The sequence below is a fragment of the Halichoerus grypus genome, chromosome 7, assembly GCF_964656455.1.
Source record: "Halichoerus grypus chromosome 7, mHalGry1.hap1.1, whole genome shotgun sequence".
NCBI lineage: Eukaryota > Metazoa > Chordata > Mammalia > Carnivora > Phocidae > Halichoerus > Halichoerus grypus.
The window spans coordinates 12,706,323-12,778,411 of NC_135718.1; the positions used below are offsets into that span (position 1 = coordinate 12,706,323).

The 72,089-nt window shown below is 39.7% G+C and overlaps 1 protein-coding gene and 1 long non-coding RNA gene across 4 annotated transcripts; both read left to right on the forward strand.

Annotated features, from left to right (window-relative positions):
- Positions 1-16,786: 16,786 nt before the first annotated feature.
- FAM204A (family with sequence similarity 204 member A) lies at positions 16,787-48,958 on the forward strand. Of its 3 annotated transcripts, none has more exons than XM_036106447.2 (8): positions 16,787-16,939; positions 21,909-22,150; positions 22,681-22,768; positions 22,906-22,936; positions 23,093-23,192; positions 34,024-34,113; positions 48,296-48,402; positions 48,748-48,958. In XM_036106447.2, the coding sequence occupies exons 1-8, from the start codon at positions 16,825-16,827 to the stop codon at positions 48,797-48,799; spliced, it is 825 nt and encodes a 274-aa protein (XP_035962340.1). In that variant the 5' UTR covers positions 16,787-16,824; the 3' UTR covers positions 48,800-48,958. The 3 variants fall into 3 exon arrangements, with proteins under 3 accessions (XP_035962340.1, XP_035962360.1, XP_035962353.1); XM_036106460.2 differs by lacking the exon at positions 16,787-16,939 and adding an exon at positions 16,977-17,462; XM_036106467.2 differs by lacking the exons at positions 48,296-48,402; positions 48,748-48,958 and adding an exon at positions 45,147-45,418.
- A 17,050-nt stretch (positions 48,959-66,008) lies between these two features.
- On the forward strand, positions 66,009-68,106 carry LOC118544610 (uncharacterized). The gene is made up of 2 exons (XR_004921673.2): positions 66,009-67,545; positions 67,767-68,106. It is a non-coding gene; the product is annotated as an uncharacterized LOC118544610 (long non-coding RNA).
- The last annotated feature ends 3,983 nt before the right edge of the window (positions 68,107-72,089 follow it).

The following is a 72,089-nucleotide window of genomic DNA, read 5'->3' on the forward strand; positions in this document are numbered from 1 at the left end:
TAGCAGTCTCCTTGTGCTTGGGATAATTAGCTTTCTTCACTCAGTGTAAAAACAATTCAACTTGCCAGCCAGGCAGGGCATAGCTCCATTATCTGTTTTGGGTTTAAATTTATTCCCTATATTCTTGGACACTTTGTGTAAATTAAAAATTTCATAGTCCCTAATACTGTACACGCTGTTCATTCAGTGATGAATTAAGGCCCCTAAACCTCTCCGTTTGCTATTAGATATCTCACCCACTTTATATGTTAATCTGTGCTAATGAATTCCACAACCCCTAGCCACAGCGAGATGACTAAAATTATTACCACTTACAGAGATATGCCTTTTTCATTTAAAGTTCAATTCAAATTGCTCCCATAAACAGTCTGCCACACAAAGATACCTCCTATAAAGGAGAGTTACTTACCTATAAGTAGAGTTCTCTGAAGGTAGTATTATCTTGGGATGCACATTCCTAGGTCACGTGCCCTCAGGTCTCTGGCGTGGGAGGAGAGAGAATTCATAGCTGATAGGTAAGACTTTCTTTCCTTGGGGCACTTCATTAGCTCTGTGGTCTATATTCCTGAGGGTTCTTTGCGCCACACCCCTTCACACAACCAATCCCTTCTTAGCAGAACACGCCCCAAATGAAGTAGGCAGTGTAACGACCAAAAGAGAGTCGAGGGACTGGTTACCTACCATCCACAGTTGCTGATGGTCAAGAAGCACATTTTCTGTCTTCATAGAGGGTGCCTATAAAATAATGTGTCTGGTAATTGGGAAAATAATCTATTTTTTTTTAAACCTATAATATGAAATTTCAAGTCTATATTTCCTTTTTATATAAATAACATTTTTGTTGCAGAAGTAACACATTTTCATTACGGAAGAATTAGAAAGTGTAAAACAGAAGAATAAAAATCACACACGTTCCCACCCACAGTCCCACCACCCAGTGACAACCACAGCTAAGTGTCCATGTCTATTTTTACAGTCAAGTTTAGTACTTATGTACCCTCAAGATGGCAAAAAAAATAACTAGTCTCGCGTTTCTCTTCAACCCATTCCAATCAGAGGTTCTAGGACATTTGCCCTTGTCTCTGACTTAACCCATTTTAAGAATGTTATGTGCTGTCTTCCTGTAAAATTGAGGGGTTCCTAGAGCTTCAGGTGCTCAGCTCTTTGCCTCTTTCACCCCTTTCTCCTCAACAGAACATTCAAGCAAGTTCTCACCTGGCTTTAGCTCTAAGGTGCTCTTGGTGATTACCACCTTCCAAAATAGCCTTCCTCAAACAGTACAGCAAGGCACAGGAGTGTCAGGCACAGTCTGAGGGCTGGTTCTTGTAGCAGACGGCACCATATTTTGTATGCCTGAGTGTCCTGTTGGTATGGGTGCTGTCCCTCATTCGCTGCTGCCTCCGCACTTGAGCCTCACGACGGTTGAGGAAGTGGGCAGAGCAGGTGCTGTTATGCCTGTGTCACAGATGAGAATATCTAAGGTCCAAGACGTTAAGCAACCTGCCTGTGAGAAAATAATGAGTGCCCAGGTCTATGTGACTCCAGAACAAAGCGCGCTTCCTTTCCATTCTTGCCCTTAATTGTCCCCAGTGGCATTGGGACTTAGGGCGCCTGGTGTGTTTTCAATATTTCTCCCTAAAGACAGATTGTTTCCAGAGGTAAATCTTCGGAAGTCTTTTTTGGCTAGAAATTCAGAGCTTCATTCATTATTTTATTTTGAGGCTCCTTAATTATTGATTACCTTGAGAAGCCTATTTACATAAAGCAAATATAGTGTTTTGCTTCAGGAGAGTTTATAAGAGTCTCCCTTTTAGAGTATCCTCTGCTTAAAAGTCAAAACAACTCCTTGAGAATGAGATTTTTTAGTCCACGGTTAAGAAAATACTCACAGATTAACTTAATTCAGTATCACACCTGGGTGTAGCATGACTAGTCTGAACCTTCCTCACTCTGTTTGCTCTTCTCTTTTTGCCACGGGGTCGCCCACAGCATTACACACCCAAGCAGTTAGGATGGCATATCACATGTGACATTCAGTATGGGAGGAGCATCCACCGAGAGGAACAATTTAATGCGTCACTTCAAACCGTGAAACCGTCACATGAATGCTAGATTGGGCAGCCTGCCGTTAACCTGAGCTAGTATGTGGCAAAGCCAGATGGTCAGCTCCTAACATCTAATCTCACACTAAGTGTCATATGTTCTTTAGTTAGTAAAAACCAAATGCACTTTAATTCAGCATCTTCTTTGGAACAGAGTGTATTCACCTGATTGCCTCATCTCATTTATGAATCACAAATGTGGGTTTGGCTTTAGCAAGACCGAGCCCAGGAAAACCTGAAGTAGGCAAGGTTGGTGTTCTCTGCCTCCACCATTCCCCAGGAGTGTCTTCTCCCATCTTCGTCCCCCTGGCCCTGCCCTTTCCTCCTGTGGCCTGCTAGTCCTCCTTCCCCTGCGAAAGCCACCTGTCCTGATACCAGCTGGTCCTTCAGTCACAAAGCAGTGCAGTTAACTAATAAAGCTTCCTGTATTTTCACTCCCAAGATTATCATCATCTTGAGTGGGACAAATCCTGGCAAAAATATTTAGAGACCAGGTAAACATTCCCAGGGACCATCAAATAATGTGACTTAGATCAAAGTTCTTGGTGATTAGGGATATTTTACTTGTAGACTTGTTGAATGCCATGTGGAATATCTGCTTCCTTTCCTGGCCCATGTGACAACTTACTCTCTTTTTGGGGAATAGCTTACTCATATACAAAATGAGGGTAACAAATCTCTCTCATATGATTGCTGTGATGATTTAATTAGTTACTATGTGTAAAAGTTATTGGAATGGTGCTGGCATTTATGAAGTACTCTGTTCATTTTTTAGATGCTCTTCTCCCCTTTCTCTTCCTCCTCCTCGTCTTCCTGGGGGAGGCAACATGGCAGAGAAGAAAACACAGAGAAGAGGTTGGAAATGAGGTGATCCTGGGCTCAGATCTAGATTCTGCTATGTGATAGGGGGCACATAACCTTTCTGAACTTTAATTTCTTTTCGTATAAAATAGGGATTATACAAGTATCTCATCTTGTTATATTAAGCGAGGGAATGCATATGTGGTGATTAACAAGGTGTTTTGCAGACACGCATTAATGAATTATTGCTGTTGATGCTAATAAAGGCAAAAGACATACATACATTTGAAGTCAACAGCACAGTTTTCTAAGTATTAAATTGCCTCTCACAGTCTCTTAACTAAATAAGGTGGCAGCTCGTTTGTACTTAAATAGTAAGAGTTTCCAGGCTTATGAACCATAAATACCATCTCCTTTATGGCAATATTTTCCCACTAACCAAAACAAACAAACAACAGCAAAAAACCACACTAGTATTATTTGAGGAAAACATTCCAATGAAGTACTAAGGAGGTGCTAAGTGAGTAGGTGGTTATCATGAAGAAAGCTTTTGTATATGGGAAAGTATGAAGTATATGTTAATAAGACTTCAACGGACAAAAAAGTAGAAGAAAGAAAATATAGAAATTCTGTTTGAACAAAATTTTGGTGAAAGTTCCTTGAGTTTCTTTTTAAGTAAAAAATCAGAAAACTTTGAGTCCAATGGTCGCTTCTAAGCAGTTGACACCACTTGCTGAAACTCCCTAAAGAAAGGCCAGCTCCTTTTTCTTTGAGGGAATTCCTGCCTTTTGTAATTTATTATGCAAGTTTTTCTCTGCCTCTCAGGACGCATTCTTCAAACAATCAAAGGGATACCGAAACTGCTATATTCAAAGGAAAATCAGTTTTAATTTTATATGACAAATTTTCACAATGCTACATATAATTGCAGTACAAGGGTAAGAATATAAAAATAGCGACAGGATCAGAATAAAACAAAAGGAACAGAGAGAGGGCATCTAGCGTAAGTGAAAAGAGGAAAAGTTTCCGGGATGAAATTGACCAGTTTATAACTGCATGCTTTCATATAAAAACCTAAAAAACCCCAAGTCTTCCCACTCGACCAATTCCCACATACATATGAATAATATTGGGACAATAAATAAATATATAAATTAATTAATTTTAAAAATCCTGTTGGGGAAAAATTAGAACACTTCAAAAATTATTTTTTTCTCTCGGCATCTTTAAAGTTCCATTACCATTTATGATTATATTAAAATATAATATGTCAGATAATTGCCTTTATATCAGCAACAAAGAACCCAAAGCATATACCATACTGACATAATAACTGTCATCTACAATCTGGTTCTGGCTGTTTCCATTAAACTCCCTGTGTTTCACTTCTTTCTTGCATAAAATATGTTGCCAAATCCTGTATGTTTGTAACCTCTTTTTCATATTTTTCTTGAAATAGAAAACATGGTTTTTGTTTCTGGCTATTGCCAGTACTTGTCACCTAGGTCATTGTACAACCTGGTCACCAGCTTCCCCGCGACAGCCTGCACACTTCCATCAGCCCGTCTTCACGGTTTGATCTTTACTCAACTTTCCCGTTTTTTTCCAATGATGATGAAACAGGTTCAGGTTTAAGAACTTTAGGACGTTGAACCTAGTCACAGGTATCTTTGTGACTACAAAGTCTAAAGTCTTATTCTTAAACCATGTTACTCTTCCCTGAGCATGACCCAAATTTCCCTAAAGTGAATTTTCCTATCAGATACACCTATTAAGTTCTTTACACCCTCCTAAGACCAGCTGGTAGACTTCCTTTACCAAGAAACTCACCTGCCATACCTATCTGATATCATTGTCTCCTACTTATTGCAATATAACACTTTGTTCTAATCTCAAAATAGCACTTACCATTGTCTGCTTTATATTAAGGTTATTTACATCTGTCTGTCTCCCTACTCGCTTTTGGATTCTTGGATGGCAGAGACCATGTCTTATCTGTCTTATGTAATTATCCTTCCCTTTTATCCTAAAACAGTCAGTATTTCCCACAGTGCTTTGCATCTAATAGATATTAAATCAGTGTTGGATAAATTAAATTAAAACTCCATTTTAAAATATAAGGAAGTTGGGTTCTGTGTTTTTGAAAGAAATTTCAGTGTTTTCTTTCAGTTCCAATGGCAATTTTTATGAAAAAATAGCAATTATTAACTAAATGTTCCTGTATAGAATTTTTCTCAACAAGACTATATTTTGTATACATTCTGAATGTATTCTGTATAGGTAAGGAAAAATTTATGCTATGTTTACTCATTATTCCTCATTTAAATATTTACCAAGGACCCAATATATAGCATTGTAGGGCATGCAGCAGTTAAGATGGTGCCAAATAAAAAGTATCAGTCCTTGATCTGAAAGACTATAACCTAAAATGAATAAACTCTAACAACTATAATAAGATTCCATGAAAAACACAAGGCTGTTTAAGAACACATGCACCTGTCTGGGGGCGCCTGGGTGTCTCAGTCATTAAGCATCTGCCTTCGGCTCAGGTTGTGATCCTAGGGTCCTGGGATCCAGCCCCACATCAGGCTCCCTGCTCAGTGGGGAGTCTGCTTCTCCCTCTTCCACTCCACCTGCTTGTGTTTCCTCTCTCGCTGTATCTCTCTCTGTCAAATAAATAAATAAGATCTTAAAAAAAAAAAAAGAACATATGCACCTGTCTGAATTAGATATGCTTCCACTTCCAGTCATGGCCAAGTAAGCTCTGTCAGACCAATCTTTCCACTGAGACTCTGGAAGAAGCAAGATGACTTCTTGAAGACACTAGAGAGTGAACGAAAGCAGTCATACTGGAGAGGTTGGTTACTTGGAAGAAAAAGATTTCAGGAGAAGTTTAAGTTTGTTTTACAGCTCTTAATCTGAGGGGGGGCTGTAGTCAGCACTGTGTAGGAAGTTTAGATATTGGACAGAAATCTGGTCTTACCAGGGAAAGGGTTTGGGTCAATCACAGCTACTAGAAAGTGAAAGGGAATCTTGAAAAGAAAAGAGATAGAGAAGGTGAGCCTAAATTCTACATATAACTTATGCCAAAATCTCTGGATGACCCTTGAACTATGCAAGTGAAGGGCAGACTCCAAGCAGCCCAGCTAACCCAAAATAAGTGAGCTTGTATTTGGGCTTCCACCTATCATGGGGAGACAGAGCTTGTACACTGGGCTAAGCCATTAAACTGCCTGTTTTAAAAAAAAATGGCATTCTTTGGAGGCACATAATATAATCTAGAATTTCTACAACATACCATTCACAATTTCCAGGATGAGATCCAAAATTCCTTATTATATTAAAAAGAAATGGGAAACCAGCCATTTCAAGAGTGGAACCTAATCCTGGGATGACCCATGTTTGAATAAAGAAAGAAGAATTTTAAAATAGTTATGTTGAAGGACTAAAAGGAAAATATAGTGAATGAAAACATGGGAAGCATCATTCAAGAGATAAATAAAAATTTTGGAACTGAAAAATAAAATACATAAAATAAAAAATGTGCTGTATGGTTTAAGAACAGCATGGATATAACTTAAAAGAGAATCAGATGACCTGAAGATACACCATTATAAATGATATAATCTGAAGAACAGAAGAAAAAATTTGTAATAAATGATCAGAGCCTCAGGGTCCTGTAGACCAATAATAAAATGAGGAGTGGAATGAGAGAATGGATGAGAAAAGACTATTTGAAGAAATAATGGCTGAAAGCTCTCCAAATTTGGTTAAGGATATAAATTTTCTAGTTCAAGAAGGTTCAGCCAGCTCCAAGCAAAATATGCAAAATATAAACTGCATGTCTAGAAATATTATAGTCAAACTGTTGAAAACCAAAGATAAAGAGACAATCTTGCAAGCAGCTGAGAAAAGTGACACATTTCATACTGGGTAAGTTGATGGACCTCTAACCTCTCATCAGAAACAGCAGAAGCTAAAAGCAGTGGAACAACATTTTTTAAAATAATGAAAGAAAAAAATCTAGCAAAAAGAAAAATCCTTTAAAACTGAAAATGAATTCTACTTACACCTTGCATGTGGAAAGCTGGAAAGAGCATCATTTATACCATAAAATAAGAAAGTGCTCAGGAGACTAAGTTTTCAGGGCAAACAAGTAGCTGGAGATCTAAGGAATGACAGAAGCCATTAGGGAGAGATGAGCACTGGCTCACTTGAATAAGGAACAGAGAAAAGCACAGAAGTAAGGGACAAAGTGTGGAAGAAATAGAACATAACTAAAAAGATAGTAGATTTAAATCTGACCATGTAGATAATTACATTAAATATAAATACTCCAATTACAATTAAAAGAAAGAGATTGATAGGATAAAGAAGAAAGAACTAGTATATATTGTCTACAAGAAACACTTTAAATGTAAATGCATCAGTGTTTTAAGAATAAAATAATGGTAAAAGATGCCGTGAAAATACTAGTAAAAAACAAAACAAAACAAAAAAACCAGAGTGGCTATATAAATATCAAACAAAGTAGACTTCATAATGGAGAATTTTGCCAAGAATAAAGGTAGCTGTTACATAACGACAAAGAGGTCAAATGACAAAGAAGTCATAAAAACTCATATATGCACCTAAAACTAGCTTCAAATACTAGAAGCAAATTGATATAAATGAAAGGAGAAATAGACATATCCAAATTAATAGTTGGAGATGTCAACATTCCTCTTCAATAATCAATTGAACAAGTAGACAGAAAATCAGTAAAGAAGTAGAAAACCTAAATATCACTATCCACTAACTTGATCTAATTGACATTTATGGAACAATCCACACAACAGCAAAATCCACATTCTTTTCAAGTGCATGATCAAAATTTTAAAATTGCATTTCTATTTAGTAGAAATGAACAGTTGGAAATTGAAATTAGAAACAATACCATGTACAATATAGCACAAAAACCGTGAAATACTTGAGCAAAATCAGAAATATGTACATGACTTATAGGCTGAAAATCACAAAATATTCATGAGAGAAATTAAAGCAAACATAAGTAAATCAGGAGATAAATTGCTCATGGGTTTGAAGACTCAGTAATGTTAGGATGTCAGTTCTCTTGAAATTGATCAATAGATTCAATACATTCCTGATCAAAACCTCAGCAGTATATATATTTTTAATAAGAGTTGAAAAACTAATTCTAAAACTTGTATGAAAAAGCAAACAACTAGAATAGCCAAAATAATTTTTGGGGAAAAAAAGAATATGGTTGAAAGACTCACATTACCCAATTTCAAAACTCACTGTAAAACCACTGTTATTAAGAGAGTGTATTATAGAAAAAGTCTAAACACATAGACCAGTTGGGACAGAATTGAGGGTCCAGAACAGAGGTGTACATAAATGTGGTCAATTTGATTTTCAAAAAAGGTGCAAATGCAATTCAGTGGATGAAGTAGTTTCAACAAATTGCCCAAAAATCAACCTTGATTGATTTTTTGGACCATGTAAATAATTAACTTAAAATGGATCACAGGTCTAAAATCTAAAACTGTACAGGTCTCTAGAATAAAACAGAGGAAAAATATCTTTGTGACCTTGGGGAAGGCAAATATTTCTTAGACATAACACAAAAAGCACAAACCATGAAAGAAAATATCAACAAAGTGAACTGTATTAAAATTGAAAACTTTTGCTCTTTAAAAGACACTGTTAGGAAAATCAAAACACGAGTGACAGACATCACTATCATTAAGAAAATTAAAATTAATACCACAATGAGATACCACAATACACCTATTTGAGTGGCTAAATTCTTTTTACTGTCCCTGACAAGAATGTAGAACAAGTGGAACTTCTATACATTGCTGATGCGAAGGAACAATGGCACAATCACTTTGGAAAACAACTGGCAGTTTCTTATATAGTTAAACTTAATCTTACCATACAACCCAGCAATCCCACTCCTAGGTGTTGACTTAGGAAAAATGAAAACCTTTGTTCATACAAGAACCTATATGCGAGTGTTTTAGCATCTTTGTTTATAACTCATAATTGCTAAAGATGGAAAACAAACATCCTTCATCTGGTGAATGAATAAAAAACTACGTTATAGCTACACAATGGAACCCTACTCAGCAATACAAAGGAACAAAGTGCTGATGCATTCAAAATGAATGATCCTCAAATTCATAATGGTATGTGAAATAGGCCAGAGAAAAGACTACATACTATTTGATTTCACTTACATGACTTCATTCTGAAAAAGGCAAAACTATGAGGACAGAAAACATCTCAGTGGTTTCCAGGACCGAGGGTGAGAGGGTGGTTTCCTGCAAAGGGGCATAAGGGAACTTGGAGTGATGGCAATATTCTGTATATTGATTGTGGCAGTGGTTACATGATTATATGTAATCTCACAGATTGTACCCTATAAGGGGTGAATATTATTGCATGTAAATTCTACCTCAGTGAACCTGACTTAAAAAAAAAAAAAAGAATGGGGAGGTCACCTGGGTGCCGCAGTCAATTAAGCACCCAACTCTTGGTTTTGGCTCGACTTTGATCTCAGAGTCATGAGATAGAGCCCTGAGTAGAGCTCCGTGCTCAGTGGGGAATCTGCTTGAGATCTTCTCTCCCCCTCTCCACCCTGCCCCTCCCCACTGCGTGCACTCTCTCTCTCTTTCTCTAAAATAAATAAATCTTTAAAAAAATGGAGGTGAAATAAAGGTATTTTCAGAAAAAAGAAAACTAAGAAAATCCAGTGCCAGCAAAACTACACTATAAGACATACTAAAGGAAATTCTTTAGAATAAAGGTAAAGGAAAGCAGATTAAACTCAGGACCACAGGATGAGATGAGGAACACTGGAAATAGTAAATATGTGGGAAAATGTAAACGACTATTTTTTTGCTTTTTATTCTTTTATTTTTAAAAATTTTTTAAAAGTTTTTATTTATTTGACGGAGAGAGAGAGAGCACAAGCGGGGGAGTGGCAGGCAGAGGGAGAGGGAGAAGCAGGCTCCCTGCTGAGCAGAGAGCCTGATCAGGGCTCGATCCCAGGACCCTGAGATCATGACCTGAGCCGAAGGCAGACGCCTAACCAACTGAGCCACCCAGGCACCCCTGCTCTTTAACTTTTAAAATACATATATCATTTAAAGCAAAACAAAACACTGTATTGTGGTATTTACAATATATGTAGATTTAATGCATGTGACAACATTAAAGATGTGTCAAGAACAATAAATGATACTGTCCAGTTTCAAGGTTTCTCCATTTTACATGAACTGTTAAAATATTAGTCTTAAATAATCTGTGAAATGTTAAGGATGGATACTGTAATTCTTATAATGACTACTAAAATATAAGACAAAGAGGTAAACGTAAAAAGCCAATATATAAATGAAAGTGAAATTCTAGAAAGGACTGAGAACATGTCTATTATGCAAGACCATAGAGTGGAATGTGCTTTTTAACTGGAATAAGACAGGTAAACTCAGCCAAAGTTTAAAAATAGAATGCACTTCAAAACAATTTCCAAGATAGAACTTTACAAGGGTAAGATTGTATGAGGCAGATCATTTAGGATGTCTTCAATTTAGCAAATACATAGTTTCAAGTATTTATTTCCAAAGAATTATAGGAAACTCAGAATCATTATTTCATTGGAGACAGTAGCCTAAATGCTGATTAGATTCCCAGGCGTTAGAAGATAATGTCACATTGCAATAAAATCAAACAAAATAAATAATAATGCCGAATAAGAAATGACTCTTTCTTACTCTGATTAGTGGAAGCTTTGGAAGACATTCTTTTTTTTTTTTTTTAAGATTTTATTTATTTATTTGAGAGAGAGATAGGCAGAGAGGCAGGTAGAGGGAGAGGAGAAGCAGGTTCCCCGCTGAGCAGGGAACCTGACATGGGGTTCGATCCCAGGACCCTAGGATCATGACCTGAGCCGAAGGAAGACGCTCAAACCAACTGAGCCACCCAGGCACCCCTGGAAGACATTTGGACACATTCAGGTGAGATTCTACTTCTTTATTTAGTTATTTCACTTTAAACTTACAGCTTTCTTTTTCTTTGCAAGCACATCATCATCTTGTGCTTGGCAGTTGGGATTAGTGTGGTGGGTAGTGGTGTTTAATAGGTCACAAAAAAGATGATGGAGAGCAAGACACCAAAGTTACTAGGCTACAACTGGAAAGAGGTTTCTAGGTGGTGTACCTGTATCTGTGAGGAAGAGATTAGTTGACATGGAATTTCCAGACTCTGGACTGTAAGGATCAAAGGAGAAGCAGAGATCACTTTTTACATTTTCTCTGCACCAGGAGGAAAATGTGTTGGGTTGCTCTGGAAGCAGACCACTAGGAGGCCACCTACATGACCAATACTCTCCTGGAACAGCTTTGTTATTCTTTTTATTTTTTTTTTAAAGATTTTATTATTTATTTTTAGAGTTATCCTTAAGAGTAAATTGAGGATGTGGTGTTGATGGTGGAAAGGAAGCGAAGTGGCATACAAAAGCTTGTTTGCGGGGGGTATTTGAAAGACTGATTTAACTAAAATTGTTTTATGGGAGTTCATAGTTCATAGTAAAGGAGGTATCCCTGAAGGTTGGGTTGCATTTATAAAACTGCAGAATATGAATTTTGGAGAGCAGGGAGCAAAAATAAGGTCAAAGGCGTGCAAGCAAGAATGAAAGGAAATGAATGGATGAATGAATGAATGAGTGAATGATGAAAATATTAGACTTGATGCTCGATATGCCCCCATCCTCCATGACCATTGCCTTTGTCCAGATGCTGATCACTTATTCCATCATGGTCTTTCAGCTGCGTGCCTTTCATGTTGGCTCAACTACCTCCAAATTCATCTTTCCTATTCACAAGACTGTGAATTTTAATTTCCCTGAAGAATCTGCATCATCATATCCTTGGTTAGAATTCTCTAATTCCCTCACTGTATTAAGACAGAACTTGTCTGTTTGCCTGACAGAAGACTCCCATAGTCTGACCCAACCTGGTTTTGTTTTACCTAAACCACAGCGTTCTTGCCTCTCTGCATTGGTTCATGTAATTCTCCTATGTCACTTTCCCCATTTCTCTTCATTCCATGTAGTGACATTTTCGCTTCTGTCATCCATTCATCCTCTCCACAAACATTTACTGAGCACTCACTACTTGACAAGAACTGTGCCTTCAAAGGAGCTCACAATCTATCCGGGTAGACTGACCTATGACAACTAATTGTATCTCAATGGAATAAAGCCCTAGTTGTGCTATGTATCAAGTATTATGAAGACATAGAGAAGAAAAGCATGAACTTCATGAGTCAAGGAAGGTTTAACTTAGGAGGTAATATTTGATCTTGGTTTTGAAGGATGAAAAGATGTTCCACAGGTATAAAAGAGAAAGGGTGGCACCTGGGTGATGCAGTCAGTTAAGCGTCCAACTCTTGGTTGGGCTCAGGTCATGATCTAAGGGTTGAGAGATCAAGCCCCATGTCAGGTTCTATGCTCAAAGCAGGGTCTGCCTAAGACTCTCTCTTCCTCTCCCCCTCCCCGCCAGGGTCTCTCTCTCTCTCTCTCAAATAAATAAATAAATTTTTAAAAGAGAAAGCTATCCCCATCAGAGGAAATAGCATGTGCTGAATCCCACCTAGCTTACATTTCCATTCTATTGGACTTCTATAGTTTCTACTTACATCATGCACCTCACAATTTTAGTACTTATGGTGTAAAATGTATAATTTATAATCACATTAGATGTCTCAGACTACAAACTTCTTGACCAGCCAGTTCATATACTTCATTTGTATTCTCCTTGAACCTTAGCTATGTGGTATCACTGGGTACATAGTAAGGACCACAGAGATGTTGACAGGTTAACCTGGTAATCTGTCAACATTTATGGATTCCTTATTTTTTTGTGCAGGGGTTCCAACAAAACTTTATTAGGACACTAAAATTTGGATTTCATATAATTTTCATCAATAATGAACTATTGTTCTTTTGATTTTTAAAAGACTTAATTTTTTTAGAGCAGCTTTAGGTTCAGAGCAAAATTGAGGGAAGGTACAGAGATTCTTCCACATATACTTTGTCCCCACACATGCACAGCCTCCCCTATAATCCATATTGAGTGGTACATTAGTTACAAGTGATAAACCTACATTGATACATCATCATCACCCAAAGTCCATACTTTACATTACAGTTCACTCTTGGTGTTGTATATTCCAAGAGTTTAGACAAATGTATAGCGACATGTATATCTATTATTATGGCATCATACAGCCCATTTTCATTGCCCTAAAAATCCTCTGTGTTCTGCCTGTTCAGTCCTCCTCCCTCCAACGCACACACACACACACACACACACACACACACTCACTCACTCCTTAGTTTTTATGTGTAAGGGAAGGAAATTAGTATTTATTGTAGTAAACTGTTGACTACATGCTAGGTTCTGTGTTAAAAGCTTTACACATGTTCCTTCATTTAGAGAGATTAATCAGGCAGTGGGCTGTTTTGGAAGATGAAGTTATTGGGGAAAGGGAGACAAACATAGACCTCAATGTAGCAAACCAGAAATGATTGAAGAGGATCCCTCTAATGGGATTTGATCACTTGCTATGTACTAAGGGGGATGGAAAGAGAAGACGTATTTTGCACCTGAAGCCTCTCTTTCATAAGCTCCCACCAAGTACATATCCCACTCGGTAGCAATGATATCTATACTTTGCTGACTGTGCTAAGCTGGGATTCATTAGAAACTTCACCTTAAAAGGAGCAGTGTGTGACAATGAAAAGAGCATGAGCTTCAGAGTCCAGTGAAACTCCCCACCCCGGTTTTCCATGTTACTAGCTGTGTCACATTAGGCAAGTTTCTTAAACCCTTGAAGCCTTAATTTCCTTGTCTGTAAAACAGATACAATAGTAACTACCTCATAAAATTATGTTATCAGTTGCAAAATACCTAGCATACAGAAATGCTCTAAAAACCTTCCTCTCTGGCCCTCCCCCTCTCCCTACGTACAACCGATTAAAACTGAAGTTGAAAGTACCAGATATGACCAATAAGTAAAAAGTGCTTTTCTTTGGCAACATCCTTTATTACAGAAATTTTGTTTCCTCAAATGTCAACTCTTGCTGATGTCATAGTGTTAGCTGTTCAACATACTCTTGGAAGGCTAGCACTGTTTATAGATGATTCAGTTTGCAAATTTAGAAAGCAAATCCAGGTGGAGAAATTGTCACACATTTTCTAAAATTCAGAACTCCTTTGTTTCTATTCTTTTGCATTAAGTCACTAGACTACTTTTTCTTTAAGGCAGAGCATGAAGCATTTTGTACAGACTGAAATTAACTATTCTCTTTCTCAGTTTCAGCCAGAAGGACATTTATTATATGTTCTACAAAGTCATATTCAGCTTTCCAAACTGAGAAATATTTAAGGGATTTCATTATATTTGGGGAAATTTTCATCATCAGAGATTTAACAGCTACCAAGAAAGACCTCCACAATTAATCTTTTATAACATGAGTGTGACTTGTAATCTCCACACTAAGAAAAAAAATTACTAAGTATAGGGGAAAACTCTTCATAAACTATAATATTTCTTGGCAAAGAAAAACTGCTTTATGATTTTTAAGATATGTTTGAGGATTTAAATGAAATGTACATGTTTGAAATTAGGGCCAGATGCAACACAATTCAAGTCCAATTCACTAGCTGAATCACATTTACTGTGATTTAGTAAAAGGTATTCAATAATTCAATAATTCTATGTTTCATAGAAATCTCACAAATACAAGTATTTCATTCATAAAGGGCATGGTTTGGCAGGTTTCCAGGGCAGGAATTTGCTGGAGGAGAGGTAAATTTATTGATTAAAATAAATCAAATGACTGACATTTCCCCCAGAAAACTGGCAAAACAATGATATTCGGAGACTGGAAGTCTTACAACCAGAACCAGAAGGAAATTTTGAGCTATTTACATTTATTTACATTTATTATAGGAATCCTATAATATGATAGAGCAAACAATCAGACATTTGAGAATTCTCAAATTTTAAAATACATATTTTTGGAGTAGCACATTCCAAAACCTTTAATATGAAGTCTGGTGTTTGTAGGTCTTTGGATTAGTTATAATTATATTCCTCCTCTGTCCTTTGTACCTTTATATGCACTGAATAATGAGTACTCTGATGGAATATGTGCAGAAACAGTTCTTAAACAGGTCAACATCACTCAGCTCCTACCCTGTGTCTCAGTGCTTCCCCCTCTGTGCTCTCTTTTCCACTCTGGTCACACTTCCACCAACAGCATTTGTTATGAACTGAATGTTTATGTACCCCCAAATTGCTGTGTTGAAACTCTAACCCACAGTGTGGCTACATTCGGACATAGGGCCTCTAAGGAATTAATTAAGGTTATATGGGGTCATAAGGGTGGGGCCCTGGTCCTCTAGGATTAGTGTCCTTATGAGAAGAGGCACCACATAGCTTTCTCCTGGGCACACACATCCTTTCTCTACAAACACAACAGGAAGAGATCCTGTGAGCACACAGCAAGATGACTCCTGCCTACAAGCCAAGAGAAGAGGCTCCCGAATGAAACCTACCTGCCAGCACCTTGATCTTAGACTTTCCAATCTTTAGAACTGTGTGAAATTAATTTCTGTTGTTTAAGCCACCCCGCCTGTGGTATTTTGTTATGGTAGCGGGAGCAGACTAAGACAGTAATTAAGAGGCCCAAATGCAACAGCCATAGTAGCACTTTTATACACATCCTTTCTTTAACTGTCTGACTTGTTAAAGATTTGGATTGGGGGAAAACGTTATTGAGACCTGGACACAATTGGCCAGGAGAGTTTCACACAGATCCTGAAATCACTCAGACCTGCTTCTATTCTAGAATCAGAGAAGGTCAGCAGGAGAAGGGCTTGAGCGACCCAAGCTTGTCAATTCAGGTTTTATTATGATTCTGGGGTTATAGGAAACTATGCCATACACCTGGCATATCCTTCTGGAAGACACTGGGAGTGAGGTAACAGATAGTTACCTAAAAAGCTTAAACATCTGTTTACACTAAATCATGATATATTAGGGTGCAATGCAAAATTCTTATACATTTTTAGAATGCTTCAAAGAAAGGCGTTATAGATAATGTTAACAACAGTAACAAATAGCTAAGACTTAAAATTACTGTGGGCTAGATAATGTGTTAGGGACTTTATGTGTATTTTCTTTCATCATCCTCATGAAAATAGGAAAGTCGCCTTATCATCATTACAGAGCACTATTTCGGAAAGTGGAAGCATTTCTAAAATAGCCCGCACTCTCATCACTATCACATTATTCTGCTTTGTATTCTTCATAGCACCTTCTTTTTTCTTTTTTTCCTTACTTATTTTCTATGCTCCCCCAACCCCCTCCTCGGGGCCTGAACCAGTGGCTGTCACGGAAAAGGGGCTCAATAAGCTTTTAGTCAAGGCCACACATCTGGTCAGTGTAGCAGATGGTAAGCACCAGGAGAGCAGGAGTTGGGGCTGTTTTCCGTTAAGCAGAGGCTGGCAGGGTGCCTGCTCAATACAGAAGGAAAAAAGAAAGGAAGGAGGAAGGGAGGAAAGAGGGAGCGAGGGGGAAAAGGCTGAATGAATGGAAATGTTCCCTTAAGAGCCTAGAGAGCATCTACCGCGAACCTCCCTCCTAGGAGGAACGAACTCAGTTCAAGGTCTAAGCCAGCAGTTTCCTCATTCCCAAAACCAGCGAGCAGCAGGGAATGGGGAAAAGAACAAAGCCTTTAAAAACGTCCAGAAGAAAGGGAGAAACGGTGAGAGAAAAGAAGCAGAAAGAAACGAATCCGGCGCTGTAAACAGATCTGAAAACGAGCTAAGCCCGGCCGGTTGCCATGACGACCCGAGGCCAGAACGGCTCCAGTCCATTGGCTGAGATGCCGGAGCCAATGGGAAGGCGCGGTGTTGGCGGGGTCTTAAGATGGCTGCCGGGCGGCCGGCTTCTGACGGGTGAGTACCGCGGATTGCGGGGCTGCTTCCCGGCCGCCCCGAGCTCCGATTTGACGGGTCCGGGAGGGCCGAGTGCGGGGATCCAGCGAGCAGGTGTGGGCGGCCTCACAAGCTCACGGCCGCGCCAGCAAAGCCCCCGGCCGGGCCCACGGGAGCGTTGGTGGGGCTGGCCTCCGCTTTGCTTGGAAGGGACGTAGCGCCTTCCCGAGCCTGTTGGTGGGAGAGGGGTTCTCCGTCCCACCCCGGCCCAAGTGAGAGGGTGAAGAGGCTTTCTATCGGGGAAGCAGGCTCCTGTTTACAACTGCTGTAGCCCGGGGAAGAGCTGCAGTTAATGGGAGTGTCCGCGGGCTAGACGTCCTGCACCCGAATCTGCGGCGCTTAGTTCTGTGCCCGGGACGGGATTCTTCCCGTTTGGGGATCGGAGTGTGGCACTGCCCCGGCGAGCCTGCCGAGTTCCGGGCCCTGCAGCCCAGCAGGAAGAGGTGTACCTTCCTAGAGCCACCCTTTTGCAGTCTTGAACCTTGTAAGTATTCTCACAGCGGCATCCGACTTAAAATGAGCCTCGAAATGTTATTGGTTAACTGGAAATCTTTCCATGCAGGGTCTTGGGACGTGTTCTCCAGGCCTTGACGAAACAAATACCGTCTTTTATTGGAACATATGCATACGTACAACATCCTGCCAAATAAATGGTTTGGGTAATCAGACAGGGAACTTAAATTCGAAGTCAGGCCTCTGATTCAGTTGTACTTTATCTTTTTGAGAAAAGACAACATACTTCATGATTGGGACCTTTACATTAACGTTCATGAGACATGCTTAAAAGCATTTTTGTAAAGTGATTCCGAGTCATGGAAACGGATTATTGTGTAAATTATTTAACATGATGGTGGGTGGTGGTTTATGATTATTACACAAGTTAAGATTAAATTCAGATCGGACAAAATTCAGGTTTCTGTGATTATTCTAATTGAATACAAAATATGGGAAATAAGACAGCTTTGTATGGTGAAAATAGAATTGAAATTCTGGAATATTAGAGACGGGAGACATTTACCCATTAAACTGCTCAGATTGGGTTTTGGTTATAAGCAGTCGCCTGATCTTCCAGAAAATGTGACATTATTACCCAAACCTCTGAATGTGATTTTTATGTACACATTTTAGTATAGCATCTTACATAAGTTTCTGCTTTGAAAGAGTAAGACGGATTTTTTTCTTAAGCAAATTTTAACAAAATTACAGGCTAGAGTCATTCTTTAGACCCACTCTCAAATCTTTGTCTCCACGAATATATTACTACTTAAATTGCATCCTCTAAAAGTTTCTAAGTTGAAGCCCTAGAGTTCTGCTTTTGTAAAATAAGCATATCACAATGCCTTAGGCAAGTCAGTTACCTCACCTGTAAAAGGGGTTTAGATAGTAATTTCTAGTGGAAGGGTTGTTGTAGGGATTAATGGTAAAAGAATTTCTGTCACATTGTTTGTATGTGACATTGTTTATATGCCATACTCATCATTGAGTTGCTTTGTTTTTCTTTCTGGTTCTGTTTCTTCCCTGTAAGTGGGGTCTCCTTTGCTTTCTCTAGAGCACCTTTCAGGTGTTTTGTCTGACATGCAGTCTTACTGAAAACTGGAAATCTTGGCCGTGGTGGCAGGGTTGAGGAGAGAAGCCTTATCCACTGGGGTATCAGGGTTTAATCAGTATTGCATCTGACTGGTATATCACATCTTTTGAGAATGGCTGAATAATTTCCACATTTAAAGGGTAATTTGGAATGATTTGCTTTAGAATAAAAGCATGGGGTGAGAGACATTTCAAAGAATTAGAGAATCATCTTTAAGAGCAGCCAAAACAGGAGTAAGCACCAGGCCTAACCTAGTACCAGTTGGTACCATAGTACAATTGGAAATGTATGAGTGACATGTATATACTATGAGTTCAAAGACAGTGTTTTCAAACATGAGCCCAGAGCAAGTCACAGAGCAGCCACTCCATATTGGCTGGTTTACAGTTGAGCTGCTGCTCACGTGGGCAGCTCCACTTTGCAGTCTTCTCGGTGAGTTATCTGTGTTTATCAGTGGCCATGGAGTTGCCCTTGTATATATTATGTATTTTTGCAGTCACAGGAGAATGGCACACCACTTTAAAGATGTTCAGGAACTGAGTTCAGAAACGTGTTATTTGAGTTTTGCCTTATTTTATGGATTTGGTTGTAGAATCCAATTTCTAAAATTTATTTTAGTTCTTCTTTTTTCTGTGGGCACGCACAAGAAATTATTGTACCAGCCAATGTCATACTGAAGACAGGTCCAAAATGTGATCAAAAAATGCTTGAGAGCTGATGGGGAAAGGCAACTTCAGGGCACCCGAGAGTGCTCCCCAGAGTGAAGCACGTTTGGGTGCCCGAAGCAGAGACACACCCTGTAGGGATGCTGAAGCAGTGTGCTCCCGTGGGAGAACTGTGCTTGTCAGAGAGGCACATGCCTTTCATTAGCAGCCACAACTGAAGTCTGGGCCGAGTGGTACTTGGCTGCTGATGGACAGACGCTTGCCATGAGTGTAGAGTGTCGGCTCCATGAGGTTAGATATTTTTGCCTGTCCTCATGTCTTAAAGAGTGCCTGGCACACAGTGGCCTTGCACAAGATGCTATGGACAGGGAAAAGAAACAGTGGTTTCAAACATAGAACCCCAGTTTTGCTAAGAATGCTGAATCTGAAATTTGTTACTGTCCTTAAGTTCTGAAATAGATAACGAGCCTAAAGGTATATAATGTGTCAGTGGCAAAGTCATGTTGGAGCTTATTATCATTCCCCCTCCATCTACTCCTCAGAACAGTAAAAATATTTTTACTGATGGCATAACATCTGTTTTTCAGTATTGGCATATTTCACATGGTGTCTTTTGTGCTAACAAAGTATCTAAAGGTTACCCATTCCAACTGTTAAAATCCTCAGACCAGGTTTAGGGGTGGATCCAGGTTTTATGGGGCTTGGAGCTTATATAATTTTGGGTCTCCTCTTTAAGAAAAGGAATGCAAATTCTAAATAGAAAATTAGGTATAATGCTTTGGAAAGACCTGTGCAAGAGGAGCCTTGACACTTAGGCTCCATTATCTTCCTGCCTTTGGTTTTATTCCTCCATTCAGAAAACCAGACACCAGAAACTTAATGTTAGACTGTGGAAATCAGGGAGGTAAATGAGTTGCATCAATTGCTAAGTGAATGCACCTCAACCTTAGAAACTTCAAAACTACCCTGTGAATGCTGCTACCCATAATAGAAATTATAAAAACATAATATGTGGCCATAGAAATACTAATAGCAAAAAGAGCTCAGCATCGATCAAGCCCCTAGAACCTCCTAAACATTGTGGTGAGTGTTTTCATAGCTTATCTCATTTAATTCTCAGAATAACCCTGTACACAATATGACTATCCTTGTATTACAGCAGAAAAAGCTGAGGGTCAGAGGTGGTAAAAATGATTTCCTCCCACTGCTAGTATATGGTGGGGTCAGGATTACAACTGGAGCAGTGAGATGTCAGAGCCCTTCTTCTTAACAAGCCAAAAGAGTATTTTGGTGAGGTTGTTTCGGAGGGCTAACAACTGTGGAAGCTGGACCCAAAGTGCCAAAAATCAGATCTGATTCTTTGGACCTGGGAGGAGGTTCCTAAAGGTTATCTGGAATCCGTTATTCAGATTAATGCAAAATCCCGTGGCATCTTTGTCTCAGAGACAATGGTGGTGGTTTTCTCATTAGGTTAATCACAATAGGGGCCGGAAAGCTCGGGAAAAACAGTTTCGATCCTTGCATTTTATTCCTTCAGGGTTGATGGTAAATCATGAGCAGTACAATCAACTTCTCTTTTTTAGGCATCTTTTTGTTTTACAGATCTTATTTATTTATTTGACAGAGAGAGACAGAGAGAGAGGGAACACAAGCAGGGGGAGTGGGAGAGGGAGAAGCAGGCTTACCGCTGAGCAGGGAGCCCGATGCGGGGCTTGATCCCAGGACCCTGGGATCATGACTTGAACCGAAGGCAGCTGCTTAACCGACTGAGCCACCCAGGCGCCCCTTTTTAGGCATCTTTTGAATGAAGTGGTTTTGACTCAATATGTATGCCATGTGATTAATAGTGAAAATGTACTCAACTATCATAATTTTAGCAAATGATTATAACTCCAGTTTTTAAAAATAATTTTTGATAAACTTAACAGTAGTTAATATTCTTTCTACCAAGGGGCCATATAGCTAATGATAGATATTATTCTGAACTTTAACCTTAGTTTCCTGAACACAATATTGTTATTCAAAAAAGCTGTATGTTTTTGTTCAATTGTTAGGATTAACATTTAATACTCCATTTCTTATTATTTTAGCAAACAGTGTAAAATTTAAAACTAGGACATTCTTTTTACTGCCACGCTTTCCTCAAACTACTTGCACAGCCTAAAAATTTTCCTTTGAATAATTGTTTCCTTTGAATAATTGTATTCCTTGGACAATAAGTCCCCTGAAAGTTCAATTCAATACCAGTGAAACATCTGACTCTCTTTTTTAATTGTGATAGCTTGAAATACAATATTATAAATCTTAAATTGTGTGAAATATATATTGTTAGGCTCTTAACATTCTTGAGCAATGAATGCTTTTACTGAATTTATTTTTTTTTTAGACAAAATTATCTGTATATTAGAGAATCCAGGTCCTATTTTTCTTTAAGTCATTCATCTGTAGGTATGTCTTATAACAGACTTGCTTAAACTACTTTGTACTTTTTGAAAAATTTTATATAAGCAAAGATTTTAATTCTTTTAATATGGAAGGTACATCCCATTTTAGATTAAAAGAAAAAAGTTTAGATGGACTGTTCCCAAACCATTGGGATAATTACTAGACTCTTGGGGTTTTAAATTTCTTTCCATGTCCACTTTATGTGTCTAAATTCATCTTTTTTTCCCTTTAGAAGAAAAGATGTGGAGTGGGCTGCTACCTCCTGGCCTAAATGAAAGCGATATTGAGTTGAATTCTGAAGATGAAGCCCCATTAGAGAACTCTGGATTTAACTTACAGGAAGATAAAGAAGATGGGGCCATTACAGAAACAGAGGTCTCAGATTTCCCAACTGATGGACCAAAGCCTGGAGTAGAGGCAAATGTAAATGCCTATGAAGAATGCCCCTCTGGAATTCCCTTAACTATGTGGCATGTAGGTTTTCTCTGATGTGTTCTTATTAAAGCCTGTGTGTGTGTGTTTGTGCATGCTCCTGTGTCTGCCATGGTCAGAATGCCTGTTCTTGGGAGGTGATAGGGAAGATTGACTCAGAATACTCTGGGTCTGTGGTCAGCCCATTGGGCACTCAGATGCTTGCTTTCATCTTTGTGTTGTTTTTTATAAAAAGCGGAAGAGAAACATTTGATAGGATTAGCTACTTTGCTTAACATAATACATTAATTTGATCTCTTTGTCGTCTGTATGAGTCACTGAATTTTACTCTCAGATAATCAGATTGACTTATGTCGAAATAAATGAAGGTAAAAACTCAGGTCGTGAAAGAGTCTTAGAAAATAGAGTATCTCAAGAAGAACTGAACTACTTTTGTTAAATTTGTATTTTTATAAATGCTAGAATATATTTTTATTACTTAACATGTTATTTTTTGAATGTATGCTTTGCTTCAAAATATATTTACTACTTTTTCTCTCTCTCTCTCTTTTTTTTTTTTTACTTTTATATAGAAATTTCAAGAATTGCATAAAAAACATTCTGAACAGAAAACCTCAACTTCAGGATTCAGAGGGAAAAAAAGAAAACGCTCCAGGAAAGGTGTTTTGTTTTAATTCAAGTTGTCAATAGTGCTGATGTTAAATTGTGACTAATTGAGCTCAACAGTTTTTAATAAGCATTAATTTTGAAATAACAAATGAATACTCAGGTATTGACACTTTGTGAATTCTTTTCAGGTAAATTGAAGAATGAAGAAGATTCTCATAGGTAGGTGGAATTTAAAATATTTGTTCTAGACAATATTGTAAAACTTGTACCAATAGTTGAACTACTTATCTCTGAAACATAAGAACTAGTTTTTGTGATTTGTAATTATAATAACCAATTAAAAACACTAAAAATAAGTTATCGTCTGTCTTGCAGTGAACAGACCTCAAGTGAAACCCAGTGGAAGGAGCTTACTCAGTATTTTGGAATCAATGATAGGTTTGACCCCCCTGTTAAAAAGAAAAAAATTGACAAGGTAAGATCTTTTTTTATCGCATCTTATATTAGCCAGTAGAAAATGTTTGTAATTAGCCTTACCTAAGGTATTCTCCTCATTAATTAATTCAGTGAAAAAGTTGAAATGTCTACTGTATGTGAAACAAGATGCTAGGTAAACAAGTAAATATATAGTTACAAATCATTAAAAAAATGGCATTAAGGAAATGAACAGGATGTTGTGAAGAAATTAAAATGGAGGCCTCACTTTAGTTTAGGTGGTCAGGGAGGGTCTTTCTTGGAAGATGCCACTTCAGTGAGACCTGAAGGATGGGAAGGAACCATCTATATACAGAATGCTCGTGTAGAGGTACTAACCTGGGTAAAGGTCCTGGGGAAAATGAGTTATCGTGGGACATTTGAGTAACTGTAAGAATGTCAGCCTGGCTGGAATGGAGTCAACAAGGAGGAGAGTGGGCCAGGATAGGATCAGAGAGGCAGGCAGCCAGGGACCAAACTATGAAGGACCTGAAGTGGCAGAATAAGGAATTGGGTTTTAGTTACAATGTAGTTGAGAGTCATTCAAGGGTTTTAAGTTAAGGGAATGATATGATCGAAGTTATGTTTATAAAGATTGCTCTTGTGTGGAGAATGGGCGAAAAAACAGCAGCAAAAGTAGACAAGAAGAGAACGGTTAAGAGACTCTTCTAGGTGCAAGAGGTGGTGACTTGAACAAGAATGATGCTGCTGAAGATGGAGAAAAGTGGATGGATTTGGGGTCTATTGTAGGAGGAGAATGGACAGTATTTGCCTCTGATGCTTTGTGAAGTGATGGAGAGGATTTGGGGAATGAGGAGGGGAAGAGAACCATTCCAGGTTTTACCTTCAGCAGTGATGTGAATAGTGATGCTAGGTACGAAGATGGGAAGGCTGGGGGGGTGGTGGGGGAGAAGATTTAGAGTGGGCCTGTCCAAAGTTCATTTGGGGCATGCGTGATATCAGTGGGCAGGAGTAGAGAGATGGTTGGTAAAATGAGGCAGGAACCCAGAGGAGAATCTGAGCTGGAGATGTCATCAGTCTATAGATGATGTGAATATTTAGTAGAGTCTTGAATGAATGAGTAATTTACATATTAACATCACGGAGTGTAGACTCCAGGAGCATGAAAATTGAGCACTGAGTGGTAGGGCTAGAGGCTCAGGAGCCTGCCTGGTTGAAGCCCAAGTATATTGTATCCTGCCTGTGTAGACAGATTCCTCCTTCAGGGATCATTTCTATAGACTGCTGTGTGTACATAGAGACCATTCTGATTAATCAATATTTCTTGTGAAACAAACCTCAGATATTAAACCCATCATTGGGTGTTATTGTGTCTTCGAGGGCATGTGCATTAAGGAAATGACAGAGTAGAATTTTGCATGTGAACCTTTTGATTCCAGTTTTGCTAAGAATTGTTGTCATTTAGTTCTTAGAGCACTGGGGAATTGGAACCAGCACCACTTTCTTTTCTTTTCTTTTTTTTTTCTAAACATTTATTTATTTGAGAGAGAGCACGTATGTGCCTGGGGGGAGGGGCAGAGGGAGAGAGAGAATCTCAAGCAGACTCCCCACTGAGTGAGGAGCCTGATATGGGGCTCGATCCCAGGACCCTGAGATCATGACCTGAGCCAAAATCAAGAGTTGGACCCTTAACCGACTGAGCCACCCAGGTGCCCCAACCAGGATCACTTTCTGCCATGCTAATTGCTGCTACTGAGCAATCTCTGTTTTACAAATGTTCAACAGGTGTGGAAACGCTTACATTCTTACAAAAAAAGATCCCTGGTAGAGTTGAAACTAAAACCCAGGCTTTATGACACCACGCTCTGTTCTCTAGCTTCACTGCACAAGGGCCGGTCAGCACTTTAAAATGCAGTTGCTGTGCTCTTGACCCCTGTGATTCTGGTGGGCTGGCAGGAGGGATCTTGTGAGAAGGGTGCTCTGGACTGCAAAAGCCTGTTCTAACGCATGAAGGGGAGTGGGCTGGTCTCTGGCCAACCTGCTGTAGAGTCCCCACTGCTGGTTACATTGTTTTGAGGGAGGGAATGGCTAAATATCGGTTCTTATAGGAAATTTTTTTTAAGTTTTACTCATGAATTAGGTGGTCTTTGATCTTCCATTATTTATAGTATTTGTTATGTTTTCTCAGAACTGTTGACTTCAGAATGTCTAAACTGTTTCTTGGTGAAGTTGTTAACCATTCCAAAAAGTAAAAAAATTTGAACGATTTTTTACAATCTCTGAATTAGAATTTTATTTTTACCCTACGTATATGAAATTGTACCTTCTTGATACTGGCCAGATATGGCTAATTCTTATTCATTGTCTAAAATTTGAGATTTGTATGGAGTAACCTTAATAAAGGTTAGAATGACGTGTGAAATCTTTTAAACAACTCAGTTTTATGAACTAGTGTTCTGTTTCACATAATACATTAGATGGACTCTAGGAAAAGAAATTTAAGTCAAACATTTTAGAAACAAGATTTCTGTTTAAGGGAAGTCCTCTCTAAATCCTTTTGTGATCACTCAATCTATTTTATGAGTTTGGATTTTCTTAACAGTAGACATTGCTCTGTACGAATGACAGCTGACTAAGAAAGTTATGGCATTTTTCTAAACAAGGAAACTGGTGCTGGCCAGGCTTGCCTCTGCCCAGGATTTTGCCAGCACTTACTATTCTATAAATAAATGCAAGCATAAAAGGAAAAGAAGTGTTTAGTGAGGCCAGATTATGTCATATTCTCTTGGTAGTTCAGCATGAGTGCGCGCCCACAGATTTGCACTTCTCCTTTGGTTTGGGATCACTGTCTCCCTGTTTTACATGCGCCCTTCTTGCTGTCATGCTAAAATCTACTGTGAATCCAACAGAGTAAATAGACATTAAAGAATGTCTACGTTGGAGGCACCAAGATAAAAGCTAAGAATAAATGTAAGTCCAGCCAATAGTAGCTACTGCTCAAGAAATCCAGAGAGGATCATGAAAATCTGTGATGCGGTTTGGACAAAATTCACATGGATTTCTAGTCCATTATTTTATTTCTCTGGAGCAGAGGCTCATCTGTTACCATATCTGAGAGAGCCCTTTTATTCTGTATTCTCTCAGTCCTCAAGAATGGTAAAACAAAACTTCTTAATCTGTGTGTTGTGTAGTACCCCCCACCCCCATGTTTTCTTTCCTTTTTTCTTTGCTTGCTTCCTTCCTTCCTTCTTTTTTTGGAACACTGCCAAGCTAAAACTTGCTCAACCAAGGATGTATATTTACAACACTGCTGTCACCTGCTTTCCTGACAATGCAGAGAGGATTTTTTTTTTTTAAATATAATTTTCTTAATATCCAAAGCTGTTTTAAAGTGTTCTTTGTGTTAATTACAGCTATAATAGTATTTCTGTAGTTCTGGGATTTATTAATAATTCTGTAATCACAACATAATTATTTTGATCTTTGTAGGAATTTCTTTAGAACAAATTTTACTCATTAATTTCATTACAAATATCTCAAGTATTCTTTAGTTGAATCAGCTTGATTAGTCAGCAGTCATTATTGAAGTAGTTTTATATATACTTAATGTATACTTTTTGGCCTGAAAAACTAGAGTTTTAATAGTTTTAAGAGTAATTGCACAATGTCTTTGATAATTTTTTTAGTTGTTTAGGAGAAGAAACTTTAATTGTATAGTGTAGCTTTTTTCAAATTTATTTTTTTTAGTAGAATGCTTTTTCCAACCAAAATCTTACTTGGAACTCCAATACACAGATGAGATAAAAGACTGCCTGGGTAGGGGGTAGGGGGTGGTGGGGGAGGGATGTAGGGTAGTGGTCTGGAGGGGGCAGAAGTGGTGGTGGTGGAGGGGAGGGTTGGAGTGGTACCATGACTTCCCCTGGTATCAATTACATAATTACAAAGCATTATCTTTTGATCCCCAGGTGGTGATTCAAATAATTTAAGTAGGGGCGCCTGGGTGGCTCAGTCATTAAGCGTCTGCCTTCAGCTCAGGTCATGATCCCAGGGTCCTGGGATCGAGCCCCACTGGAGCTCTTTGCTCAGCGGGAAGCCTGCTTCTCCCTCTCCCACTCCCCCTGCTTGTGTTCCCTCTCTCGCTGTCTCTCTGTCAAATAAATAAATAAAATCTTTTAAAAAAACAAAAAAAAACCCCAAATAATTTAAGTAGGTATGATTTATACATAAAGGTAACACCGCTAATTCTTAGTTCTTTATTTTACCCCCTTCTTTATGGAGAGATTGCCTAATTCTTTTTCCCTTAAATATTAGGTTTAATTAGTCACAGCAAACTTCAATGGATAGTTCATTTGTATTAAGCTTTAAAAATAGAATATATTATCCAAATATTTAGTAGCAAAATTTCTATAGAAATATATTGTTCAGTTTGACTGAAGGAGCTTTAATCACATGTTAAAAGAGATTTTGCATATGCACATGTGGATGATTGGTCCTTCATGTGAAACCTCATACCCATACATTTCTTTGAGATTTGTCTCCTTGACCCGTCTGCAGCGAAACTGTTAATTAGAGGTTATTTATGGCCTCGTGGGAACCTGTTAGATACTGGCCTTGGATGTTTTTCCACCTATGGCCAAAGTGCCATCTCTAAATTTGTTTGACTGTATTGAGGTGTATATATCTTAGGCTAAATTCTGATTCCTGACAAAAAGCACACCGAGGCCCTGCAGAGTATCATCAGTCCCACTTCTGTGCTATGAGAGACATCAGAGATAATTCCAGTAAAGGTACTCTTGGGTTCAACTTAAGATTTTTTAGAAGACTTAAGTAATCGGACCTTACTTCATGAGACTACTTACTGACTCAAAGTTGAATTCTTGCATCTTATTTATGCTTGGGGCTGAGGCCTTGATGAGTTATGATGAGGTCTGTAGCCATATGGAGCTAGGCCTTCTTTTGGTTTTAATGGTATCCTGATATTTAGATAAAATAATATGAACAGTTTATTTATCAAATGATGCTATATTCTAAAGTTTTGCTCAGTATTTTACATATATTTTCTTTGACCCCTACCATAAACTTGCAGAGGATGTGGTATTACTCTCTTTTTGCAGGTGAGGTAACTATAACCTGTAGAGGTTTAGGAATCACCAAGTTTCTTAGCCAGTAAGTAGAGGAGCTGGAATTTGAACCCCTGGGTCTGACCTCACCAGCCATGTTCTTTGTAAACCGTTATTAACTTATGGTCTTAAGATGATGGAAATGTTTTACCTTAAGATTTTTTTTTTTCTTTTTTACTAATGTTAGCATTTTGAGTGTATTTGCAATGTTAATATCTTCTTAAAGAAGCAGAAAGTTTGGGTGTGCATATGGAACCAGAAATTTTTCAGAGCCAAAAGGAACTGTTATATTTTACTTAAATAAATTGTCCAAAAAAAAAAAAAAAAGAAAGAAAGAAAGAAAAAAAGGGGAAAAGGGAGAGAAAAAAGAAACAGTTCTATCTGGTGAAATTTTGTTGAATTAAAAAAAAAAATTTTAGAAGAGCTGAAAACAAAGTTGAATATGTAAGTGGAATTTTATATCTAGGAGAGAATTTTGGTTATCAGGCCTGTCGTCTCATTTCCTTGAAGGAAACTGAGGCTTTGCTCTTCCTTTAAGGAAATCTCATTTGCTGGGAGCCGTGACCACCTCTCCTGACTTCTGTTCCAGTGCTCTTTCTACTCTGTTGTGCCAGTGCTCTGAATGGCTGGGGGAATGGGAGTTGGTTGATGGTGAAGAGATAGATTTGTAGTTTTAGCTGACTTTTTTTTTTTTTTAAGATTTTATTTATTTATTTGACAAAGAGAGGGAGAGCACAAGCAGGTGGAGCGTCAGGCAGACGGAGAGGGAGATGCAGGCTCCCCGCTGAGGAAGGAGCCCAATGTAGGGCTCGATCCCAGGACCTTGGGATCATGACCTGAGCCAAAGGCAGCCGCTTAACTGACTGAGCCACCCAGGCGCCCCTATCTGACTTCTTTTTAAGTGAAAATTACACTTATAAGCTCAGCAGTTCATATAAGTTTCTAGAAGAGGGGAATATTTTTGTTTTCTACCTTTGGGACATTAACTATAAACGGTGGCTCCATGATAACCAAAGGTAGGTTGGCAAGTTGATGCATCATAATGACCTGATAAGCAGACCACTGGTTTATTTAGGGTATTGGTGGTAAAAATAGAGTGGATTCCTTTTTACTCATCTATGATACTCTAGGTCCTGGAGTGAAGTAGTACAGCACCCAGGTCTAACTAATCTTAGGAAACCTACATAATAGGAGGGAAACATATAGAGCTGTTAATGTGGAATCAGCTGGCAGGCCCAAGAATGGATGCCATTAGTGACCAGGTTGCTGAAATGAAAGGTTGGGACAGATTAAGTCTGGGTTGATGTAACTGGCTCCCCCAGAATTGGTGGTTCAGGGAAAATTGAAGTTTGCTGTTAGTATTTTATTTTCATATGTGTTTGAGGAGATACCTAATATTCTGTGCCGAAGGAGAGCCCATTTATTATCATTTCTTAACTAAAATACTTTATTTCTATTGTAAAAACAAATAATAAAGTTCTAGAGACAAGGACTGTGTGTGCTAAGCTCTGGGAGTCCAAGATGGAGAAGATACTCTCCATGCCCTCAAAGAAATGCATATTCCAGTAGTGGGAAAGATTTATACATCAAGAAGTACAAGAAAATGCAGCTCTTGTTTAATCATAGGGGTACTATTACCCCAATATTACTGTTGTGGAATTCTCTTGGGAACTTGTCAAAGCAGTGGTTAGGTAATGAATGTTCCTCATTTGGGTGGGACCCTTTCAGTATTAATGCAACCATGGATTACTGCACTGTGACCGTTAACTCAATAACAGAGGCTGACTGAGTGCCTCCTGTGTGAGAAGACTGGGCTAGGTGCTGGGACACACCAAGCCAGTGACATACAGGTCTGCCCTTGGTGAGCCTGGAACCCAGGAGGTGAGACAGACCAACAGGTGCTGAAGAGAGTCATGGAGTGCAGTGACAGCACAGCATGGGGAGAGCAGTGTAGAAGGCACTTCGGTACTGGGCATGGGGCAGAATGAAGCAGGGTCAGTGGGTGTATACTGGTGAGTGAACCTGCAGAGGTAGAGAAGGTAACATTTGACATGGGATGTACAAGGATGGTTAAGATTTTTTCCAGTAGAAACACATCAGATGCACAGGGGACAATAAGAGAATGGTAAATGTGACCAGAGATTGGGAAGTACAGCACTGCCCAAGATGGGGCTGAGAAAGCATTGTGGGAACCTATTGTGAAGGGATTTGGGTGCGATTCAAAAGGAATAAAGAAATGATCATGTTTTCAAGCTGGCTAATGACATGGTATCTCTACTTCAGAAAGATAGAAGACTAGTTTGGAGAAGGTTATCATCTTCCAAACAGGAGATGATGAGGCCTTGAAGAAGCCCAGAAAGGAGACATGAGACACCCTACAAAAAGAGTTAAAATAAGAACAAAGGATTGGAGGCATTGAAGACCACTCAGGATTCTGTCTGGGGTGACTAAGTGGGTGGTCAGCTCTGAAGGGGAAGCAGGGCAGGAAGTGATGAGCTTATTTTTAGGCACAACAAGAAGTTGGAGACCCTACCTTTGCAAGGCTTCAGTATGAAGATAACTAGCAAGTAGCTGGAGATAGAGATGTTGGTATAGTTGAGAGGTCAGATGTTTCGAATTAGATAGAGATCTATAAAGCAGCTTATAAGAGGTAATTGAAGCCCTAGGACTGAGTACGTTACTGAGAAGAAGGAAGAGTGAGATGTGAAATTGGTAGAAACAAGTGCTTGGGAATAGCCAAAACAAGGTAAGATGTGGGAGGAAGTTGAAGGTATCGCTTAGATCAGTGGTTCTCAAACTTCCGGCCTGGTTAGCATCAGCGGATTGCTGGCTCTCGACCCCAGTTTCTGATTCAGAGCATGTGTATTTCTCACAAGTTTTCAGGTAGTGCTCATGCTGCTGGTCCAGACTTAAACTTTGAGAACTCCTGGCTTAGAGTTTGAAAAGGTTAATCATGGGCGGCAGGCCAGAGAGGGAGGCTAGGAGAATCCAGGAAGGGACTGAAGGACTCTGAGAATAAATACAGTGGTGCCAGGGCAGGGTTACAAATGAAGACAGCGCAGGTTCACTGGCTATGAAACTTGGGATAAGTCAAAGGACAGAATCTTGAGTTCAGAGAGAATTCCAGATTTTAAAAAGCTTTGGAACTAGAGCTTTCAGGTAATGTCTATTGCATGGCCCAGAGCAAGCCTTTTCAAAGTATTGGTCTTCCAAGAGATACAGAGCTTGTATCTGAATATAGCTCAGTGTACTACTTCCTGATTTGAGAAAGTCTTGTTGTCCTTCTCCCCTAAAAAAAAAAAAAAAGTCAAAGTTGTGTATAGTCATGTAGCTGGGTATAGTCACATAGTTGATTTGCATTCTGGCACAAGCTCAGTTCATAGACTGGCTCCGTTCACAGACCTGAACAGGTGCACAGACCACACTTGGAGTGTCACTGGCCTAGAGTATGGACTCTGGGGTGGGGTATTAGTTAGAGGTCCCTGAGGATGAAGGATGTTGGAAAAGTGAGTCCAGGATGTTTTTTGGACGGTGAGAAGAGTTCTTCAGAAATACAAAAAAGAATTTCTTTTTTTTTTTTTTTAAGATTTTATTTATTTATTTGAGAGAGAGTGAGCAAGAGAGAAAGCACAAACTGGGGGAGAGGCAGTGGGAAAGGGAGAAGCAGATTCCCTGCTGAGTGGGGAGCCTGACGTGGGGCTCGATCCCAGGACCCCGGGATCATGACCTGAACCAAAGGCAGACGCTTAACTGACTGAGCCACCTGGGCGCCCCCAAAAAAGAATTTCTGGACACTGATTGGTGATCACAGGACCAGAATGGGAAGAGGACAGGAGAGCCACATGGCCTAGGATCAGAGACTAAGGCCTACTGAATGATGGTCTCAAGCTACAGTTGGGAGCAAGGATGATAAGTGTGTCATCCTATCAAGTCCTTAGGTGGGGTGAGGGATTGTGAGAAGGGATGATCTTCACTCAACAGGGACACTAGTGATAACCTTACTGGTCTGTGTTCTGTAATCTTTTTGAGCAGATTATGTGTGGGCATTTTTTCTTTTCAAATTTTTATTTAAATTCTAGTTAGTTAACATGTAGTATAATATTGATTTCAGGAGTAGAATTTAGTGATTGATCACTTACATATAACATCCAGTGCTCATCATAACAAGTGCCTTCCTCCTTAAGACCCATCACCCATTTAGCCTGTCCCCTACCCACCTCCCTCCATCAACCCTCAGCTTGTTCTCTATCATTAAGAGTCTTTTATGGTTTGTTTCCCTCTTTGTTTCACACCCCCCGTCCAATCCCATATGTTCATCTGTTTTGTTGTTGTTGTTTCTAAGTTTTATTTACTTGAGAGAGAGGGTGTGAGTGAGCAGGGGGTGTTGGGAGAGAATCCCAAGCAGATTCCCCACCCAGTGAGGAGCCTGACATGGGGCTCGATCTTAAGACCTCAAGATCATGACTTGAGCCAAAATCCAGAGTTGGATGCTCAACTCACTGTATCACCCAGGTGCTCCTCATGTGTTTTCTTAAATTCCACATATGAATGAAATCATATGGTATTTGTCTTTCTTTGACTTATAATACACTGTGGCTCCATCCACATCATTGCAAATGGCAAGATTTCATTCTTTTTGATGGCTGACTAGTATTCCGTGTGTGTGTGTGTGTGTGTGTGTGTGTGTGTGTAAATAGGCATTTTTAAGCCTTGTTTCCACAGAGGCTGCTCAAGAACAAAATTTCTCGTGGTTAATGGGTATAATCAAGCAGTGCACTGACAGGCAGAGGCATTCTTGGGGTCCCTTTTACTAGATGAGGGAGAAATTGGGAACTGAAAACACGGAGGACACACTGGCTAAGCCATTGTTAGGGCAAAATTTTCTTGTGAGAAGCATACATTAGACCATTTAAATATTTTTTTTATTTTCTGTGGTAACTATTTCCACAAGCTAACCTCAATTATTTAAGTCTAAGCGTCTTTCCATAAATGTATGATGAATCCTACCTCATCTGTTTGGTAATCGCATGAAAATTTTAATTATGATTTCCTGAAGCATCTTCACCTAGTAAATAAAAACATTTCCATAGGAAGATAAAATTTGTTCTCTTATGTAACATTCTTCCCCTATTTAATATCCAACTTAATACCCATCGTCAAAGACTAGAGGGGCTGTTGAAGGAGGGCCACAAGCTACAGGAAGGGGCAGTAGAGAAAGGAGGCAGAGGAAAACGGTGGTTGAGAGCACAGGCTCTGGGCAAACCCAGATTCCTGTGATGGCATTACCACTTCCAGACTCTGACCTTGGCCACGTTAGTGAGTCTGAGGCCTTGGTTTCCTCATGTTCAAAAACAGGATAACAGTATTTTGTGAAGTTAGGATAAATGAGCTTTCTTATAGTAGTAAGTTAGGGTCTACTACATAATAAGCATGCCATCATTTTAACTGTTGTTATCATTAATATTATATTGTTATTAAGGGAAAGCCTAGTCCTTGAAGTCCTAAAAGTCTGTATTGGCATCTCCTTTATCTTAGTTCAAGAAGTTATCTGACCTTGAATAAGCCATTTGGTATCTCTGTGTGGCCTTCTCATCAGTAAATTGGAGTGGTACCAACTACCACAGGGGTCATCGTGAAAAATAAATGATTTACGTATATAACGTGTTCGGTGTAGACCTGTGACATAGTCTTTGCCAGCAAATGTTTGCCTTTTTTTCCTGCTTTTAAGCTTTAGGTTTCTTTGCTTTCTAGTCAGGCCTTGAAAAGAGCATAGACCAGGCTGTGGAAGAGTGGAACATTGAGAAGGCTGAGGAGCTCAGCAACCAGCTCGCTACTCGAGAGGTGAGTCACCTGTAGTGTTTCCAAGGTTTCTAAAATGAATGTACGTTCTTTTTGTGACCGTGAGTTAAGTTTGGTATTCAAATATTCAATCTTAGCTTTATTGTTTGTTTGTTTTTTAAGTAGGCTCCATGCCCAGTGTGGAGCCCAGTGTGGGGCTTGAACCTCACCACCCTGAGATCAAGACCTGAGCTGAGATCAAGAGTCGGATGCTTAACCGACTGAGCCACCCAGGCGCCCCTCAAATATTAGCTCTTAGATTTTCCTTTCTGCCCATTTTCTTCCCTCTCGTGCTGCCATTTATTTTGAAGTGCTGGGTTTTATTTTTGTCTTTAATGTTTTTAAATTATTCTGGTCTAAAACTTATGGTGGAAATAATCCATGATTGATATTCAACCCTAGATTTCACCTAGTTCAGAGAGTTTTTTTGCCAGTTATGATTAAAAGACTAGCTTTCTTTTTCTATTTGCATCTTTAATTTGGTTTAACTCTCCCTGAAGGCAGCTGTGTGTTCTAATGTCACATCTCAAGGTTTTTCTTGCCCTCGCTTCCCCAAATGCTTTCTTACTGCATATTCTAAACTTTTCCCTCAGCCCTAAATAATGTTCAGCTTTTTAAAACTTACAGTCTACAATATAAAACTAATAGATACATTGAATATTCTTTTTCCAAGTACACAGGGCTTTCAGAAGATTCTGACTTGCACCTTTTGGGGGGGGGGCGGATATTTCTCCCATTGCTGCTGGGTGTCACTAGGCAAAGTCACACGTAGAATAAAGAGCTCATATCGGCATTGTTGTGTTGTTGTTCTTGTGTTTTGTGATTCTTTTTTGTCCGTTTTAGGGAACAAGTTCTACCATAGCTTTCTTAGTGTATCCCTATGTTCTTCACCTTACTCTTAAACTAGACTCCCTGGGGTTTAATTACATGGAGACACCGTCGGTCGTCTGTGCGAACAGCTGGCCACGTGCCCTGTTCTTTCTTACTCACCTGCAGGTGAGCTTGTGTTTTAAACTGAGACTCGTGACGAACTTAACTATTTCAGTATATTCTTCTGTGGAAGCACCATTTTGCTCTTCATCTACCGATGACAAAAAAAATCCACTATTGATTGCTGTTTGTTGGTTTGTTTCCTATTTTTGGGTGCTGTCCATAAGTATCTTGGGAGGTGTATGTTTTTATGTAGGGAAATAAACAAGTCCAGAAGTGAGGCTTTGGGATTCAGAAGTTATCTTTTTTCCCACAAGCCTTTAAGTTCAGTTGTCACAGTAAATACTTCTGTTTGTAACATGTCTGTGTATGTGTACTTATTTATTAAATGGCTAATCTACAGGAAATTATGAAGCTTGGAGCTTAAGTTTGGGACTTAGGCAAGAAGCAGCACAAACAGCAGTTTCAAAAAGTGACATTAAAAAACAATTAATGTTTACTTTTTTCTTGTAAGATTCATTCTTCCCTTCCCGGCTTATGATATTTCTTGTGCTTTAAGTTTGACATTTGCTCTCTTTCATCTTTAAAGTAGCCATATTTTGATTTTATTGATTATAATATATAATTGGATATAATATCATTTTATCACTCTGTTTTCAAATAGAATGATTTAGGTGTTACATTTTTTTAAAGATTTATTTGGTGAGAAAGAGAGCACATGTGCGCATAGGTGCGAAAGCATGGCACGGGGGGGCGGGGGGAGAGGGAGAGGGAGAGAGAATCTGAAGCAGATTTTGCAGAGTCCCACGTGGGGCTTGATCTCATGACCTTAAGATCATGACCTGAGTCAAAACCAGGTTGGACACTTGATGACTGCGCCGCCCAGGCACCCCTACTACCTTTTAATAAAATGAATTTGGTGGTATGTTGAACGGCGCCACAGCCTCTCTAGGATTTAAGTGTCGGTTGGCAGTTGTTATAGTGGCTTCTTCAGCTTGGTATTTACCTGGCACTTATCTCTACAAATCAGCTTTGTGTTAAAGACCATCTTTAAAATTCTCCTCAGCAGTAGAGCACTTAATGTTTGTTGGTACTATTTTGGTACCTGGAACTTACTTTTCCATAGAACTGTTGTGAGAGGCAGTGGCTGTTTCGTGGGTGACCTCCAGGTGTACGCAGTACAGCAAGTTATGTCAGTGTATCTCATCTTCAAATTTTGGGGAGTTGACCCTGAAATGTCAGAGAAGGGTGGGGAGGGACGTGCTTTGGAGCTGGAAGAGAGTCCATTGAGTAAAGTAAATAGGGCTGCAAGGATGGGGAGGGGTGGGCACATAGGACATACGATGGAGGTAGTGGCTGAAGGGATAAGTGGGCTTTCAGAATCTGAAAGGTGCATAGGGCAGCAACACCAGTCATGAGTTTTGGTCACATCTGAATAGGCAGGTGTGGAAGCTTTTGGCAGCTTTCTCTGAATATCCACCTCATTTGGATCAGAAGCAAAACTTTCTGGAGAACCGGTCCTTAAATGTACCACTTAGGTCCATGTTGTGCCACATATTTGAGCAGGTGTCTCTTGAATCCCTTTAAAAATTGTGGGTATTTGTGACTGTTTGCTCTCCAGTAAATGCTGTACCATTAGCATGTGGCTGATCTCTGAGATGAGTGTATAGTCCAGGAGAGCTAAGGATAGAAGCCTAATAAAACCAGCAGGGCCTTAGGCTTAGGCTTCCTGATTGTTTTCAGTAACACTGTAGACTTCTTTGTCTTTACTTCTCCCTCAAGGATCATGGGACTCCACAAAGTGATGTCCCCATGTCATTATTTGTCCATTCTTCCTTTTGGAAGACCTGAGAGTTGTGTATTTTGTAATCTCTACCAAATAACAAGGTGACTGTGATTCAGCCAGAGGCTCCAGGTCAGTAAGTTTTCTCAGACGTTGGTTTGGTAACGAGAAAGAATAACGCAAGGCTTAGTCTGCAGCATTAAAATGTGGGCTCCACATGACCCATCCATGGCTGGCTGTTTTTCCTTTTGTCTTTTTCTGTTGATTAGCACCCCCATCTGAGGCAAGGGGAATTCAGAGAGAAGCATTTACTTTACTGCAGACTCTGTGTGTTTTCTAGGTAAAGTTAGTAATGCTGAAATTTTAAGAGTTGCATACATTTGATTTAAAAAGAAAGTTTTATTTTGAAATAATTTTAGACTTTCAGAAAGTTGCAAAGATTTTGTTTACCTTTACCTAGGTGCCCAAGATGTTAACATTTAACATTTACTTTGCCATTCATTCTAATTTATATACCTCATTTGGAGTTGCCAAATGTCTCACTGATTTCCTTTAAAGCAGAAAGAAGAGTTTCTTTTTCCAGGTCTAGGACATTGCATTTTGTTGTCAAGTCTCTTTATTCTTCTTTAATCTGGAAAGTTCCTCAGTCTGTCTTTTTCTCAGCACGTTAGCATTTTTGAGGAGTAAAGGCTAGTTATTTTGTAGGATGTCCTTCAATTTTGGTTTGTCTGCTATTTCCTCATGCATTTTTGGCAGGAATATCACAAAAATGATGCTGTGTCCTTCTCAATGCAAGATATCAGGAGGCACATGATTTCTGTTTTTCCCATTTATTAATGATGTTACTTTTGAGTTTTTGGTTTAAGGCAGTGTCCCCAGGTTTCTCCACACTATTATAATGTTACTGTTTTCCCGTATGTAATTAATAAGTATCTCATGGAGAGATGGGAGATAATTTGAGACTATGTAAATATTCTCTCTGTCATTATACTTTACCCACTAGTTTTAGCATCCACTGCTGATTCTTTTACTGTTTGGGACAGTTCTTATTGTGGTGGTTGCCAAACTAGATTTTTAAAATATTATTTAATTGTACTTTTCATCTTTACCTGGCAAACCAGACCTAAAATTTGTCTTAAATGAGATATTGGATTATATAATCTTTTATGTATATGTTAAATCTTGCAGTAAAACCTGGACAGTTGAGAATTGGATATAGTTTTTTTAAATGATGCACTGGGAGGGGATGGGGTCACCGTGGCCTTGTGCTCACCAGCAGTTGCATGTAATTCCCTCCTTACCTGCTTCATCAGGAATCACTCGTGAGCTTTCCTTCCTCTGCCATTGGAAGCTGCGTGTCAGAATGTATAGAAGTAGCTCCTTACCAGCCTCAGAGATGTGTGTTTTCTTTGAGGATATTAGGTTTCTTTTTTTATGTTTTGTTATACTGCTGTTGTAGAAATGTGAATTGCATGGCACTGACTAGGTGTTTTCCATTTTAAAGAGTGTTATTTCCTATTACCTTTATGATGAATGAGATTGCTTCAGAAATAAAGGATATTTTCATCACTTGCAAGGATAGTAAACATTTTTCTCAAGTGTTTTTTTTTTTTTACTTCCGTACAAATATAATGCCTGATTGTAGTAAAATAAATTAAACTTATTTAGTGTGGGGTTAAAGAATTCTGATTAAAAGAGAAAATAAAATGTATTCTATCCTTTTCCTTGTATAAATGGCAAAACATCCGGAAAGTGTTTGCTGTTCAGACACAGACTTTGGAAAGATACTGATGCCGTGTTCATTAAACACCCGTGAAGAATAACTAAAGTAATCAAGATGGAATTCTTGAATAAATAGTTTAGTTTGAGATTTAATTTTTCGTATTTATCCCCTTGGTGCCAATCACCATGGATATGAGAGATGAGATTTTGAGAAGTAAGTAATTGTGAGTTTGGGGCAGAAACCCTTTATGAATTAACTGTATATGTGCATGGTAGGTGTCCTTTTGGAAATCAGGTATATTGGTTTTTAATCAGTTCTGTTTTCTTTTTTCAAGAAGCAGTGACTGGGACCTGCTGATAAAGCCTCTGCTCAGAGGCACAGATCCCAGAGTTCTTAAAGCCTTTTCCAACCATAATAAGTGAAACTAATTTTTGATGTTTAACATTTATAAGCCTGTGAAACCAATAGGGCAGCATCAGTATTGAAAAAAATGAAGCCAAAAGTAGAACCATGCCTGCGAATGAGCCTTGAAAATAGTTCCTCAAAAAACAAAAACAAAAACAGTGGTATGCTGTTTGTCCATGCACTATCATTGTGGCATAGCAAATACATATTTTTCCAGAGCCACATTCCCTTAAATTAACGATCACATCAAGGATATATATTTTCTGGTTTGAGGGAACAGATCAAATTCATATGTTTGAAGCCTAGATTCTGCTAACATCTTTGGTTTTTGCCATGTAGTAATGTAGTCGCCTTGGGACTGTCCCTCCTGTTGATTAAATACTTCTTTGTCGTTAACAATCTTGGAGGAGAGATAGCGGGAAAATATACTTGGGTTTGTGTCATATTGATGAAACTGTTCTAATTTAAAAAAAAAAAGTTGTTTTTGAAAAAAATATATCAGTTTTACATACACACAAAGTATCTGAGCATATATGTGGCTTGTTAACCTAAGGCCTGAATTGGAAGTACATTCCATTCATTGATAGTGATCCTTAAAAATTCCATCCTTTGGTACTGGTCTTTTCTGACACATTATCGTTTTTATAATCCAGATTATACCAATTAATAGAAGTCAGCAGAAGCATGTTTTAAAATTAAGTGCTAAAAGCCTAAATTTAATTAAGTAGGCAACACTTAGGTTGAATGTCACATTTTGGAAAGAGAATTTTTCTCTAGGCATCTTCACGTTAGTCCGCTGTCGATAAATGAAACCCCCTTGGTTTGGCAGCAGTGAGTTTCTACAACATGGAATGAATCACATCTACGTTAACTAGATATATTGCTCAGGTTGATTTCAGTTCTAACTGTACAGTGTCAGAGTAGAAATGAATGGGAAAGAGAGGTTGCCTGTGAATTTTGTTTGAACTTTGTATAGCTAAAAGCCCTTAAAGATTATTTTTTCTGTAAATGACTCTAGTAGGATGGTCTTTGGCAGCACCAACTAAACTTAATTCTTTGAAAGCATCAGTACTTCATGTTGTAACATGATAATTATTTTGTGTAACCTAGAAAGGGCATTCATTACATTGGCAGTATGAATTAAACTGAGAAATAAATTTTAATTTTGTTAAATAAGACGACTTAAATTTTCGGATTCTGAAACATAGGTAAAGTTAATAATGGTGAAATGTGGATAGTTTGTTAATATTTAAATAACAAAGGTGGGAATGGCCTTTTTAAAAAAACTAATGTTTGAATTGATTGAGTTGTGTTCTTCCCTAGGTAAATAAATGAAATGCTGTCTAATTTGGAGAGATTATTAATTTGTAGCCTAAGCTCTGTTTCTAGAGCAGTTTCCTAAAAAATCTGAAGGCGTTCTCATTGAAGAGGGGCAAATATACATGGGAAGAGATAGTTGCTGCATTTTAGGTTCACATCTAAGAAGTGGTCCTTTCTCAGAAATGCCGTGAGTGCTCCCGCACTTGCTCTCGCGTTCAGAATTTTTCCAGTGCACTGCATTGTTCGGCTTTGGTTTCTCTGAGAGGACTCTGGCTACAATTCACTCTTTTCATTTTGGGTTTTAGTTTTATGTTGACATACATGTGGTGCTGTCTTAATGGAATAAGAGCTTGAGTCACCCCTCCCCCCCCCCGGATAATACAATTTTGGCAGATTTACCTGTCAGAGTACCTGGAACATTATCATGTGTAGGGTTCAGAATTGATATATTTGTTTAAATTTTTGAAATAGAGATTCTGTCAAACTTGATAAGTTTAAAGTTAGTTTCGTCATTGCTATTTTGAAAGCTCTAATATGTTTGCATTACATACCAAAAAAAAAAAAAAGATGAATTGAAAGACATATTACAATGAAGCACATCTTGTCATTCTGAGCTCTTTTATTCTGTAATCCAGAGAGCAAAATTATTTTCTTTTCATTTTCATGAATACTTTTTTTGGGGTAGAAATATCTTAACAACCATGTTTCCAAAGGTAAAACAGTTCATTCAGATGTGAAACTGAATGTATATTCCAATTAGTTATTATAAGAATTTATCATTGGAACGTGTGACTCTAAGAAGGATGGCAGGTACATTCTGTTTTCTTAATTATTGCAATCTCTTGCCACTGAAGATTGGGTATACAAAATAAAATGCGTTAAATTACATATATATATATATATATATATAGACTCTAAAATGTCCATTTCAACATTTCATTTTTATAGGAAGGATATTATTTTTGTTGCTAGTACCAGGAGGTGTAGGTGAAGAATACATTATTTCATACAAAGTCATCTAATGCCTGCAAAATATTTTTTATGTCTTTGAAATGTTACTGCTCTGCCTTCTGTCCCTTACTTTTTCTTTTGGGTTGGTTGGTTGGTTTGTTTTCTCTTTCCAGTTAGACAGGAGAGTTTAGGACCAGTTTCTTTGTGGTGTATTTCACTGATTCGCAGAGGAAAGGACTCTAGGAGACTGAGGAGAGCAAAGCCCTCCCTCCCTGAGCAGCCTTCTGCAGCAGCAGTGTGCTCCGCCACCTGGGCAAGTTGGGCCTTCTCTGCTGGGGGGGGGCTGTTTGTTAAGGATCATCTAGAACTGACTGACTTTCATTAACTTCGGTCATTTCTCAGTGGTTTTTTAATTTAAATGTTCTTCTGTGTATCATTGTGTACTCTGAGGGTAGTCCAGGGGGCTTTTAAACGGTGGTTTTAATTCTTTGAAGCCTTGTTCTTCTTAGTTCTTAGAAGTAATTTCAGTAATTTCATATAGATGAACCGTTAGCAGAGTGTATGGGTAATAAGCTGTGCCTATCCAGGTAAGGGAAGGTCTAGCTATTTGAATTCCTTTACATTGAGTTTAAAGATATATTCATTCCCATAAAAAATTGTGTATAGCCTTGAAGTTGGAGCATGTTAACATGAGAAAAATAAAAATGGGGCCGAGTGATGGGTTTTCCTCTCAGGTTTTAGGTGTGCCTACTTAGATCTCCTTGCATTGAGGATGTCTTCTTTTAACCTTTTCAGTATGATTGGGTGATCACCTAGAATGGTGTTCCTTATGCTCTCTTTTAATTATGTTTATCTGTGCTTTTAACAAACCTTAAGAAAAGATTTCAGATGTTACAAGTCTAATTAAAGAGACAGACAAAGCACAGTTTATACTGTAGATTTTTTCTGCAGTTCAATTAATCAGCATGTTTTCTCTTTTAATTAAAACCATTTTAGTAAATTAAAGCCCACAGCAAAACACATATATAATTTGTTTGTAATTAGCTCTTAATTGGTGGTAGTTGAAGCTTAGCACCCTTGGTTTCTTTCTTCATGATTGCCATTTTATTAGCAGCCAGTCATTAATTAATCTTTTTCTAATTAGCTTATAAAACTGTTGATGGCACATTATTGTAAATGTGATTTTAAGTTCAAAGCTTGTTAATAAGCTTTCTTACTTAGAAGAACAGAGATAAAGAAATTGCTGAAAACAGTACTACAGTTCTTTAAAAAAAAAACTGTCTTTCTTATGGGGACTGTGTAAAGCATCTAACAGCTTATGGTTAATTTTTTAATGCTTTTTTTCCCTTATGAATGGGATAAGTTGCTTGAATATAAATGTCTATATCCAGGAGTAATTTCAACAGTATAACATCTTTTCGCCCTCCTTTGGATTACTGTAATCTACATATGATTTGAAGCCTTAATAGTCCTCATTAAAACAGGTGTTATATAAACTATTTCACTGTGAAATCAAAGTTGAGTATAGGAATCAAAGTATATCTTCTTACACCTCATGAACCAAACACATATTATTTTTATAAATTGCAGGGTGTATCATATATGAGTGTATATATGTGTACGCCCACACACAATATATGTATGATATGGGTATATATAAATATCTCTGTGATGTGTTTGAAAAACAGGATTTGTTGGGGTATGCTTTGAAGTATAAAAACTACTTGGCTTTAACTCCTAGACAGTTGAGGTATAAAAATAAGTAATAGGTGTTTGTACAGTTGTACACACACAGATAGATGTAGCACACAAATGTGTAAACCTGTGAATGCACATTTTAAGATGACAGGGAAATTAGTCTGTTTCTATAACAGAAAATGACTTGTTGTAGAAGTTGACCGGAGAGAGCATGGCCTGTTTGCAGTCATCACAGCTTTGGCATCTCAGGTGTGACCATGGACAGGACCCATCCCAGTGCAGACACCCCAAATTTACTACAGCACGTCACCACATTACATTGGGGTTTGAGTGAAACATTAGCCACATCATATTCTTTATTGAAATATACTACTAATTTCATAAAACTCCTTAGCTGCATGTGTTCTGAGCTATTTATCAATATTAGTGCAGAGTTTTGAAAGTTCTAAATACAAAGCATCATCAGTCATTGGAAGAGCTTTTTCTTATTTGCTTTTTGAACTTTCCATGTTATTTCAACTTTGGCTATTTCTATGCTTGTTTTTACGAAGGCGTTTTATGATGCCATGCAAGAGACACTAGAAAGGGATAGCTGACAAGGAAAAAATTAAAAATTGGATAAAAAGTAAATGAATAATGTCATATTACCAAAAAGATGAGAGGCTAATTTGTGCCGACTTTTTGCTAATTTTGTTCAAGCCTCAAAATGAGGAGCTGTCACCCGTTCTGTGTAGCACTGATGACAGTGCCAATGATCCATGAAATAAGCTGCCGCTGGCTTTGTTCTGATAAGAATGAACAAATCTGCACAATGTTCGGCTCCCAGAATCTCATTTTCATACTTGCATGCAGGCTAAAAGAAATAAGCTGTTTGCAGGCTTGATTAATCAGACATTGGAGGGGTTTTTGTCTCTTTGATCTCTTTCGTCTCCTAGGTAACTTGCTTGACATTAATGTTGAGCTTGAGTAAAGACAATCAGGAATTGTCGACCAAACTGATATAAAAATTAAAGACCTTAACACTTTAAGTACTCCAGTAATGGTTCCGCTTTACTTCAGAAAACATCTGTTTTCATTTAATTAAAGAACAAAAGAGAATGGCATAAATATTTTTCATAGAGACCTATTATTCCATAAAAAGTTAAAGTATGATAATTGGTATTTTTAAATAAGTGCCTTGAAAGTGTTCAAAAGGGAAGAAAACTTCATAAATCTGTTACAAGCTAGTAATTTTGAGATGAGTAAAATATTTTATGAAATGGATAAGAAGTGTACAGTTACGCTAGATTAAGCTGTTTGAATCAGATGCTTCAAATGATTATCGGCAAACTTTAGAATGGCACAGGTTTAGCAAGAAAAACCAACTTTATTTTGAAAGTTTGTCTTTTAGAAATCTCTACTATGTTACAAGATGCGCCATTATATCTATTTTACAACCCAATATGATTTACACATGCTAAACCTGTAAAATTGAAAGGAATTAAAAAAATGTCGCCGTGCATTTGCTTGAGGTTATGCAGACGCTTTTACAAATCTTCCAAGTGGCTGTAAAGATGAATGCCCCAAGGGTCCAGCCAGGGCCCTGCTTTTCCAACCAGCTAAAGCCCTTATCTTAAATCCAAGCAAAGTACCATTAATCTTTTTGAAAGACCTTTTATGGCTTTTAATATATCCCAAATTAGAACATTTTACACCCTTGGTTCCTGAAATATGGTGATAAAAAGCCTTTAGAGCTTAATTTTCCTTACCGCTTGCTCTGACCAATTTGCAGTTCTTTGTGATAATGTTTAGACACCTTAATTAAAATGCAGCAAAATATTGGATGTTCTATATGGAAAATGCTGATACTTTGGCTACACATACAAGAAATTCTGTATATATTTTTATTCATTTTAAACATTTTCTTTCCACATTGTGTTGCTATAGTTATCTGATGACCCGAAACATTTTTTTTTTTTTTTAAATATGAAAACCATTGACCAAGCTTTTGTGATGTTTACTTTGGGCATGAAGATGCATTTTTCATTTTACAGAAGTGAAAGGGAGATTCTTGTTGGCCTATATTATTTGTAATACTGAAACATAGCACGATAATTCTTTTATCTTTGGGAACTCGGGTTAGTCATCTTGCCTGGGAAAATGAGTTTCTTCTCAACTGTCTCTTCCATAGATCTTATTATCCTTTTATATTTCCAAATATTTCTGTTCTTTTTTCTTTCTCCACAGGAATAAGTGAAACACATTTTAAGCATGTGAAGGACACAAAATTGATAATGACTTTTCATCATCATTACAAGCTAAAAGATTCATTCTGTAAAATACATAGACCAGGCTTGTTGAATGTTTATCAGTTGAAGAACATTCCATTTAACCTAACCCAAGGCAAAATACGGTTGGAAAATATACCTTTTATACGAACAGGTCTGTTTGAAAGTATTACCTATATATACCCAGCCATTTATTATATTTACTTAGTCCCCAGAAATGATGAAGCCCTCTCGTGTAAATATGTGTTTTATATGTTTTAATGAATTATTTTTAATAAATTTATACTATGTCTTATGGAACGTATGCTCTAAATCCTTACTCTGATGCTGATTTTGCTGGCCTGGCCTTAACGTTGCCAGAAAATAAAAGCTTTTACTTTCTTAGGGTATGTGACCGTGTTGAGATGATGAGTCCCATTTAAATCAAACACATTGAGGTACTCTTTGGCTTATCGATCCCCAATCCAGAAAACCCATGTTGGGAAATTTCAATAAGTTAAAAATGTAAGCTACCTCTTAATTTACAACAGTTTTAGAAAATAATTTTTTCACATGCTTAATGGTACATGGCAGATATGGTTCAGACCATTTTTGTTTTATCCTCCGAGTATAGGCTCAATTTAGATATAAGATAAACTCGCCAAATGGGACTTTTGTTGGGAGGTAGACTTGGCAAAACTATATCATACATCAAATTTGCATTTGATACATAATACATGGGAATATAGCTAAATAGAAAAACACAGAGTTCTACACTTTACCTTTTGGAGGGTAAGGGCCAGGGAAGATGCTAAATACTCTACAGGAATGTGGAGAGACATGGCATACATCTTAACACAGGTAGCAAGGTGGGTTTTATGACAGTGGACAGTTTATTAGGTGCATCTGCTACTCCTCTGGGAGCCCACAGCACCCCATGTTCCCAGCCGCCTTACTTTAGGCGGAACTGTATAAATAGTTGTGACCAGAGGACTGTGGGCAGAAATGATGTGTGTCACTTCTGGACTAAAGCATTGAAGAGCCATTGTGAGACCCTCCAGCCTTCTCTTCCTCTGCTGCAGCAGACTTGAAAGTCACATGTTGAGATGCCGGTGCCACAAGATGGAGGCGAGCCCAGCCATGCCACGGCTGAGTAGAAGTGAAACAAGAAATAAAAGTTCAGCCAGTGGGATCTGGGGATTTGTTTGGGAGGTACGGTTTTGGCTAGCCTAACCTGACAGGCGCTGACCTGTTTTTGTTGTTTATGACAAATGGATAGTTTTTCCGTGGAATCCATCTTAATGATAAATTAGCCACAGTGTCTTTCTGGTTGCATTTTCTCCTTAGATGGTGACACTCCAGCCCTTTGATTCTTACCCTTTTCTTAGTTGACTTATCTGAACTTTTCTATGATGAAGAACTGGAAACAAAAAGACAACCAAGGGAAGGAGGCCAGTATTGAAACAAACAGTTAATGTCACTAGCAGCCCCTTCTGCCTAGCCCCCGATGTGAAAATCAGCTTGGTTTTGTTCAGTGCTGTACTTCTAGCGCCCCGAACAATGCCTGGCCAGACAGTGCCTTTGTGCCCTCATGATATTTGCTGAGTGAATGTTGTCCTGTGAAAAGAGATGATGAAGGTAGTGGTGCTGGTCCTATTGGTGTGAATTTTGGGACTCTGAGGTCAGTCTGCTTTCTCAAGTGCACTCCTAAGTTACAATTGAGCCCTCTTTCGTCAGTGGCTTTCCTATTGGTGTTGACCAGTTCAGCATTCCGGTTTGATTGTTGGGTTGCTTCCATTCTTTATGTATATTCTTACCTGGACTGGAAAATGAAATCAGTGTGTGCTGTCCTTCATAAACCCCAAGCAGTGCTTGATTCCTACTTGTTTGTTTCATCCTAAAGGAAACTGTTCTCCGGAATAAGCTGAAAGAAATGTCAAGCATGTCAAACCTCACTTTCCTAAATAGGCTTCTCATACATGTGCTCTTAACCCGCCCACGATGCCTCACTGTTGGCCAGCAGGTCCCTAAAACTCGGGCTTTACCACATTGATCTGACAGTGACTTCCAGCTTCTTTCTTCTCTTCCATGTCTGTTGTCCACTCATGTGCATTAGGGTGAGTCCAGGGATAGAAAGGGAAAGGAACACCAGAAGGAGATTTTTAGCCTTTGTTGTCCAACCTGGGTTCATAACAGATACTTTTGAGCTATCCATATGGGCAGGTATTTTGAAAATCAGAGCTGCTAAAACTAGAAGATCACCCTGCTTGTCCTGGAGACACTTGCTGAGGAAGTTTGGCTGCCAGAGAGCTGTGTAGAGCAGAGTGTGCGAACTGTAGGTTATGGCAGAGAGGCTGAAGGGCTGGAGAAGTACAGAAACAAGGACTGTTTTAGGTTAACTTAGAGAAGACTTCGGGTGGGGGTGGGTGGGTGGGTAGGAGGCTTTGTTTTGATTGGACCTTACAAGACTGGGGCAGATGGGTGTCAGGCTGAGCAGGAACAGAGGGGCCCACAGAGGGAACACAGGTACTGTGGTCCTCGTGCCCAGCCTTCTCGCTTCTTAGCACCCCCTATATTCTGTTTTCTATCAGTGAATTAAAAGCTGTTGCCCATCATACGAAGTGCGTTTATGAAGCAGTAATTAGCTTTCCCATGTTTTATTAATCACATCTATGACTGCCAATCAGAGCTTCTGATCAGCATGAGATAACTGATGTGACCATACTGAGTTGCTATAATTCTAGCCCAGAGCAAAGAAACTTGATGTCTCTGTCAGTCTGCGCAGCCTTATCAGGGGTAAATTCCTGTTTGGCCTACTGAAATGCTGGAATAGCTGGAAGATCTTCATCATATCCTTGTGGACCCTCAAGGGCCCTTGGTTTGGGAAGGATTTCCATCCAGGAGGCTGGTACAACCAGGGTATAGGGTCTGTGGGAGGTAAGGGAAATATGGGCCGCATCTGTGCATTTGTTTACTTTGCTTCTTCAAGGGGACCTGAGCATAAGAATTTCTAATTTGTAGCTACGGCTTTCATACCCACAAGTTCTCTGTATGACTGTAATTCTTGCATTAGCTGGAATATTTCTTTTCACTTTTTTTTTGTTTGTTTTTCTCCTTTGTAATTCATAGCTTGGTGTAAAAATTGCCAAGGCGGTTGCCTGCCACAACTTTGTAAAAGCCAAAAAGGACGCTGAAAATTCACAGGTTGCCCGAAAAAAGAAGAAACTTGCATGGGGGTAAGTTTGGAGATGAAAAGGACACTGAAAATTCACAGGTTGCCCATAAAAAGAAGAAACTTGCATGGGGGTAATTCTAGGAACTTCATAGGGATTACAGAACTCCTGGAATACATCATATGAATCCAGTTTGTGTGTGATTGTTACTCATTTTATTCTTTGTGTCTTTGCTGCATGTTTGTCATATTATAAATATTGGAGGCATTTCTTCATCCTTTTTGATATTTATTTTGTCATCGATGGAGTATGTGAAAATGTTTTAAGTTTATTTTACTGTGGCACTTAGTAAGCATGTTTAGGAAAGTATTTCAAAATAAATTGAGATTTCTATGTTCTTTATTTTAGGTTTGAAGCAAAGAAGAGATGGGAAACCAAGAGCAACATGGGATATATGTAACTTGCCAGAGTTCCTCAAGACATTTGAGTCTTGACTTGGGTTTTTGCTTGAGTCTTCAACTGCTCAATTTACTGAAAAGATTTACCTGCTGATGTTAACTATGTCAGGAAACTGATAGATCGGAAAAATAAGCATAAAATTTGGGAGTTGATTATTAAATCTTTTCAGTCTTTTTCTAAAGAGTTCATTCTATTGAAGTGAATGAGATGGAGCATTCTGTTATTTGTACAAGAACTCTAAGCATACATAGCAGGAAAAAAGATAGGACTTTATTTGTTTATTTACTTATTTATTGAATCCTCCAGTATAAAATCAATTTTACTTTTCATCCATTTGGTGTAGCATAGCCAGTGAGTTCCTTGTTCTTTCTTATCTGTACCCAGTGTATAACTGCACTTATTCTGGAATCGTGTTTTTAAGATTGGCATTTGTTTATAATGGATTAGTCTTAACTGCAAGAAAGTCTCGATACTGTCTTTACAAGTGACTTTAATTATCTTAATGTTATAAAAGTAATTATTGGTTCTTTATTGGAGGCAGTAGAATTGATATTTCATAGTCAAATAATGAAAGCAATTGATTAATTTTTGTATACCTTCAGATAAAATATTATAATTTTAAAAAGGTCAGAATGTAGTATTTGGACGATGATTTAAATTCAGTTCTACCTGGAAATGTCTTCCTAAATATCTCTCTCAACCTTATCACTCTTTAAATTATGAGATGGTTCTTAGAAGAGAAGATGGCATAATTGTACTAGACAGTTACAACTCCGGATGATATAACTTGGAACCTTCCAAGGACATAGTTTGATTGTTTTTACTCCTCTTCCCCATTACTTCCTTTTTCTTTCTTTCCTTTTTTTTTTTTTTTAAAGATTTTATTTATTTGAGAGAGAGAGAGAGAACGTGACCTGGAGGAAGAGCAGAGGGAGAAGGAGAGAGATCACAAGCAGACTCCCCGCTGAGCACAGAGCCTGATGTGGGGCTTGATACTAGGACCCTGAGATCATGACCTGAGCCTAAATCAAGAGTCAGATGCTTAACTGACTGAGCCACCTAGGTGCCCCTCCCCATTACTTCTTAAAAGATTGAATGAATTAATGAGGATAAGGTGGATTGGTGCCACAGGAAGTAGTTTTCATTAGATGTGTGTTTCATAGACCTAACTAGAAGTGGCTTTGAGAAATCATATAAGAAGCTGGCAAATAAGACTGGATGTTTGGTGCTTTGACATCTGCCTGCACAGTGCTTAGCAGAGGTGAAGAGCTGCTTATCGCTGCTTTCATCAGTTCACCTCCCTTCCTCAGCCTTCGTCAGAGGTTTGCTAGCTTGCTGGTATAAACTTACTCTGGGTTGATAATATAAATTCAGGAACATTAGAAAATGAGCCATGATTATTATTTGATTATTGTTTTATTATTATTTTGTTATTTTTAGACTTAAAATAGTAACAAAATTTTACTAATTTATGGTAGCATATTTCATGTTTTTCCTCTGTTCTGGAATAAGTAAATAACTAGTTGCTATTTAAGAGAACAAAAATAATATCTTGCTTCCACTTAGGTGAGGAGAGCCAGTATAGAAAAAGCAAGATTTTAGGAGATTGGGTATCTACTTAGAGAATTCATCATAAAAAGGTGTCCAGACCAAATATTGGAAAATCTTATATTTTATGATTTACCATCCCCTGTTGTGTTTCCCTACAACATTTCATTTCAGACTCCTAGTAGGGGAATACAAACTTACCGAATAGAAACCTTTTCCCTAGAAAATCCACCATGGGAGAAGTATCCACTGCACAATCCGGTGGTTTTGTCTGAAGCATTAAACATGTTGTCGTGGCGCAGGTGGGTAGTGTAGGTATTCTCACGCACAGGGCCCGCAGACGGACATCTCCCTGCAAGCTACGTCTCGTTTTTTTTTCTTTTCCCGTATCTACTTCCTTCGAGCACTTAGTGACCCCTGCAGGCAATGCTTCACCTCTCTGCTCATGCTGAGGCCTTGCCAGAGTGGCCTCTTGAGGGGCTGATTTGGGAGCCCGTGACCCGAAGTGCAGCCGTAGAAGCCCTTCTTCAGCCTGTCCGGTGCTTGTGGTCGTGCTGCCCTCCTCGGGGCTCTGATACAGATGGGAGCATTTTAAGCCTGTGGTAGGCATTACGGTGGGATCGAGTGTAGCAGCGGACTCATTTGATGAGGGGGGCTGCATCTCCTAAGTCTTCATTTTTGGGGGGCCTGGGTTGCGAAAAGCTCCAAAATATGGTACAGCAGGAGGGGGGGGCGAGGGAGGGGACTGGGGGAGAGGAAGGGACTGGTTGTCTGCAATGAACCTGGCTGGGCTGGCATGTCGTTGGGACCGGATTTATTTTACCAGCTTTAATTTGAAGTAGACATTTTGCTCAGTAAAGCAATAAAATGGGAACATTATTCTTAGAGCACCCATGTTGCCCAAAAAGTGTAGTCATTTGTCTTCTCCATCTGCTCACAGCAAAATGAGGATTCTTTTTGGATCAGTAATAACTTCAGTTCCTGAAGCTTCGGCATGTGCATTTACTACTGCTCAAATGCCTGAATTAGACAAGGGATGTAAATGTCAGTTATTGTTAACTGAGATTAATACGTTTCAGGCCATCATTGTGGCATTAATGTAACTGTGATTTACTGTTTCAGTACTTCAGGCTAAAACAACTTACTAAGGAACAGTAATTTTGAGCTTTATAGCACTGGTTCTGAGAAGGAAGGTTGGTAGTGCGTTCTTGTTGGGAGCCCTCAGGATGTTTCTGATTTTCAGCAGAACATTCTATTTCTTTCACCAAAAGGAGAGTTTGAATGTATAATCTCAGGTTTGCTATAATTAGTTCTGATGACAGAGTTAAATACCTTGGCCAAAACTATATAAATCAGTAGTTAAACAGGTTTCTGCAACTGATCATAAATCTCAAACTCCATATTTTAAGCACATTTATTTTTTTAGAGAGACAGCTAAGGGAGGGGCAGGCCAAGGATGGGAATAAAATGTTATCTGAACTTTGAGTAACAGCCTGGAACCTCACATTTAAAATCTACTGATTTCCCTGCTACCTTTGGTCTAAAATGTTCTCTTTTCAGTATTTTAATAACCTCACTTATTATTTAAGCCAAGTTTGAATTTAATTCTTTTTTTTTTTTTTTAAGATTTTATTTATTTGACAGAGAGAGAGTACAAATAGGCAGAGAGGCAGGCAGAGGGAGAGGGAGAAGCAGGCTTTCTGCTGAGCAGGGAGCCCGACGTGGGGCTTGATCCCAGGACCCTGGGACCATGACCTGAGCCGAAGGCAGCCGCTTAACCGACTGAGCCACCCAGGCGCCCTGAATTTAATTGTTAAACTATCAAGTTTAATTTCCAAAATGTCCAAATTTCTATTTGCTAGGTAAAGATACCACTTTTTTAGAAATGTTTTGTCCTGCTACACTATAAAAAAAATATTGTATGAGGTCGATATTTAAATAAGATGCCAATTGCGCGTGTTTTTTTATGAGATAAGGTTTTGGGGAAGCAAGGTAATGTTATGTCAGACCGCATTTTGGAAAATTAACTTAGTGTGAAACCCAGTAGTCAAATTCAGAACCAACTGAAACAATTCAAGTTTTTCCATGTTGGCAGAAGTCGCTTTTATTTTTAGTATCTGGCAGAGCAACAAATGCTTTGCATGTCAATTTAGTATTTTTTCGAGCCAACTGTTTATTCATTGGCTTTAAATTTACACTCTACTAAAGTCTTAGTCCTGACTTTCATGAAACAAATAGTAATATTTGGACAAAATATGTACACGGAAGTCTTTTTCCAAAACCAAATGTAGGTTGGTATTCGTGGCATCAGTGCCTTTGAACGTGGTGATGGATCTAAAAGTACTTTGAAAGTCTAAGGCATTTAGAAACCCAAGGCAGTGAATTTCAAGGAATTAATTTTTATTATGAAGTAATCAGCATCTTTCTAGGTTTTCAGATTTAAATTAGTGAGAGACTTTCTGCTAGGAGGTGGAATATATGTTAGAGTAAATTTCAATGAACTATCAAAAGATTATTTTATCAGCGTGTATCTATGCATGACCTCTGTAGCCTACTGAGACAGTAAGACCCATTTTCCATTTTGAGGTTGGGATGCTCTCTATAGATTTTGATAAAATGAGCAGACCTGCCTTCTTTAGTCTTTATAATTTTATCCCTCTTCCACACTGCTCACCTTGAAACACACACACACACACACACACACACACACACACACACACTCTCTCTCTCTCTCTCTCTCTCTCTCTCTCTCTCTCTCTCAATGTTGGAGCTGTCATCAGCCCCGAGACTTAGTGGGGAGGTGATTTGTGACTCCAGTCAAGAACATGGTGGTATGTAGCCGATCAAGATGGCCATGAAGAGACTGAGAAAGGAGCCTCCAAACCATTGTGCTCTAGTGTTAAAATGAAGTGTGTTGTTTCTTCAGCAGTATCTCCTTCTACTCACTTGTGAGTATTCCAGATTCACTTTGCTAGAATTTCTTCAAATACAGTGGTGCCATCAGAATAGCTTCCTATAGCACTGGCTTTTGTGATCTTGATCCCCAGAACACAAGTACAGGCTTTTTTGAGGTGGCAGGGCCGGAGGGGGGTGGCCCTCTCCATTAAATGCCATGCAGTATGCTGTGTTTTTAGATGGGCTTGTAAAATCAAGAATTAGCTAAGGGATACTTCTTTTTTTATTAGTATTAGTAACAAAGTTTAGATTTAAGTAGAAAAGGTATAAAAATATTCCTAGTGAGATGGCATTTTAAAAAAATATTTATTTATTTATTAGAGAGAGAACAAGCAGGGGGAGCAGCAGAGGGAGAGGGAGAAGCAGCCCCCCCGTCCCCCGCTGAGCAAGGAGCCCGATGCGGGGCTCGATCCCAGGACCCCGGGAATATGACCTGAGCCGAACCGACTGAACCACCCAGGTGCCCTGTGAGATGGCATTTTTAAAACATTGAATTTGGGTACCTGCCTTTTATGTCCAGAACAAGTTTCTTAAGGAGGCACAGAATAAAAGGGAATGGAAGGAGCGAAGAGGGTAGTGCCCAAGAGAAGCCTTAGCTCCTGGGTGCTCCTCTGCCAGGTTTCCGATTGTGCCTATTCCCTGGCATTGTTCTAGAAGCCCCGGCCCTTGCCTCCTCTGGGGCCCATGGAATGTCTCTTGCTGAATTGCTGCTGGGGGCCTGCCATGTGACAGGTATGGAATGAGGTCATCTTTTCCCACCTCTAATTTCTGAAGGGTGTGTCTGTCCAGTTATTACTTGTTCATTGAACTTAAAGGTTTAGAAACCAACAGCTATAGTACAAGCTGTAATTATTGATGTTTGTTTCATATTCATCTCTAAGTTCTGGCATTTGATCAAGAAGTTAATATATCACTTCATCTTCAGGCTGAATGTGCCTCTGCTATAAACATTTTATTGTTTGATGGATAGTGTATAATTATGACTGCCCAGAATAAAAAGTTTTCATTTGTAGTGTGGTGATACTAGAAGAAGTAATTAAGAATTACACAAGGAATAGTGAAACAGTGAAGCCTTGGATTGCTGTGAATTCCTCCCTACATAACATCTGAGAAACATTTACTGCGCATCTACTATGTGTCAGATAGCACACTAGCTCTTGTGGTTCCGCAGCTGAGTCAGCACTGCCTGATGGGAAACGTAGGTAACCCATGCTTTGGACAACTTGATTTTTAGGTGGGATATTAGAAAATCAGTGACTTTTTCTTTGCCAAATACAAAGGAATCATTTACATGTAATAAATTAAGTAACTTACAAAAATGAGTCACATGGGTGGGTAGGCCTTCGCTCCCCCAGGCTGGAGTTTCCTAGCTGGGCAGCTAGCTACAGTCTCTCACTAGCTTAGTGACTGATCCACGCGTGTGCACCTCACAGTGAGTCGGGTTGACACCCTGACTTTATTTCCCAGACTTGCTACAGAGGTGAGGGTCGTTGACGGGGTCGGATTCAGGAATGAATGCAGCTGTTTTTGCACAATACTTGGTAATTTCTTAGACTATATCAACATGTCCTCTGTGTTAGAATGGCTGTATCATAGTGTCTGTCCATGTGAGGGTGACGTTAACTACTGCAACAAATAGGCCCCCAAAATATGATGCCTCAACACCATAGAAGTTTACTTCTCGGTCATGGGACAAAGGAAGTTCTGTCAGTGTGGCCACTCAGAGACCCAAGCCGACGGCAACTCTCTCACCTTCTTTCCCTAGTAACCCTGATGTCACCATCTCAGTGAACCGGAAGGGAAAAGAGCATGGGCGGGCACTCATGGGAAGTTTGGGGCCTGGCCTGGAAGTGGAACCCATTACTTGTCATTTTGCACTGGCAGGAACTTCATTAGTTCACCACACTTAACCACAATGGAGGCTATGAAGTGTAGACTGGCTGTTTCCCAAGAAGACGAGGAGAGAGATTTTAGCAAATACCTAGCAGTGTTTGCCTCCTTGCCTCAGTCACATGAGACCTTGACTTGGAGGCGTAGCTAAGTTCTGCTGAGGCATGATGTTGAATAGCGCTGACCGCTATTTGTGATTTGATGTAGGCATTCTTACTTGGATGTGTTGACAGAGCTGACCAAAATAGCCACTCAGTTACCAGGTAATGTGCATGGTAGAGGTCCCAAGGATCTAGTGTGATGTATAGGTGCTGAAATAGAATTACATGCTCAGTGAGGGCTCAAATGAGAATGTAGTTGCCACCCACGGAAAGTCAATCGAGGCTTCATGGCAGACGCGATGTTTAGTAGAAGTCAAAACGGGTAATTGGGACTTCAGCCGGGACACACAATTGAAGCATGAGGATCCCAGGCAGGAGGAGCAGCATGGCACAGTGGGGGCAGAGCGAGGGGTTCAGCAGCGGGGTAGGATGGAGTTTGGAGGTCGAGCAGCTGAGCGACGACGCTGGAGAGGGTGGCTGGAACCCACTTGCACAGTTTGTGAGACACGCTAGGAAGGTTGGACTGAGTGTAGGGAGTGAGGGGACATTGACACACATTAAGCAGGAAATGTGCAAACTCACGTAGAGGAATGGTGGGTTGGAAGGCAAAACAAAACTGGCCGGTTAGGTGGTTTCAGTAGCCCGGGGAAGAGATGAAGAGAACCTAAACCAGGGCTGTGGGCATTGAGAGCAGGAACCCCGGAGGTGTTCAGGCAGCAGACCTGACAAGACGCGGTGACTGCATGGGGTGGGAGGGGCGCGGGGAGGGTTGGGTGCCTCTGGATGGTGATGTGCAGTGAAGAGGGTAGTTGGAGAGCCGGTAATGTAGGTCATATTTAGCAATTTAGTCCCATTTAGTCATGCGAAGCCCAACATTTTGTAGTAAGTCATCTTTAGTGATGTAGATTGTGGAATCCCACTGTGTCGAGGTACCTGTGGATGCTGCTGAGCCACCAGGCAAGATAACGGGGGAGGCAGCCCTTCGAGACAGCATCAGAGGGCCGTGGGGATCTTGGCCAAGATCAAGGCGTGATCACAACAGACAGTGACTTTGTTCCAGTTTCCTAGAAGGGATGTCTCATGTGTCTTGTGGAAGTTATTTTTAAAGGTGTGTGCTTCTGGAAGAACCTGTAAGGGAGGGAGGGAAGCTGATGTGGAAGGGGAAGAGCCAGTTGAGCCTTAGATCTGTGAAACCCCTCCCCCCTCCCCTTGCAGCAAAAGAGCCAGCCTCTCCTGCCCTCACTGGGTCAGTCAGGGGCTGTGGGCTGCCCTTGGGGTGGAGGGCCATGACTTCCCTGGGCAAGGTGGCCTCCCTCGTGGTGAGCAATCCTCCAGAAAGGGGGACCTGTTAGCAGCCTAAATAGCAGCTGGGGATGGGTACACTGATGCAGTAATGGGGAGATAATGGGAGTGTGACTACGTGTGCCGGGTACATGCACAGACAATCCCGGTCGTGGCTTGGGTCCAGGTCTCCAAGCGGTGTGGGGTGGTGGACGGGAAGCCTGGAGGATGTAAATAATCCACACCTCGCCTGATGTCATGAGTAAATGTGAATTGATGTGACCGATTGTGCTACATGGAAGCCTGCTGGATTTGAAATCCTAAGTGTTGGGAGCGTTGATTCCAAGAATGAACGAAACCCTTTAATTTTAATAACCATCTCTGAGATAGTATGAAAACTAGCGAGCTGTTTAAAGATTTAAAAAACTCATGATCAGCCTACACCGTGCATACAGCAGATGCTGTTCAGACAGTGGAAAAGGAGTAAAAATTAAACCTACTACTACAGGATATGTGCTTAAATATATAGATAAATAGGTATCTATAGATAGATACATAAATACAGATATAAACTTCTGAAATAAGGTCCATGGAATCTTGTCCCATAAAGGAAAACAGATTTGTGTGGTCAAATATGGGAAATATTGCATGCTGTTGTCTCAGTGCACTTCATCAGCACATTAAGGGCTCTGAGAAGTCAGTAAACTTCTGCTGATAGCACAGTGCTTATTAGTTTTTGTTTAAAAATATGTGGGTTTTTTTTTTTTGTCACCTAACCATTTATTAATAATCCACACATTTAGTTGCAACACCCTGGGAAATACAGATCTAACTATATAATAGCTATGGAATGGTAACATTTTAGACTAACAGCTCTCTTGCTCTGGGAACTTTGGGAAGAGCCTGTGTGCGTTCCCAGCTTTGTGTTTATGCTGAACTCCTCCCATCCCCATCTAGCCTAACCCATCCTTTATTTGAGGCTCACCTTAAATTCTCATATTCCCAAGGTTTCCTTGACCTCTTCCTCCAAGGCATGGAAATCACATCCTTGGAACCCCTGTATTATGTAGGTTTCCAAGTCCAACCCAGACCTACTGAATTACTATGTGGTTTGGAACTTTTCTTTTAAACCTCTCAGGTGATCCTCATGCCCAGCAGCTAGCTGGGCACAGAATTTCAGGCCAACATTTTGTGTGGATGAAAGGATGGGTGGATGGATGCATGCATGGATGGATGGATGGATGGGTAAATACATGCATACCTGATCCTTCCTGCTAAGCCATTTGAAATCCTGTCTAGATGTTCTTATTAAATCCTCATGACTGATTGAGAACAGAAACCTTGGAACTTTTGTTCCAAGGAAAGGTTCTACTGAATATTTTTTAAAACTCTGAGAATTCAGTGTTGTCTATGCTCCTGCCTTAAAGAAACGCCTTAATTCTTCATATATCACAGAAAAGTCTAGCAGGTTGAGAAGCTAACATGTTCTCATTACTCTTTCCATACAATGCTCCTGGAAGCCAAACACATTACGCCCATTTTTATAGATGAGGAAACGGAGCTGCCGGGACCTTTAAGAGAGAACTTGAAAGCCATACATTTAGCATAAACGATCAGGATTAGACCCAGGCCAGGCCTTTGCTCTTTCTCCCCATTCCAGTGCTTCTCAAAGTGTGAGCAGGCACCACCTGCAAGCAGAAGAATCACTTGTTAAACATGTAAATCACAGGGGGTGGGACCTGGGGTTCTGCATTTTGATAAGCTGTGATTAATGCATACTAACATTGAAGAATCATTGTCTTGGAGTAGCACCTCCTTGCTCTAGGGGGAAGCTGGAATGGGAAAGAAAAACAAGCCATTGAAACTTGCACGTCTTATCACAAACCATAGGGAGGGAGGTGTACCATGTAGTATAAATTCTGAGTCTAAAATTCCATTAATATAAATGGTCATAACCCCCAACTGGCTGGCTCTACTCAGTAAATCACTTTCATTAAAAAAAAAAAAAAAAAAAGTACTGGAAAAAAAGGCTCCGTGTCAAAGAACTCAATTGGAATCCTTGCTTGGTACTTGCATCCTTGCCAACAGTGCTCAAAAATAAAAAAGAAAAAGAAAATCCAAAGTCCCTGTACATAAAAGTTCCATTCCCCATGGTGGAGGGCTTAATTAAAGTCCTCAGATGTTTCTCTGCACCTTGGAAGGCATTTTTATGAAATCCACAAATTACCAGAAGTGGCTCCAACAATTCTTGAGGTCAGAAGCTGTGTAAATTGGGCGGCTCCATCAGGAACAAGCTGCCTTCTGTTGGGATTCAATGTCCTCGATGCTTTACCTCTAGCCTCGTGGCAGTAAGGACCGCTCAGGGCTGGTGGCACTAGAGCATTCTCCAAAGTTAAGGACACGTAACCGTCTGGAAGAAATGGGTTTTCCCCCATTTTCTTTTTTTTTTTTTTTGAAAGATTTTATTTATTTATTTGAGACAGAATGAGAGAGAGCACATGAGAGGGGGGAGGTTCAGAGGGAGAAGCAGACTAGACTCCCTGCGGAGCAGGGAGCCCGATGTGGGACTCGATCCAGGGACTCCAGGATCATGACCTGAGCCGAAGGCAGTCGCTTAACAAACTGAGCCACCCAAACACCCTCCCCCATTTTCTTTCCTGATTCTTTAAATAAATATGTGTTGAGGGCCTGGGATGTGCCAGGCACTATTGTAAGCTCTGAGGAGGATATGGCACTAGGGGAGAAAAAAAAGACAAATCCCAAACTTCATGGATATCCTATTCCTGTGGGGAAGACAGAAAATAAGTTAATTATATGGTATCACTGGTCCCCAGAGTGGGGTGCTTGACCAGGAGCACCTGGGAAATGTAGAAATCGCAAGTTCTCAAGTTCCAGGCCAGACCCAAGTCAAAAACTGTTGTAACAAACACTCCAGGTGACTCTTCCACCCTCATGTTTGAGAACCGCTGGGCTCTGTAATGGTGAAAAGTTATGGAGAAAAAGAGACGGTCCAGGGAGGTGTTGCTGAGACCTGCAAATGTTCAAATAATGAAGTGGTTACACACTGGACTCTTGGAGAAACCCAGATTCAAATTCCAGCTCTGCCACTATGAATCATGTAGCCTCAAGTGGGTTACTTAACCTCTCTGCATCTTGGGTTCTCCTGCAAAGTGAGAGATCATAATAGTACCCATCTGATAGGGCTGTGGGGTGCTGAGATCCTGACACACAGCAAATAATGTCCTTGTGGGGAGTCAGTTCTCTGGGGTCTCTTGTATTTCTGCACATCTTGCAAGCAAGCAGTAACTACCCTTTGTTCCAAACTATCTTTGCAAGGATGTTTGTATATAAACAGCCTTGGAAGATTGAGACAGTGCCTCCCTCTGGGGCAAAGAGCAGCCATGTTTACTGTCAGTATAATAAAGCAGACGTCTCCCTCTGGAGCTCAGGCAGCCATGCTTAACTCCCATTATAAAAGATGCAGTTCCCTAAGCTCAGAGTTCCTCTCCTTTAATGTGAGCCATGCAGCGAGCAGGTGGCATCTGGCCCTCTTCGTATCACACTGTAGGAATTGGCACAAACAATGCCAGGACAATGGCTTGCTGCTCCTCAGATAGAAACTGTCCCTTTGTCTCTGCATCTAATGTCTTCCACCAGCTGCCACGAAACAGTGGCAGGCTCACTTGCTAACTCGAAGTAGGGTGAAGTCTCAGCTCGTTCTCAGTTCACGATGATACCATGTAAGTGTTTATGTAGGTGTGTGTCGGTATCACTGTTATTACTCCCTGTGGTGTGCCAATTTTCTGGAAGAAACAGAAATGTACCTGGTGGATCCAGCCTTCAGAGAGTTTCCCAGTGACCCAAAGAGGTTAAATATTTACGTAACGTTGACACGAAAGACAGTGAAGCTTGGCTTTGAATCTAGGCTCTGGACTCTGACTAGCTACGGGAACTGTCTAAGTCTCAATATCTTATTTGGAAAGTGGTGTTAATGATGCTTACTTTGTGAAGTTGTGAACATTAAGATCATGCATGCAGAGAATTTAGCAGAAGACCTGGCATGCAGTAAACAGTTACCGTTAGCTGGTATTACTGTATTAATTTTGTGGGTAAAATATGGTCAGAACATTTTCTGTTCTTTCCCTGAATCTTTGGGGAAATAAGACCCAATCCTGTACTAGAATGCAGGTAGAAGCTGTTTTAGTTGAAACTACTCAAGCTTTGGATTCTGTCCAAAGAATTCCCCAAAGCTGAGTTCCTATAGGTGAGGTGGATAAAGAACTGAACTTAGAGTCAAAAGGCTCTCAGTTCATATATAATCTGAAGTTTAGTATGATAATATAATAATTTGAAATTTATATGATTGTGAAAATTATATTAATGTTCATAAAATTCTTAGCATATAATATGCTCAATTAATGTTATTCAGTCCCCTAGACCTCAACACCATGATTTAAGGGACTGTGCCCTTTTCAGACTGTATCCCTAGGACCTTTCACACTGATAGGTACAGGGCTCGATAAATATTTGTTGACTGAATTCGTGAGCAAAAGGACCTACTAACTAGTTAACAAATTCTTACTTTCTTTTGTCTCTTCTTTGGAAACATTTTTGCTTTAAAGCATTGTCACTATATTTGTCTGAAACCAAAAAAATCTTGACAAAGCCTCATTTCCTCATCTTCTCTGCCACTGGTTTTTAACTTTCTGGAAGCTACAGACGGACCCGGTCTCTGAAAGGATACATGTGTAAACATACACACTGCATTTTGACATGTTTCCAGTCATTCCAAGCCCTCTTGAACTCTTTCCACCTAGAGGACCCTGCTTAAACACTCCTGTTCTAGGGTACCCAGCCCTCTGAGGTGGGTACAGAATCACATCCTGTCTATCTGTCCAAATCAGCAAGCTATCATGGACAATCTACAACATAGTAGCTTTTCCTTTTTCTCTTCAAGGCCACACAAGACCTGCTTCCAATCTACTTAAGATTTAGGGGTACAAAGCAATTCAGGTATTTTGGGTTCCTTACAATAGACTTGTGGTTTTTGAGATAAGCTAATGGAAATGTTATTTCTAAAAAAGTAATTTGGTCTTACTGATCATGCTTATAATCCTGAAAATTCTAAACATACTTTCTATAACCATATTTCTCCTCCCCTTCCATTCTCTAGTTGTGAGAAAACCCACCCAATGGTCAAAGCTTTACCAAGCTTCTCATGGCCCTAGGGAACTGAGCAGTCAAGACCCTTCTGGAAGCAGAAAGGAGGATAAGGCAAGAAAAGACTTTCTAAAACTAAATCATGTCAAGTGCCTTGCTTGACCTCAGAAAACTACTTAACCAGGTTGGTAATTGATTGACAGGGGAACTCAAAGGGGGAAATGGGGAATGTATGAAAACACTTAAGTAGAACTGCCCAAAGGAAGAACCTGAAAAGTTCAACCATAGATTTTCTGAGAAGATGTAAAGTGTAGGCATTAGTGTATTCAAGAATTAGGCAGTGAGTTTTCCCCATTTGGAAGCTAAAAAAGGAATGATCTCCTGCCCAAGACAAAGAAGAAAATGATTTGGGCCCAGAGGGAACTGTCACTCACATATACACTGTCCAGGGGGCCATAGAAGGATTATAGCCGCCATTTTGGCTTCTCTAAAGTGAAGCAGCAAAACAATGTCTAGTGGTTGCTAGGCAACCATTAGCCCATTGCTGCCCTTTTCCATTAAACATTATCTGCCTTCTTAGATTGTTTTAATTTATTTTTTAAACAGGAAAGGTAGTGCAACAGAGAATTACCAGTGCGACCTAACAATAAAAATGCGTTTGAGGTGAAGGCTTTGCAAAGGTTAGATCACTCTTGGGTGGGATGTTAAAGATAGTGACAGTTGACTGAAACTGCTCCCCCCGCAAAATTTCACCGTTTGACCTCATGTTTCCTGATGCCAAAAATAATAAACTGGAGACATAATGATAATCTCTGACCATTATGAAACTTAAGGCCAGAAATGTTTATATTGATCTAGTTTGAATAATCTTCTTTGTGCTCTGCTATGACCTACCCCACTCTAGTTCTTGCCCTAAAGCAAGTCTATCAGCAAAGACTGGTTGTCAAAGGTGGTGAAATGAAGTTCTGGCTCTGACCAGCTTTGCAGACAGCTAAAATCCTATTATTCACAGTCCTTGAGCATAGACATATGGAAATAACACCTGTTTGTGAAAGGGACACTTTCTGGGACATAAAACTGAAAAGTACCTGGAAGGAGAAAATACGAGTCTTTACTCAAAACCCATTTGCATTCAAGTTTTAGAGCTACATTTATAACTTTCCCAAGAGGATGAGAGGTGCCCAGCAAAAGGGTGTAAAATCAGGATTAGGAAAAGTTAACAGCTAGCCTGTCATGCACCATGCACAAAAATGTGTTTTTTTGTTTTTTTGGGTTTTTTTTTGTAAAGATTTTATTTATCTACTTGACAGAGACACAGCAAGAGAGGGAACACAAGCAGGGGGAGTGGGAGAGGGAGAAGCAGGCTTCCCGTGGAGCAGGGAGCCCGATGCGGGGCTCGATCCCAAGACCCTGGGATCAATACCTGAGCCAAAGGCAGGCGCTTAACGACTGCGCCACCAAGGCGCCCCCAAACGTGTGTTTTTAAATTCCAGTGGGTTCACTGTCTGTCTCAGAGGACCTGTCTGGGAAAGGATTCAGGGAAAGAAGATAGGTTGATTCCATGGACTGGGCTCAAACACTTACAGCCACACATATAAAGTTAGCTCTCTCACTCCCACAAACACCCAAGATAAAGGAGATGGGAGCGGTTGTATGGCCTGGGAGGATGGAATATATGAACAACTAGGTTCCAAGCCTGGTTCTCCTGCTCACCAGTTGTGAAGACCCTGGGCAACTTTCCTGTGTTCTTTATCTGTAAGTGAAGGTAGGATAACCACTTCATCAGGGCTGTTAAGAGAACCAAACAATGTGGTGGATGGTAAATGGCAGCTACCGATTTGATTATTACTTTACTCTGGCTGTTACCATCACCTCCACTACTAGTACTGTTCCTGTGTAGTGGAGAAACACTGTTTCAGGTTGCCCCTTTCAGACATCTTCTCTTCCTCCAGGCTGCCTTTGGTGTTCCAAGGTAACTTCATCTGGACAGCGAGAATGTATAAATATATCAATATATCTACATAATATTGCTCAGGACCGTTTAACAGGGAGGGACTCCATACCCATCAGATACCTGGCCTTTGGAGAATTGACACCTTCGGACAAAGATGGACCAACAACGTGATGCCTGCCAAGCTGTGGGACCCTGGCTTGACAGGTGTTGGTCTGACTGCCAGTGCATATGCTCACCTGTGCTGAGATACAGCCACCGTACTTTGACATGGGGCTAAGCACTTCATAGGCATTATCATTTAATCGTACAACTCTGTGAAATAGATACTATTATCCTTCTTTTACACATATGGATGCTTAAGTGCAGGGAAGTTCTAGAACTGGCCAAGACCAAGCCATGGTAAACGGCAAAGCCAAAGCCCAAAGTCCTGCTAGTGCTGTATTGACATACTGGCCATGGTCTTGATGAGGTGGGACAGCTGGGGACAGGAGAAAAGAAGGCCTATGCAAGTCACACATCCTCACGGAATTTTTAAGCCTCCCCATCTTCTTCTGATTGGTCTAGGAGGTACAGGACTGAAGAGGACCTAACCAGTGCAAATAATGGCAGCTGACAGCAGAATCATAAATATAACCTGAATTCCCAGACAACCAACAGGCACGTCCTTGTTCAGGTTATTAGCTCAAAAAGAACAGCTGACAGGAGACGTTTACATGAGATGTGCATTTAAGCTTTGTGGTTGGCTGGGGATAGAAAGTAGGTAAATAAATGATAGTGATTAGGGGAAGTAGGAAAACTGGAATCAGAGGATTTTGATGTCTAGATTCAGCAAAATGAAAAGAAATTCATTTATTCACTCAATATGTATTCAGTATTATGTGCCAGTATATGCCAGGCACTGTATAATACTAGCAAGTTATTTTTATGGATATTGACACACGGACTGTAAAGTTTATATGGAGAGGCAAAAGACCCAGAATAGCCAACATGATATTGAAGGAGAAGAACAAAGTTGGAGGACTGACCCTACCTGACTTCAAGACTTAACTATAAAGCTACAGTAATCAAGACAGTGTGGTACTGGTGAAAGAATAGATCAGTGGAACAGAGAAAAGAGCCCAGAAATAGACCCATATAAGTATAGTCAACTGATCTTTGACAAAGGAGCAAAAAGCAATACAACGGAGCAAGGATAGTCTCTTCAACAAGTGGTGCTGGATATCCACCAAAATAAAAATATGGATATCCACACAAAATAAAAAAATGAATCTGGGCACAGACCTTATTACACCCTTCACAAAAATGAACTCAAAGTGGACCATAGGTTTAAATGTAAAATTCAAAAGTATAGAATTCCTAGAAGATACAGGAGAAAACCTAGATGACCTTGGGTATGGTGACGCCATTTTGAATACAACACCAGGCATGAACCATGAAAGAAATGATAAGATGGACTTTACTAAAATTAAAGATCTCTGCTCTGAGAAAGACAATATCAAGAGAATTAGAAGACAAGCCATAAGTTGGTAGAAAGTATTTATAAAAGACACATCTGATGACGGAAAATTATCCAAAATATACAAAGAACTCTTAAAATTCAATAAGAAAACAAATGACCTGATTAAAAAATAGGCCAAAGTTCTTAACAGACACTGCATCAAAGGAGATACATAGATGGCCAATAAGCATAGGAAAAGATGCTCCACATTTTATGTCCTCAGGGAAATGCAAATTAAAACAACAATGAGGCACCACTACATACCTATTAGAATGGCCAAAATCCAGAACATAGACACCACCAAATGCTGATGAAGATGTAGAGCAACAGAAACTCTCATTCTTCACTGGTGGGAATGCAAAATGGTACAGCTACTTTGGAAGACAGTTTGGGGGTTTCTTACGAGCTAAACATACTCTTCCCATATGATGTAGCAATTGTGCTCCTTGATTTTTACTCAAAGGAGGTGAAAACTTAAGTCCACTAAAACCTACACATGGATGTTTATTCACAATTGCCCAAAATTGGAAGCAACCAAGATGTCCTTCAGTAGGTGAATGGACAAACTCTGGTACATGCAGACAATGGAGTATTATTTAGCACTAAAAAGAAATGAGCTATCAAGCCACAAAAGGACATGGAAGAAACTTAAAAAGCATATTACTAAGTGAAAGAAGGCTACGCATGATTCCAATGTCTATATGACATTGTGGAAAAGGCAAAACTATAGTGAGAATAAAATGATCAGTGGTTACCAGGGTGGTGTGGCGGGGCGGGGGGCGGGGGGGAAGGGTGGGGAGGGAAGGAGGGATGAATAGTCAGAGCACAGAGGAGATTTAGGACAGCAAAACTATTCTCTAGGATATAATAATGGTGGATACATGCTATTACACATTTGTCTAAACCCACAGAACACCAGGAGTGAACCCGAATGTAACCTACGGACTCTGGGCAATGATGTGTCACCATAGGTCCATTAATTATAACAAAGGTCCCACTCTGGTGGGGGGTGTTGGTAATGGGGGAGGCTGTGCATGTGTGGGGGCAGGAAAATCTTTGTGGGAAGAGATTTTGGGAAATCTCTGTACCTTCCTCTCAGTTTCGTTGTAAACCTAAAACTGCTCTAAAAAAGTCTTTACTTAAAAAAAGAAGAAGAAGAAGAAGAAAACCAAAGGATGCAGCCTTCCTTGTTGCAGACAGACACCTCCCTCTTGTAGCTTGCAGTCCAGGGCACGAGAAAAAGAGTCGCCTACCTAGATAAAAAGTATAGCTGGCTAAGTGGTATAAAGGAGTTTGAAGTTCCAGGAGGGAATCTGATATGGAGATGTGACCTGATCGAGGAGGACCAGGGAGGCTTCCCTGAGGAATGAGAATAGAGCTCAGCTCTAAAGGCAGAGGGAGTCAGAACAAGAGGGCATGGAAAGGAACTCTGCCCAGAGGGAACAGCCTCTGCTATGCTCACTTAGAGGCATGAGAGAGGGTTGTGGGTGGAGGACAGAAAGTCAGGAGGGATAAGGTCTGAGATGAGCCTAGAGGGACAGGGGTAGAATAAGTCAGGCCCAACTGCACAGCAGGAGAGAGACCCAAGCACTTCCCTAATCACTAACATCTGTCAAGCCTACTCAGTGCCCGGGCTCTGAGATCGCAGGGCTGCTAACTGCAGTGGGCTGACATCTGGACCTCCCTGTCCCTGCTTCCTGCAGCCATGTGCTCTGCCATGTTCTCAGGTTCTGGGGGCATTGCTGGTGGCCTGCCATTCTGCACACCTGCCACCTACTCTTAGCTGCATCATTTAGTTATAGCCTGTGTTTTCCTCTGTGGTTGAAGAGGCTTTACTTGGGGCTCTTATATCTGCTATGATCCCCTGCTGCCCCAAAGGGGACTATGGTTCTGGAAGTGGCTACACCGGGTAGGACAGCGATCCTCAGGAATGCCACAACTTGACTGCTGGCTGTCCAAAGAACTTGCCCTTCAAAACTCAGAATGAGTAGGCTCCCCATGGCCTCCCCTGCACTCTGGGAGGATGACAGTTCACTGGCCTTTGGCATCAAGCAGACATGTGATACCATAAAAGAACAGCAAAACCAGTTCTCTGGTTTATATAAATCAGGCTCTTATAAGTTTAGTCAACACGAGTCAACTTCCCCACCTAGAAATACTTCTGAGACTTTGGCAAGGCCAGATAACTGCAATCTCAGAGCCTGGACACTGAGTAGGCTTGACAGATGTTAGTGATTACGGAAGTGCTTGGGTCTCTCTCCTGCCGTGCAGTTGGGCCTGACTTATTCTACCCCTGTCCCTCTCTAGGCTCACCTAGCACGGTGAAACCCCATGCTGGAACATCACCCCATCGCAATCATGTATGTATTTTTCTTATCCTCAATTATTATTTATTTATTTATTTATTTATTTATTTATTTATTTAAATTCACTTTAGTTAACATATACTGTATCATCAACTATTTAGAAGGATTTACTCGAAGAAACTCCAGGGTGGTTATTTTATAAGCATGATTCAGTTGACAATTCATTAGCAAAGTGAGCAAATACTTATTAGCAAATATAAAAACTATCAATTTAGAACGCCCGGGGCATCCTGCGCTGCGTCATCGACATCTGCATGAAGCTAGAGGAGGGCAAGTACCTCATCCTCAAGGACCCCAACAAGCAGGTCATCCGCGTCTACAACCTGCCCGACGGCACATTCAGCTCTGATGAGGACGATGAGGATGAAGAGGAGAAGGAGGAGGAGGAAGAGGAAGAAACTTAAACCAGACGGTGATGTGAAGCTGGAGTTTGTGATTCCACTGAGCCTAGAAGGGCTTTGGATGCTCAGTGGAAAGCTTGCCTGATTCTTGCTGTCTGAAGTTTGACGGTGGAATAAAGTATACTATGTAGTCTCTTAAAAAACAAACAAACTATCAGTTTGGTCACTATTGTGAACTGCACAGCTTACGGATATAGAGCCATCACATTAGAGTGGGGCTTTTCTTCCAGTTCCAATTTTTAATCAAAAAGTCATTGTTATGGAAAATGTCTAAACACAAATCCCCTTCATTTTCTGGTTTATGAGAACTTTGAAATTGGCCCATTGTCCTAAGTATCTCATTAAGTAATATTTTGTTAGGAAAGGATAAAGCTTTTCTGATTAGACAGTTTTAGGGGAATTGCAGTCCAGATTTTAAATCTCAATAAGTCCATCCTGAAGCCTGAGAATTTGGCATTGGAGATCAATATTTAAGGGGCTCCTGGAAATGGTAAATGATTGGAGCTGCCAACAGTCAGCCTCCTCTCAGAGCGTCCCTGCTTACATGCTGTTTGCAGCGTCAAAGCTCCCAGCAACTACTTGGCCTGTGGTCACACTCAGAAGGAACCCACACTCCTCTGTCTGATTGCACAAACTAGTGCTGCTGCCCAGACAAGGTCCACGGTGCATGACGCTGCAGGCTGAGGCCACCCCCAAGATTGCCCTGGCCACCGAGAGTTTTCCTGCATGGCCAGACTTGAGGTAAGTCTCCAGAGTCCTGGTCTGGCCCTCACTGTGCAGATCCAGTTGTCTGGCCTTACCAAAGTCTCAGAAGTATTCCTAGGTGGAGAAGTTGACTCATGTTGGCTAAACTTGTAAGAGCCTGATTTATGTAAACAGGATGTTAATTTATTAATTTACATCAAGAAACAAAACTACCCAGGGAACTGGACTCTTGTACTCAGCACTCAGCAGAGTCTCTTCTGGTAAGAAAATGACCCAGGAAGCCAAAACCACAACCTGCCATCTTTAGCCTTGATGACATCCTTCTCTCTACTTCTACAGCTGGCCCCTACTACCCACCCACCCCCTTCTGATGGGCACCATCTTCCTCTTGCTATGTCAATAGCTTCCATCAGGTTCCTGTCCTCTAGGCCTTTCTGAAGTGACTTTGGGTATCTATGTTCCAACCTTTTAAGTGTAGAGTTAATTCCCTGAAACTAACCTATTTTCAGGTTCCTGGTGGTGGTGGTGAGGTGGGTACTCACTGATGTCCTGTTGTACCTCTTCCAATTTACAAACTGTAGTAAAAAATCTTGTCTTTAAAGAAAAACGAAACTACTTTGGGACTCTTTAGCAAAAGAGTCTGTGACTTAAAAGAGAAAGAAAATTCGTTATCCTCAGACTTTTTCAGGCAACGCTTTAGGTCATAAGAAAATGGGATAACAGAGGAACATATTTAAGATACTCGAGTTAAGAAAATGTGAGCCAAGGATTTTAATCCACCAAAACTGATCTTCAAGTATAAAGACATGAATGAACTAAATTGTCAGAAACTCCGGGAATATTGTTCCCAGGAGCTCTTCCCAAGGAATCTAGTAAAAAATAAACTTCAGACTGGGGAGACATTGATGTAAGGACTGGTGGTGAGCATTCTTACACCAGCGACTTGTAGAGTTGAAAATAAATTGCATCAAGGAAGTTTATAATATGTAATAGCTATGTGATCTGACAGTGCACATATGAGGCAAAAATCGGGAGGAAAGGAACAAGAATTGCATAAGCAAGAGCAAATCCCAGCAAGGGATTAGGGAAAATCAAATCCTTAATCCCAAAGTCACACCCACTAGGATGACTATAATCAAAAAAAAAAGGAAAATAGGTGTTGGTGAGTATGTGAAGATATTGGAACCCTCATACATTTCTGAATTTCTGAGTGGGAGCATAAAATGATGCAGCCACCGGGGAAGACAGTTTTGTGGTTTCCCCAAAGAATTAAACAGGGCGCTGACATATGACCCTATGTGATTCTACCTCTATGTGGATACTCAAGAGAATTGAAAACAGGTGTTCACACAATGTTCATTGCAGTATTATTCATAACAGCCAAAAGTTGGGAACAACCCAAATGTCCATCAGCTAATGAGTTGATCAGTAAAATGTGATATAACGATACAAGGAAATATTATTCAGTCATAAGAAGGAACAAAGTACTAATACACAAGGGGACAACATGGATGAACCTTGAAAGCATCATGTTAAATGAAAAAGGTTAGATGCAAAAGACCACATACTGTGTGATTCTATTCGTATGAAATGTCCAGAACAGGCAGATTCGTAGCGACAGAAAGTAGATTAGTAATTGCAAAGTGGGGAGGGGGGTGGGATGGAGGATGGGGAGTAACTGGTACAGGGTTTCTTTTGGGGGTGATGATAATGTTTTGGAATTAGGTAGTGGTGATGGTCATACAACTCTGTGAATTTACTAAAATCCACTGAACTGTACACTTTTAAGTGGTGCTTTTTACTTATGTGAGTTATATCTCAATTTGAAAAACAGAGTAAATGCTGGAAGGCCATAAATATGACGGCTGAGCTTACATTTACTCAGCTATTAGTACTCTTGTTCAGACCAACGTTTTGCAGATGTGGTCCATGAGCTACCCGTACAGAATCACCTGAGGTAACTGGTCAAAGTGCATTTTCCCTGAGGTCCCATTCTGGATCTCAAACAGAATCTCTTAGAATAGGGGCAGCAGAATTTGCATTTTTAATGAGCCCTTGGGTAATTCTTTCACACAAAAAATGTTTGAAAACTCTGCCTTATCGTTAGGGTTTTTGTTTTTTGTGGCATGTGTGTGTGTTTAAATCTTTTAGTGCATGAGATGCAACTTGGGCTATAAGCCCCTAATAGGAAAAACAACTATTAATTGCAGACCAAAGATCATTCTGGGATCTCCTTATGTCATCATTCTAGCAATTTCCTTTTCCTTCCTCCTACATTGAGCTCTTATTACCTGTACCCCACATCTTCTTTCTTAATCTCTTGTTGTGGTGGAACACATCTTTCAGACATTCTTGAGAAAGAGGGCAGAGGAGATACAATTTATTGAGAGCTGACCTGATCGAAAATGCCTTATTCTACCCTGTAATTGATAAATAGGCTGAATTTGGAATTTTAGGTTAGAATTAATATTCCTTCTGAATTTTGAAGGTCTTGTTCCATTTTCTGTCTTCCAGTAATTCTGTTGAGAAATCTGAAGATGTCACGATTCCTGATTTTTGTGTGTGTGACCTGTTTTTCTTTTCTTTTCCTTTCTTTTCTTTTCTTTTCTTTTTTATTCCCTCTGGAAGCTTATAATCTCTTTTGTCTCCTGTGTTCTGAAAGCTCATGTTGATGTGCCTTTGCAAGGTCTTTTTTCATTTTTTTTTTTTTTAATTTTTTTTATTGTTATGTTAATCCCCATACATTACATCATTAGTTTTAGATATAGTGTTCCATGATTCATTGTTTGTGCATAACACCCAGTGCTCCATGCAGAACGTGCCCTCCTCAATACCCATCACCAGGCTAACCCATCCTCCCAACCCCCTCCCCTCTAGAACCCTCAGTTTGTTTTTCAGAGTCCATCGTCTCTCATGGTTCTTCTCCCCCTCCGATTTCCCCCCCTTCATTCTTCCCCTCCTGCTACATTCTTCTTCTTCTTTTTTTCTTTCTTAACATCTATTGCATTATTTGTTTCAGAGGCAAGGTCTTTTTTCATTTTTGTCCTGGGTACTTAGTGGGCCCTTTTAATATACAAACTGGTATTTGACAATTATGGGAAACATTCTTGAAATATTTTATTGATTCCCCCCCTTTTTTTTACAAGAAAATTCACCTATCTTTCTAGAATCCCTTGTGTTTTTTTTAAATCTATTTTTTCAGGTAATATTTTCAGTTTCATCTTCCAAATTTTCAATTGAGGGGTTCATTTCTGCTATTTTTTAAATTCTTAGAGCTCTTTTTATAGTCCTCAGAATTTTTCCTTTTTATACTAATCTGTTCTTGTTTCATGGCTGCAATATTTTCTTTCTCAGAGACATAATGGCATATGTCTGTTTCCACCAAATTGCTTTATGTTTATTTGTTTTATTTTCTATGCTTTGCGTTATCAT

Coding starts and splice junctions, on each gene's coding strand:
- FAM204A (XM_036106447.2), top strand. CDS start 16,825: ATGACGACCCGAGGCCAGAACGGCTCCAGTCCATTGGCTGAGATGCCG. Junction 34,114..48,295: donor ACCAGCTCGCTACTCGAGAG/GTGAGTCACCTG, acceptor TGTAATTCATAG/CTTGGTGTAAAAATTGCCAA. Junction 48,403..48,747: donor AAGAAGAAACTTGCATGGGG/GTAAGTTTGGAG, acceptor TCTTTATTTTAG/GTTTGAAGCAAAGAAGAGAT.